At 49.2% G+C, this 71,777-nt stretch overlaps 3 protein-coding genes across 10 annotated transcripts in view; 1 reads left to right on the top strand and 2 right to left on the bottom strand.

Annotated features, from left to right (window-relative positions):
• Window positions 1–25,497: 25,497 nt before the first annotated feature.
• On the bottom strand, window positions 25,498–26,536 carry LOC121587751 (cyclin-dependent kinase inhibitor 1C-like). Its single transcript, XM_041904837.1, has 2 exons — window positions 25,733–26,536; window positions 25,498–25,657 (listed from the first exon to the last, which is right to left on the bottom strand). Exons 1-2 carry the CDS (start codon window positions 25,810–25,812, stop codon window positions 25,534–25,536), a joined length of 204 nt encoding a protein of 67 aa, XP_041760771.1. The 5' UTR covers window positions 25,813–26,536; the 3' UTR covers window positions 25,498–25,533.
• A 1,618-nt stretch (window positions 26,537–28,154) lies between these two features.
• Window positions 28,155–58,428, top strand: LOC121587715. Its single transcript, XM_041904776.1, has 8 exons — window positions 28,155–28,820; window positions 53,987–55,014; window positions 55,106–55,225; window positions 55,293–55,468; window positions 55,545–55,818; window positions 55,918–56,212; window positions 56,285–56,406; window positions 56,508–58,428. The coding sequence occupies exons 2-8, from the start codon at window positions 54,066–54,068 to the stop codon at window positions 56,657–56,659; spliced, it is 2,088 nt and encodes a 695-aa protein (XP_041760710.1). The 5' UTR covers window positions 28,155–28,820; window positions 53,987–54,065; the 3' UTR covers window positions 56,660–58,428.
• Window positions 58,429–60,678: 2,250 nt separating this feature from the next.
• Window positions 60,679–71,777, bottom strand: part of LOC121587701 — a 14,224-nt gene continuing 3,125 nt past the window's right edge. For all 8 annotated transcript variants that reach the window (XM_041904742.1, XM_041904735.1, XM_041904736.1 and 5 more), the window contains exons 2-10: window positions 66,401–71,777; window positions 65,371–65,594; window positions 64,941–65,287; window positions 64,265–64,853; window positions 63,636–63,839; window positions 63,358–63,537; window positions 62,879–63,221; window positions 62,635–62,798; window positions 60,679–62,551 (exon numbers count right to left, since the gene is read on the bottom strand). The exon at window positions 66,401–71,777 is cut by the window's right edge and continues 47 nt beyond it. In XM_041904742.1, the coding sequence (XP_041760676.1) occupies window positions 62,458–62,551; window positions 62,635–62,798; window positions 62,879–63,221; window positions 63,358–63,537; window positions 63,636–63,839; window positions 64,265–64,853; window positions 64,941–65,287; window positions 65,371–65,594; window positions 66,401–70,822 (6,567 nt within the window). In that variant the 5' untranslated portion in view covers window positions 70,823–71,777 and the 3' untranslated portion in view covers window positions 60,679–62,457. The remainder of the gene's footprint in view (window positions 62,552–62,634; window positions 62,799–62,878; window positions 63,222–63,357; window positions 63,538–63,635; window positions 63,840–64,264; window positions 64,854–64,940; window positions 65,288–65,370; window positions 65,595–66,400) is intronic.

The raw sequence follows: 71,777 nt of genomic DNA, 5'->3' as shown, positions 1-71,777 counted from the left end.
CAACAATTTAGTAGCTGCACCACTTTGCAACACCTTCATGTTGCCTCACGGGCCGAATGCGATCGGTATCAACCACGGCCCTACCTGAACCTGATGATCATCGCGGCGCCTTCAACCTCTCACTCAACGGTCGACTGCCTCATTCTGCACGTCTCGGTACTAGAAACAAACAACAACAAATTTGCAGCACACTTGCACTTTCATGAAATTACCCCACCGGGCAGGCTGCTCTAGAATGTAGCTCACCCACTGCCTTGTGCCAGCGAACGGACGGCGTGTAACCGATGCGTGCAGAGGTGAAAGACACTCTTCAGCCCGGTGGCCGTTGCACAGGTGCACACGACTGACCATTTGCTACCTACCCCCACACCCTGCGCTGTATTACACCACAATGCACAAGCTGCCACTGTTTGCTGTGGCATAATGTGGCGCCGTGGCAGTGGCTTTGCAACGCTGCTTGGTTCTTTCGGCACGACGGCGACGGCTCGAACGCTGCAGGATCGCGTACTTAACGGCCGTGCTGCAGGTTCGAGCAATGGAAGCTATGCGCAAAAAAGCATGAAAGCCTTCCCCGTCTCTTCTACCTGCGAATCAATCGGATAATGTGTGTTTTTCTGTGTGTGTGTGCAATGTGTGTGTCTCTATGTTTTGTGAGTGCCGCATTAAATAACAGTTCGATTAAGCAAAACAGGTTTCTAAGGCGTTTAGTGTCTCGGTCTGGTTTGCTGCAAAAACAAACCCTGAACCTATCTGGTCGGGCACCAATTGAAATGGGCAATGCAAAAAAAAACTGTCCCCTATTTGCCACCCCACCTTTATCGATGGACGGAGAGATTTCACTTACGTACCAATGACACGTAAGACCGGATCATCCGATGATCCCCGGTAGGAAAGATAGTAATTATTATCTCAAATCGCCTCTACCCCGGAAGTGTGACCAAACTAGTGTTGTGCTTAGTGAATTTCTCGCAAAGATTTATTAATATGAATTTAAAGTGACGAGTGATTGGAATTACGATTCGAAGGATTCACGAATTACAAGATTGTCCAATGTGCACATAATTATTCACCGCATCCAAGATGTTTTTCAACAGCAGTCAAATGGTGTATATGCTTCAAAATGAAATTTCAGTTTCAAAACATTATTTTCAACACATAACAAAGAACTGTCAAACACAATCAAGCTTGAGTCGTGTTGAAAATCATGCTGAAGAAATTAAAAATTATTATGATCGAAATGAAATATCAGATTTATATGGTGTAGCATCTTGCACGCGGTGAATAACAATGTTTACATGCAAAAATGGTTAGGAAAACCCTGTAATAAAGGGTCATGAATCACCAATCTTGCAAATAATCATGAATTTCTAAGATTTCATTAACTTCTTAATGGATTTTCTTATGATTTTTTCCCACGCTACTACATTACATCAAATCTAAATCTAAAAATCTAGCAATTGTTCAACAGACAACAGTAATGAAAAATAAGAACAGATTAAGGGTCGTACCCATTATCACGATTTTTATTTAAATTAATTATAATAACTACTACGATTCCCAATAAACTACTTCAAATACTACATAGATTTTTAAACCAGAATAAAAGATTCGACCAAAGAACAAATATTTAAACGAAAAATAGCGCTTCCAGTTGCTAAAAAGATTAAGTATTTAACCCTTTAACTCTGGCAAAACACTGAACCAAACCCGAATAGAGGAAGCAAATTATATTCATTGCACAAAGTGTTTTTTTTTTTACTTCGAGTTCTATTTATTTGTATTTTGCAATACATTGTGAATTGGAATACATTCAACCTTGAATATTAGCAGCACTACATGCATATTTTGGGGCCGGCATGGTGGTACAATCGTCAACTCGAACGACTTAACAACATGCCCGTCATGGGTTCAAGCCCCGAATAGGCCGTGCCTCCATACGTAGGACTGACTATCCTGCTACGGTAACAAAAAGTCACGGAAAGCCAAAGCCCACTTCACTAGTGGGTATAGGCAGGCCTTGACCGGCAGCAGTTGTTGTCCCACAAGAAGAAGAAGAACATGTACATTTTGAATACATTCAATGTTGTATATCATGCCAAAACATTTCCCTCTAATTCGCACATCGCTTCTTCATAAGAGATTCTAAGAGAATCCTAAACGGCTTAACTTTTGAAAATATTTATGAATCTATAAAGAATAAAAATCATTAACAATTAACATTTCAAGATTAAAATGTTTAGGTAAATTGATTAAAAATTAAAGATCTTTCATACTCATTCATGTATGACCGTTGTACTTATTCCTAGATGAAGCAGCCAATATCTAAAACAAACAAAACAATTGACCCCCGGGGGCGGGCCAATTTCGACGCCAATTGCGGAAAAGGGAAGCATTTTAGTCGTCAAACACCTTGCAACCGCCACCGGTAACTGTCAACTGTCATCCACCGTTTTCACTACTAATGACGCTTGTATGATGTGTGGCTCACGTCATTGCCGTGATTGCCGGCGCGTGCCTGTTGGGTTTAAAAATGTGTGTCGCGCTGTCAAAAAGCGCCAAACCGTACCAAAACCCGTTATCGTTGCACCAGGGTAAGCATGAAGCGTACACACACACACACACACAGTTTGCTCCAATTCTGAGCGCATCGAGGTGATTAGAACTTTGCGTCAAGTAGTTTACGCAACGATCGAGTAAAGAAGACTGAACCGATTTGAAACAGTTACCCATTCACAATGCGTTCGCTTACTGCACACACACACATACACCCATGCTAACACCCCGTCGTCTCATCAATGCAATTCATTTTTTGCCACAAATCGGGACGATCGTACCACGTCACATTATCTCGATCTGTCGCTCAGTTACTCGAGTTGATGACGTGAGAGAATCATTCTGGCGTTTGCCATCATCTTACCATCGAGTGTTCGTACGCAAGCCCGCAAGACACCGCAAGTGCTGAAACTAATTGCATTAACAGTAAGTGTTATTAGACGCCTGGTGGGCACGGTGGGTACAGTAACATGATTACCTTCACCGCCTGTGCTGTGTGTGTGTGCAGTGAGCTTTAGCAAATGACACATGGCTGCCTCTCTGGGCTGTCACGTCGTCCCATCCACTGTCAGGAGTTGCCAAGGGTGGCAACGGCTGGGGCTCAATCATAATCATCTTCGCACGCATCTTCACGTTCGGTTCGGGCTAGAGTGCCTTCACTGCTTCACTGCTCGACGTTTCGGTATGGCAATTCTTTCCATTCTAGTTCTTCTGACGTAATGTGCGGCAAAACCGTACTAATGCTGTGCCAATGCTCCTATGTACAGCTCGTTTAATGGTTCAACAATTTGTGGATAACGACTTGGGGCCCATAACACCATTTCCACATTGTGCAATATCCATTGAAGATGCCATGGTCGAAGATTTGGGGACAACACAAAGCAACTTTATAAGGATGAACGAAAACCACACAGAAGGTGTGATTCGCTCGCTCGGATCTTCCACATTAATTCGTAAATTAAACCAAAACATAAGAACACCAACGTCCATTTCACTTCCAATAAGTTTGCTTTCTACTAAATGAAGTGTTCGATCGCACTGAAGGCACTCAAAACGTCGATGGTAGCTTCAAGGCTCCATTAGCTTTTTGCTTGCTTCGTCCCGTGCGCTTCAACATAAATTGCCACCCCCTCGAGGCACGTGCATTTGGGAACGGAAGAGAAATCACTTCCACGAGCAGGTTCGTGTGCACAGCCCGCGCACAAATCTCCGCTGCCGCAAGAGTCCACAGCGCGTTCCCCTCACTCTACACCACCGGCATGCTTCACTTTCAACTGAGCATGATCTTCACGGAAGGCAACGGAAATCGGGTGAAGCTGCGAAGGTGGTGTATTCGGAGGCCCCAAATACGTCCCACTAAGTACAACGTTAATCATCCCGCGGAATCGCCCGGTCAATCAAACGATTCCGAAACGACGCTGCAGAGCCGTTGAAGCGGGCCCTGTGTGTTCGACCAACAATTGCATCTCGAACTAGTTTAATCACCAACCTAGAAGGAGGACGCACGAGCGGCTAATTTTCCCTAAATCAATCGACTAATGACCCACCAAAAGGGCTTAAGCGCATCATTAGTAATCGCTAAAGTCGTTAAATCCCACGACCACATGCGTCGTGTCGTCCCGCACCCATACACCGGGCGCACGAAAGCACTCTCGGCAGAGTGTGGAACAGTTTGAAGTACAGGCACGTTAATTGTGCCAGCTTTCAGGTAATACACAATGAGAATGTCTTATGATCGCTTGTGCCCCCAAGTCCAACAGCTGCGCTGTACGCACCCAGGGCAAACATCATGGGACACTCAGGTTTTTTTTTATTTTAAGAAAGGAGTGAAAACAAATAGATAATAGATGCATTCAGTCCCACCCAAAGCCCGCAATGAGTCAAAGAGGCAACCTGCTAAGGTCAAAGCCAGATGGATATCGCGCGCGCGCCCTCAACTGCGACAGGTCGATGCATGGCAGCTTGATGTGCGTGAACTTTGGGTAGCCCTACCCAGCCCAGTGCGGCCTTGGGAGTTACGCGCCTACCGTGCATATATTTGCAAAACGACCATAATGCACGCCCTGCAAACATTGCATCGCTTTTGTTTGCTGCGCCCGAAAGTTCTCCCCGACGCTCGGCGTGTAATGACAGAGAAAAGAGGCGATGTTTCACCACCAGTACAACCGATTCATTAGCGACAGAGGTGTAATATTTTTTCGCAGGGGCTGCGCTGCAGTGCTAAACACTTAGCAGATGCACCCATTGCAACCGGCGAAGGTGATAGGACACCGCGCCGTGGCCTTTGATCGACGTCGATCACGCAACCGACACTTTCCTGTGGCAATGCACGTCAAGGGTCGCGCGTTAAAGCTAAGCGTCCATTCGATGGGTTTGATGGGTGTACGCAATAAACAATTACGAGCAACGATTATTTCGTGGTGCATTAAAGTAGAAAGCCCTTCAGTAGGTTCACACGAAACGGCCGCGACCGTTCGTCGGCTGCGCGATGTTGCCCTCACCGTCCGTCTCATACGAGAGCGATCGTGTTTTATGTCGGATGCGTGTTGGCTGCAAACTACACAACCCGCAATGAAAGTAAGCATTTTCAATAAAATATGCAAGAACATTAGGCTGTGTTTTTATTTATTTATTTATTCTTTTGTCTAGTGCGCACAACACGTACCTTGCAGCAGAAAGTGCAGAAAAGCACGCTTATCTGATGATGTTCGCATGATCTGGTTGTGTTCGGTGATGCTTCAAACGCTCGAACGATTAATGTCACTAACGGATTTATTTATTATTGTTTGCACATGGGTGTAAAACATCATAGCAGCGCATTGGTGTGAGAAACATGTTGGAACGATATGAGCAGCTTAATACATTACACGATCCCATTATTTATTTTATCTTTATCTCAGCTATCGTTAATCAGCTTTCTATTGCAGGCAACAGCAGGTAACCTCGTAAGATAACCTGACGACCAAAAGATTATTTTTAATAACTTACTCACTGCCACTCCATTAAGATTATATAGCTATGTTGTCCTTTGAAAGCATAAACATTTATGTGTGACAACACTAGTAAGAATACAAACGGTTGACTCTCGCACATTTTCTCCTCATGACGCATAAAATAACTGGGCACAGGATTCATTCCACCTAACCGGATACATTCGATTCCTTGCCATATCTAGCGCATTAAAACTGCCAAACTACCGTTAATGTGGTGACACTCGACCCATAACGGACACTTTCACGCATGCAAATGGACCACAGCACGGTACCTAAACAGCCAACAGCCGGTTAGCCATTCGTAGGTGTGATGCCAAACAACACCTAACAGGCTGGTGTAACAAATTGAAAGTGTCTACTGCAATTTGCTCCCATTTCACCACGCAAGTGGAGCGCATGTCGCACCGTGTACGCTCCTCTGATAAGCCTCGCACGATAGGGAGCAATTTCCTACTTTTACACTGTCACCCTCTGGGCCCATTCGGAGTCTTAGCCTTCCCTCCGCCCGAAACCCACGATCGATCATGCGATTGTATGGAAGACATCGGAGTGGTGCTGGCGACTCGGAATTGAGTTCAATCCCATCAATGAAGTGATAAATAGTACACCTTCGCGCGAAGTTCACGCGCACCGGTTTCCTTGGACCGTCCACTGCCCTTTCGCCAGAGAACACCATACACATGGAATTTAGACTGCCGATTTGGGCTCATTTTATGACCCATTCACCGTGATGCAATTGGATTTTCATTTTTCACCCTCATCAAGCGATGAACCTCAACCGGTCGTTTGGTTTCCCAGTGGAAAAGTAACGCATCCAAAGGGGTGGGGGGGGGGAGGGTTTTAAATTCCAATCGGTCGACATGGACAGATACAGCATCATCAGGCACAACTAGTCCTACTTTAAGCCAGGCAGCAGCACAACCTACTGATCTTCTCCTGGCGTGCGCGAGCGCGCTCACGCTCGCTGGTACTCGCTCGACGATCAATCGACCTCCATTTAGTGTTGGGGCCTTGTGCTGCGGGCTGTTTTTCTCCAAACCGCCTCACTAACGCCGCAATGAGAGCAAACACAACCGTACGTACGCCTCAAATCAATTGCAACGAAATGAAAACACAGCCCCGACCGGTTTCGACCTGGAAGCCTGGCCGGGGGTGCTACCTAGGTAAACAGGTAACCATCGCCAGCAGTCAGCATATCCGAAGAAACCCGCCGAACCAGTGAAAGTTTGATCTTCTCACTTCTTTCACTTCCTACGGAGCTAACCGGGGGCAGAGGCAGCATCTTCAAGCATCATCGGCGCAGCATAATCGAGAGCATCGGGAGGCAGTGGGCACCCTTGGCCAAGGCCCGGTTTTGTTTTTTGTTCCGACCCGGACCGAACCCAGCGACGCAGTAATTGTCGTACGGTCGTAGCAGCTGGCAGTGGCCCCCGACCTGTCATTCCCTTTCATTTCATCTAACGCTCGGTGCCGTTTCCCTTTCCCTGGTGTGCAGCAGTTTGTGTGGCAGGCACATACGTTTTGGGGTCCCTGCACCTAGTACAACCGTCCACGAGATCCAGTCCTTCGGTAAGGTTGGTTAGTGCGCGGGTCAAACCACTTACCAACCCACCTCACATACCACCGCACTTGTCTAGGGGTTTGGTTCAACGCATCGTGTACAGTTGGTAGTTGTTGTTGTTGAATGTAAACCCCCTCTCTCTTGAACCGGTGGCATCTTTAGCTCTAACTAGCTCACTGCTAGTGTAACGAGACCCAGCAGTTAATTTACAACCTGAACACCTACTACACCTACAAGACGCCAATTAAGCTGCGAATCTTCAAGTGATCTTGATGTTTATACCGAATTTCTACCCACTGCAAGTATGCCAGTCGCTTTTGGCCGAGTTGCCCCGGCAGATTTGTTTTCCAATGGCCTGCTTTTGAGGGTTGAAGGCTAGACAGCGTTGGCAGTAAGTCGTCCGTGTCCGGCGATCAAAAGCAATGGACGAATGCAACGTTGTGCCGAGCTCTGTTCGAGCCGGTTGAAAGAAGAAAACATCACGTCGCTTCGCTCACGGACAAAGTTCTGCGGCACAAATTTCCGCTTCCCGCTTCGAGCCCGCTCAAATCCCCAAAGCTATCGTACCACCAGGAAAAGCTGGCCGAGACCGCTCGATCCGTTAGATTTTTTCACTTTTCGAATTAAAATTTTTATTTAGTCATACTTCGATCGTTTGCTCGTGCGCTTCCTTCCCCCGTTTGTTCTCTTGCGCAGTGATGGTGAGGAGGAGGTGGAGCTCGGTGGTGAGATTCAGGTTTGAATGTGTGTTGGGATTAGACAGGCACACGAAGCGAAAGGCAGCAGAATATCAGGACCGCGCGACCGAGGGTACCGCGGGTTCCAGGTGTTGCGGTTTGGAAATGAATCTGATGCCGTGAGATCTCCGCCGTACTGCAGGAGGTACTTGCGGGTCCGTGTGGAGTGGAATCTTTGCCTCCCGTTTTCTGCTCATCCTACAAACAGTCATACGGTGCCTCCCAACGACTTGTAAGCAACTATGCAAGTCGTGTTTAGCTTACGGCGGCAGCCGTGGAGGACGGCGGCCAAGCGAGAAGGCCGTCGGTCCCGATCGGTACCGGTGTGTTGTCCAGGCGAAATCGTTCGGTGCTCGCCCCCCCCCCCCGCGCATTCCCCTCCCTTCGAGAAGCAGTGCCCGTGGAAACCCCACCGTCGACTGTGGTTAGAAAACCGGCTGGAAGAAATGCGGAAACAACACACACACAAAGCAGCCACAGCGAAGTTGGAAGTGAAGGCAGTTGGGCACAAAATGAGAAAAATAACCAGAACGGTTCAGTTAGTTTTTCCGCATGCCATAACCGCATGCCCCATGCCCCGCGCGCCCCCAAACGGCTACAGCAAACATGAACGGGCACGGCGGGAACGTTTGGCGGGTTTCATTTGCACAACGTTACAGTTGCACCCCGAGCACACGCAGACCGGCACAGGGGTAACGGACAGTCTGAACTCATTCCGCCGCCTGCACAAGGAGGTGAAAGTTATTTGATTTGTCAACGAAGCCATTCCGGCACACCCGAGGGGTAGGTGACAAATACTGAAACCGGCTCTCCCCCTTCCCCGCTGCGATCTCACGCAGACCACAAGTAAGCCACCCGCGCGGCCTGTTGCGGGTTTATAAACCGGTGCGCATCGATTTGGAGGGTAATTAATTAACATACTGAAGGAATTTGCTCCGCGCTACGGTGCAGTTCAACGTGCCGCGCCGCCTCATCTTGGTGTGGGGCCGTGGGGTGAGCACAACAATGAGCCCATTTAATGGCGATGCTTATGGTATCGGTTGATGGATTTTTCTCACCCCGAGTGCAATGCTACTGCTGCCAGTCGCAATGGCCGGGTCGGTGGAACCTGTGAGTGAACCATCTACCACTCCCCATTCCTCCTTCCGCACACAAAGATAATCCGCATTTGCAGAGGTCGTGCCAGGTCGACCCAACCAGCTCAGTGTTGGTGGCCTATTAGTTGAAAAAAAAATACGCAGCAGAACACACAATTCCACAACTGTTGACTTTGGTGCCCTTTTGTGCCACCGCCAACTAACTGTGAGAGTCAAAATGCACTCGGGGGGATCTTAAAGATGGGAATCTTTTGTCAGGTTAATTTTTAAGCTTTTTGCTTTTTATCATTTCTCGAATATTTTGAGGGATTGGATGAATATACATGGTAGTTATTGCTGTTTACGAATCTATTTTCCTGTCGAGCTCGTCTTATGGGAAATATTATTGTTTTAGTTAAGAGTGACAAAACTTGATCAGTCATACAATATCTTTTGGTCTGTAGAATAATTGCCACAGACATATTTACAATCAATTTTATAATAAATCTCTCCCTCTTTGATCATACAAAACTAATGAACAAGTATTAAACATTAATGCTGAAGTAAGCGGTGGTCCCGCGGTAGAGTCGTCAGCACGGACGACTTAAAAACATGCCCGTCGTGGGTTCAAGCCACATATGAATCGTCCCCAATATCGTCATGATATACGAATAGCGTGTTTATGCCTGGTTTGGCCCAGCTTTCAATTTTGTTCAAATAATTTTGTAGGGCTTCCGATTTCTAAATTTCTGAAACTGATTAACTGATAATTTAATATTCCAATTTGATCGACAGTTTCAAGTTTGGATAGTATTCAATAGTGTAATCTATTAAATTAAATCTCTTTTAATTAATCATTAAACTTAATAAAAATCTAGAGCTTCCTTTCCTTTAAACTTGTTTTTATTTGCCATAAGAAATTAGTAATCAGACTAATGATCAATTTTAAAAATAAGCAATTCCATTTGCATTACCTATCAGAACATTAAGAATATGTTGGTCCTAAAAAGATGTTCTATTTCTTTTTTTAATAATTAGACTTATATACTGTTTCAAATAATAGTTGAAAACAATTTCATGACTGTAATCGTATTCGTTTTATAACACAACTCTAAAACCATAGATGCACATCGAGTTCAAATAAAACATTGAAGTAAACAAATGTCAATGTATGGCTCAAACTAATATTCTGCGCACCTTCACATGAAACAAACACGTGCACCACATTCTTGACATTGTGCACCTGCTGCCTTCCTGCCAGCGGAATATATCACCCTTTTCCAATCTGTACGATGCCCTCTTGGCATGGCCCGCGGGTTGTCTCATTGTTCCCGTGCTAGGTGCAAGAACCGTGCCAAAGTACGGGAAATGGGAAGGAAAGCATCTATCGGTACACGCACACAAACGCCTGCGTTCGAAATTCTGCGAACACACATTTCTCCAGCGCTAAACAATAGGCAGCGCCTCGACAGTTCTTAAGTGTATATGCGGGCTAGGCTAGGGGTTGGTGCGAATCCAGAGAAGGCCCTTGATTTGCATGCCTTTCGAGAGCTCAGTTCATATGCTAACTATGCACCATCCAACTAACCTACTAGCGCAAACCCGTCCCGAGGGAGAGGGGGGAAAACAATGAACGATGTTTGGAAAACAATGATAGTGCTCACTCGTCAGGTTGTTGTTGTTTTCCTGCAATTCCGACCGCCGAGATTTCGAGCCCGCACTCACACATTTTCCACACATCTCGATGGGCCAGCTACCGAAGGACGGTTTGGTGGAGTGTGAATAAACATCTCAATCACAATCGTTTCCCGGCCGTGCCACTTGTGCGTGTGCAAATGACGATCTTTGTTGTAATGTTGGGAGAATTAGATTAACATAGGCTTTACAGGCACAACGCTTCCAGTCATGTTTTCCTAGCGAACGGGTTTCAAGCTGGTTTTGTGTAAACATGACAGCCTAGAATTTTTCCTACGATGCTCATCTTCAAGTGGTCCAACACATCGCAGGCAGGTAAACAACTAATCAATGAGCTGCTTACCGGGAACCTTCTTCCCCAGTTTTTTTTGCATGTTTAATGAAAACAAAATTCACGCCATTTTCCATTGCCAAGCGAAACGTCAAGAACCTAGCGAACCACTTCTGGCGGCCTCGTTCTCATGGCCGCTCACAAAAAAAAACTAACGGAGCGGAACCCCCACCCACCTTTGCGAAGATGGGGCGAAGATCTGGACGCTGGAAGAAAACAGCTCGCACGATCACGACGACCTTGTGGCCCTGGACCGCGGGAGGGCGCACCGCGATAACGCAGGCCAAGACTAACGGCTGCCCGACAGCTCACGGTAACCATCGTAGAGGAAAGTTTTTTTTTCTTCTACCCCTTTCTTCCGTAGGAACGCCGTCCCCCACCCTCCCTCAAACTGTCACGACGCTACGCCACCGTTTCGTTCGGGTCGACCTTTTTCCCAGCACCGCCGATAGGTCCACCCCGATAATGCCTAATTAATTCTTATCCACCGCACCGTGGGCCTCAGAAATGTGTCAGCAGTAGCGGGCAGTTAGCGGCTTTAAGTCAGTCAGTCACTCAGTCAGCCGGCCGGCCGCTCTAGTCGTCGGTCACTGCACGGGTCTACGGTTACAATTGCCGCTCTTTCATAACGGGACGTTTCCAAGCGGAACATCGAACTCTGGGCTCTGGGCGGCACCAGGCGGCGGTTAGCCGGCTACTACTGACCGCTGCTCAGCTCCAGCAACGTGGACAAAATCCGTTCACGAGCGCAAGCAGCAGTCATTGTTACTTTGGGGCAGTTTAATTTGGTGGTTCTGTTACTGTTTTGCCTTACCTGCCCAGGTCGGATTTTGGCTGAATGAATGTCCAAACAAACAACGGCTACGCAAAAACCTAAACCCTTCCTAAGTGTCACTCCAATAGCCTTTCGTTGGCGCAGTCCAGTTCACCACGCGTTGTTGCAGATGTGCGTCGCACAGTGAAACTCGTTCTGGCGTTCGAAAATTTGGGCCACACGTTTTGGGAGGGAAATGCAGTTAAGTTTCATAATTTCTCTCCGCCACGGCGAGCGAGGCCCATTACGGAGTAGCGAATATGTAGGCCACTCTGTCGGTTGTCGACTAGTGGTGTGTGGTGGAGATACAACAGTCAACGTTTTTGAAACTGACAACTCTATTGTCCAGCCATTGATGCAGAGCTTTACAGGACGCTTAGCGAACATGTTGATGCTCTATGCACCTATGCCGGTAACTCTGTTCACGTGTTCCTAATCCACGTAGTGAGGCATGCAACCAGATGCTCTCGATGGCTTCTGCGTTGTGAACACCTTTATTATTATTCCGAAAGCAACTATTACAGTATTTTATTCCCAGATTAGTTTCGCTCTACTGTTGTACAACACAAAACTGAACTCCATAAATCAGATAAACTGTTGCATTCAAACATTAACATCAGCGTTCGGCGAAGATTTATTGTAATTTTATAGCCCTCACAGTAACTCCCCCAAAATTCCTCCAATCGCTACATTCGCTACTGAATAGTCAATCGGAAGTGCAATAAAGATTACCATTTTAAAGTAACATTCACGCCACATTCCTCTATGCCCACCACCGTCAAAACTCTGCACGGGCCCTGGAACACATTGCATCACCCGGGCGTGGAAATCCCCTAGCGGTACAGCTTCATCCGTGAGAGGTGCAAGCGCTTCTCTTGTGCCCTCTTGGTAGTCAATTAGCTTCAAAATGAAATGTTACCGTTGGCGCGTTGTCACAACGCATTCCACAATGTTAACAAGCGGGATAATGACCCGTCGCCACCCGGCAGCGTTCCTGCGGGGTTGCGTGGTGCGTCCCCGACCAAAACCCGACAATCTTAACAATTTGGATCATCTGTTACATCCTCTCCCCGGATGCCGGAACTAGAATCGTGCCGGCCACCGCCCGGTTCCGTTGGGAACGAACAATTCTGGGAAACCTTCTGGGGCTGAAAAACTGAAGCAAACCGAATGGCTAACGAGTGTCCTCTCTCTTCGCCCCGTGTGCGGTAGGGCCATTCTTTGCCGTTCTTTTTTTGTATGTTTGTTTGTTGTTGGCTGTGGCCGTCTTCAAACGGTTCCAAGACGACGGCCCAGACGACCCAGAAACGTGTGCTCGCCAGTTTCGAGGGCGCCCCAGCGATGCAGGGCGTTGCGTTGAAGGTGAGCGAAAAATGCCTCCCAGGTCTACGAACCTCCCCTCGGGACCAGACCTCCCCACCCGGGGACGCCCGATAACAAACGGTCTCTAAATTAACGATCTACGGAAGCGTACAGGTCTCCTGCCGTCCCGCTCTTCGCCAATGCTGTGCCCCCACACAGCACTGCGAATGCCCGGTGGCAGTACAACAAATTAAAAAAAACAACAACAACAACAACAACATAACCTAGGCGCCACTACACTCCAGCGCGAGTTGAACAGGAGCCCGCTCCCTAGGCCATCGTCATACCCTGCCCCTCTTTCGTCATCCGGGACTTCCTAAATCATCATGCGGAGTCGAATTTTTGCATTGGCCTGCGGGCGCACCCGGCGCGCTGACTGACGCTGACCCCAATCCTTTTATGCGCCAGTTCCTTCCCACCCCGGGCATGGTGGTGGTGATTCTGAAGCGTAATCGCAAACGGAACGCACCAGCATGCGACACGGATACGCGGGAAATCAAATCGGTATCGTAAAATAAAATCGATTTCCAGTCCACGGCACCACCGGCGCTCGCCGCACACGGGAATGCGAAGGGAGCGATGATGCCTGGCGGGGAAAAACTCATTAACTACCGCCACGCCACCTTCACTCGCCGCATCACCGGCCGCAGGTTGCGCATCGAAATCGCTCTAATCGGTGGCTGCTATCTGCTGCACCTTCGCTGCCGGAAATCGTGGGCACCGTGATCGTGTGGGTGCTCACACTCACTACCCGTTTACTCCCTACGGGCCCCTGGAACGGATAGGCTCATCTTCCAACTCCAGCTACGTGCGCGGACGGCCCGGGTGGGAGTGAGGCAGCTTAATCAGTTTCTTAATATTTTGTGTTATGCCTGCCTCCGACAAATTGTTTATCGATCCCAACGGCTTGCGCAAAGGGGGCCGCCTCCCTTTTTCGTGGGCGCCTCTTGTGCGCCAGCACTAAATCCAGATCGCTCACACCACTTGACTGATCGCCCTGGTGCTGTTGCTTCTTTGCCCACGAATTTTCACCAAGCGTGGAGTCCGACGGAGCTGCTGGGAAGGAACCTTGCGCCGGGGAACCTTGATTATATGAGCACAGAGGCGGCAACTAACGGCACCGTACACTTCCCCTTAGCGCCCAACTGCATTCCACGTTGAATTAGATGATGATGGTTGGCACGCTACGGTGCACAGCAGAACGATGAGCGAAACCGCAAAATTTTGCGTAAATAAATGAGCCACCCTCGCAGTACGGTGAGGGGAGGCGGATGGAACAGCAACATTGGGAGGGTGGAGAAATGTGTAACGGGGGGGGGGGGTTCACTTTATCGGACTTGATCGGAACCTTAGCGGTAGCGTGCTGGGTGGCGTTCTTGAAGGCACCATTCCTGCGGCGTGTTGCTAGCGTGTGTGCCATAATTTGACGTTACTCTTGGCACTTGTGCTACACTCACATGGTTGTCGCCCTTTGCTTTCGCACATTTTGTTATTGGCGGTTAGCTTTGTTGTTTGCCGTAGTAGTGCTGCTGAGCCGCCCTGCGTGATCAGCTCAACGTCAAGAGTTGAGTAAGCCGATCGGGGGATAACGAAAAACTATAGTTATGCAAATACAACCAACCAAAAGCGGCACTGAGAAAGGGCATTCGCATTGGCCCAAAAGGAAGCTTAATTAATAACACTCCACACCCACACACACACATACACCTTGGTAAAGTGGAATTAATTCGACCAGCTTTGTAATTAGTTTATACGCGTACTTCAATTATTCACTCCAGTTGATTCCGGCCCCGATGCTTCTAGTTCGGCAAAGGTCGGAGTTATGAACGCAGTCACTTGCAAGGCGAACCCTTATTTTTCTTTCCATTCCCCTTATTTCCATCCCAATTCCTCGTCTCGTTGCTCCATATCGAGTTTTAGTTGGACGGAAACGTAATTTGAAATTTGGCTTTGCTCATAATGTCTAATGTAGCACCAGATTGCACTTGGCAAAACTTTGAATCGATATCGCTTCTAAATAACTTTGAAAAGGGGTGAGCTGAAGAGCTTATCGAAGTTTAATTGTTACATTCGTAAAAACCTTTTCACATGTTTGTGTATCACTCATTCCTTCACAAGTTTTGTAGGAAAAAAAGAAGTTGTATTTTTTATCACAACGAAGCGTTATTATGTTTTTATAATTCCGTTAAACCTTTCTGTCATTTATACTGTAGCTTTATAAACATATCTTATCAAATCGCCATGAAATTATACGATCTTTCTGCTGTATATCAGACTTAAGAATCTGACCAATAATAATTTAATACTTATTGTAATGTATTGTAAAATGCATTTAGCACGTAAACTGCAGTACTGCTAGATGTTAAACAGACAAGAATTGTAAGTGCATGGCATATAATTTTGCAGTACAACAACAAGCTTTTGTTCTTTTGTTTCATTACAACAACAAACTTTAAAGGTATAAAAAATGAAGTTTCGAATGAATTTGAACTTTCAAATGCTGTTAAGAAAAAAAACTAAGCAATTACAATGATGACAATAATGATCAACGTACGTTAAATTATAATAAATAATTCAACTTCTCATTCCTGCGTATAATTTATATTTTTTCCTTATAATTTAATGTTAATTTAAATTCCTTTCAAATATTTTTCAAATGTTACATAGCAATTTCTTATTTTTGTATTACTTTTTAGTGCGTTTTGTATAGAATTTAATATAAAATATATGTAACTCATGCTAAAGAAAGATAAATTGTAATTTCTGTTTAATTGTTCAGATCATTTAGTCTAGAGAAGCTTTGTTTTTAAATTTGTTTTTAAATTAGATTGCAACTTTAAATGATTTGCTAAAGGTTAAACGAATCGTTAAAAAAAAGTATAAACGCTTCCTACCATAACACAACTAAAAACTGACAGGGAAAGGATGCAATAAAATACACTGCTAGATCTTGATAATATGTTTCCAGCGCTTTATCATACTCTCAAAATTCAAGCAACTTCGTTGTGACATTTGCTGCGGTTCTGATTATTAATTCAACAACGTGTTGTCATACAGAGTCGCTTCCTACCACACAGAACAAATACCATAAATTTGTGCAATCGCCACATACTTCTCGTTTTATGTGGCATATTAAATGCACACTTCTGCCCATTCCCACCCTTAGCACAGCTCAGACGCGCAAGTACACACACACACACACTCGACAGCAACGCTGGCAACGCTCTAAATTCCCGACACCTGGGAAAAGCACCGTTAGGAAAATTCATCCCAACACTAAGCTCCGGTCCCGCCGCGGTCGAGCCAATCTCGCCGCACAAAAAACGCAATGAAGGTATCAGTTTCATTCCCTCGGTAACCACCCCCACCCCGCTCGGTGGTTCGTGCCTGTTGTTCCCCGTTTTTCGCTCCAGCCTCTCGCACCTCCCACTCACACACACAGACACACATACACACACTGGGCGACGACTGACAAGAAAGTCAATTTAATCACTCGAAAAATTGGTTAAACCTTTCCCAACGCAGTCGCCCCGCCAAGCCGGTCCCTTCTTCCACCGTTTCCCGGTGCTGCTGCTGCTGAAATATGGCCAAGCAGACGGCCTCAGCAGCAGCAGCAGCCAAAGTACATGACCATTTTGCACGGGTTTTGTGCCTCATTGGGCGTACGGTGGCCAGGAATGGGAGCATGGAGAAGTTGGGTTAGGGGAAAAGCATGCGTAAAATTGCGCTGAGATCGAGAACAGATGCGAAGCAAAGCCCCAAATGCTGCCACACCATCCCAAACCCATTCCACGCCGACGGGGCAGAGTGGGATGAGCCGCCCGAGGGACACCGAAATGCCGCTCGTACTTTCAAACGCGCTGCGCTGCTCGTAAGAATGGGGATGCTTTCACAAAGATCATCCCAGTGATGAGCCATCAGCTCAGCCCGTCGAAGAACGCCGGCCAAATCCCGGTCTCGTTCCCATACCACTCGGAACTGGCCGTGTGGGGGGTTGTGACTAGACGGCACCGGAACGCAGAGCGGGAGAGGAGTTAGAAAATTGGGAAAATGAAATTACCCTTCCAGCAGTGCCCGTGGTTGGCTGGCTGGCTGGCGGGTGAACACGGCAACTACCGCTTATCTATGCCGTGTTGTCAGTGGCCTAGCATCACCAACCCCTCTCTGCTCTCGGTGCTCTGCTTCACACCGTGGCTCACGAGCAAGCAAACGAACTGTGCAACAGGCAGCAGGTTCCCGTGCCGGAAGATGGCTCGAAGTTTTGTCGAGCAAAATTACGTGACAGCAGCAAATGGTGAGTGGGGAACGCTAGCAAACAAAAAAAGAAAGAAGGTAAAGAACAGCGACGCCAGGAAGAAAAACCAGCCTGCCGAACGAACAACAGGTCCACGGCGCCGATTATCGCCGAGTGCAGATCTGGCCGAGCGATTATTCAATAAGAATCATGTGCACGTTCAAACGGCGCTTATCGTTTTGCCAGAGCTGCCAGCGAGGATGATGGCGAGCGCGCTGCCGAGGCAGCCTAGCTGAAAGATGGCTAGCATAATGTTTTTGATTGATCAATTGATAGCAGAGCCTGACGATGAAGGGCTGGAATCTTGAGGCGTATAATTGTATGCCCATGTTTGCGTGGCACGCTGTTGTACAGACATTTTCCTTACATAATTTAATACCGAGGCGAGCAGTAGATAAACGTTTTGGAGCTCAGCACAACGCCTCTACGGCACCAGCACGACATAAAGCAAATGTGGTTTATCTTCTACCTGTTTTCGAAGACAAAAATTCCCTCAACTCATGCAATAATCGCGGTCAAATGGTCGCCATTCTTTGTCAAACCTCCTTTTGGCGTTTAATGAGAACCATTTGCCCGGACAGGGGTGGGCCGGCGTAACCACAACCGGATAAAGCGAATAATTGCCCCTTTCTCAATAATAGTTCTCACCACCACTGCCACCATCACCCCGATCCGGGGGAGGAAATCGCGAGTCGTCTTCACGGTCGATTTTGACCAATTTGTACTCGCGACCTTCTGGGAAGCTTTTCTTTTTCTTTTTTTTTTTGGACATCTCTGGGTGCGTTTTTTATCTCCCCTCGCAAGACAAGCATCGTGGCGACGGAGGTGGCAGGAGGGGATATTGTAAAGAAGCCCACCGAAAGCCCTCTCCGCTCAAAAGAAAAATGCCTGGAGCAATGGAAACTTGCGGGGATTGGACAGCGATTCCGAAAAAGGCCATCCGAAAAAACCGCACCGGAGTCACTCTTTCACGGCTGCTTCTTCCTTTTGCAAGCTTTTTTGTTTTGGGCCATTTCTAGCCATTGTTTACCGGCACCTGAAGGCCGAGTGTTACACAGTCTGGACACACACACGGGGACTCGGTTTCGGGGTGCGCTGTTCCCTTCCCGGACCGGGGCACGCTCACAAACCACGCAGACAACTCGTTTAAGGCCCGAGGACGGTGTGAGGCCGAAAATCTAACGGAACGCTGCACCGGTGCTCACTCCATTCGCGCGCGCTATTGTTTTCCCTCCACGGGCAGGAGAGCCCCCTCTCCCGCCGTACGGATCACAGAAAATTCATCATCTTTTCGCTGTGCGCGAATTTTTCCTTGTTTTTCTTCCATTTAGCTCGGGTTGTTTTTTTACAATTCTTTTTCACGTTGTTTTGTTTTCCACAAACACACACACACACATACAAACATTCCTCACTCTATTGTTTCGCCCTCCCGCCTTTCTCCACACTCTGGGGTTGAGTATTTGTGTGTGTGTGTGTGTGTGTGTCGATGGGTTCTTCGCAACGGTGGAGCGTTGTGACCGGGCGGGATTTTCTATTTTGTTTTCTTTTCCAACCCCCGCTTCCCCTTCCCATTCCTATTTTCCGTTCTTCCTACACACACCGGCCCGAAAACCCGGCCCGATCGGGGGATCGCTTTCTTTCTCACGTCTCCGTTTTCGCGATAGCGAAATTCCACCCCTAAACCATCAGCCCGCGCGCGTGCACACACGCCTCGCTGTTGCTGTCGCGTGTCCCCCCTTTCCCCCCGGTTTGCTTCGGCCCTTCGCACACCTTCCGGCCCCGTTACCGGTCGGTCGGGCTGATCTGCGCGCCCGAAGATCAAACTAATCGGGCAGATGATCTTTTCTGCCGGCTGTCCCACTTCCGATCGTCCAAATTAATAGGGGAAGGGGGGTGTGTGTGTACCGGTTCCCTCCCACAAGCCAATATTGCCCGCTCGGACGGGCCCCGGGACTCGTAAAGATATGGGAGTTTTCTCCTTGGACGAGCACGAGCCATCAACACCGTGACCATCAACACCCGCGCGCCCAGCTGAGCCGTCCCTACGGTCCGGAATACGGCTCGAATGAACCAAATATTCTTGCCAGCAATTTATCAGAGCGGATCTCATTTCATTCGCCAATAGTGGCGCGAGTGTTCATATCACTCCGCATTATACGTACCTCGCACACCGGCACCCTATCTTTAGCGTTCTACTTTAGCTTCCGAAAAACGTTTCCCGTAAAGTGTTTTCCAAACACTGCTACTACTTGCTATGTGAGAGAGCGAACATAAGAAAGGCGTGTGTGAAGCCAAACTTTTAAAACCAGCGGCGTACGGCTGCCAAAGAATGGCACAATGACTAACCCTTTCTTTCCCCACCGCCGATGTGACGATGAGGTGGTTGTGGGGTGGTGGTGGTGATGAAAAATAAAACTCGCTTCCTACGACCGCAATTCGTGGCCCTCGTGACCTACCTGTAGCACACATTTTCCATCATTTCTCTCACACGCATTGCGCAGCCCACCTTCCGCCTCTTCTGTGTGCAAAAATCTGCATGCGTGCTGGGACGCATTTACGCCGCCCGGAACGCATCATACCCACACCCAGGCACTCCCTACCGCTGCCCTGCCCCCTCTGCGGCTTTATCGGCCCCCGTTTGCCTTGACCGTACCCGGTGGGATGGGGAACCAAACTTGGGGAAGAGCATAATTTCGCCCGCCTGTTAAGCTTTCTCACCTTAAGGACGTACTGTCACGCGATGGTTGTTTGCTTAGTCGCAGAGTAGTTTAAGATCGCAGCACGCACACAAGCGTTAGAAAAACGAAGCACAGAAAATTAGCTCCCCCAGACCCGCACTGACCCACCGGTGGGAAGATGAGTTGGCCGAAGAACAGGCCCACATTTTGGTCAACCAGCGAATCTACGGACGGCGGGGAAGATGGTGCTGGACCTAAGTACAAATTGACTATTAAAGCTTTGCAGGAGACTTGAAGGAATGTGAAGCATGATGTAGAGCGACGTATGACTCGCCATCGTCAATATATAAACTTCTGCGGTCGTTTAACTTAGCCAAAAGTCTAGTTTTAGTCTTACTTAACAATACAGCAAGCATGCAAGTTACCTAAATTTGTCAAACACTAAATATGCTTGAACAACATTAAAATTCATTTCAATCAGTTCATTACATTGTACCGTTTTCATTATGCAATAAATATTGGACCGTTCTCCGTTCCTTCCATTACACCACATGCTTCGGTTACGGCGAAACTAGCACGGCGCACTACTACGCCACCTCGCGTGCACCCTAAATGCCGGCCCCGCCAACACCTACCTGCTGCTCCAGATGCATTTCGGAATCGCAGAAATTCTACATCGTTTACGGTTACCGCGCCGTCCGGGACAACCGTGTGCGGTGCAGGTTACGGTACCGGTGCTAATACCACCACCACCACCACCCGGTACCCAGCGAGACAATTACGGGCCATTACGATGGGGAAGAGGGCGGTACCCGCGAAGGCCCCACGGAGCTGGGAAAGAATCGGACCGGTGCAGAAACGATCGAGACGAACAGCGACACAGCGAAAGGGCTCGCGATCTTGTTTGCCGGGCCGAGTTTGTTGGGTGGATCTCGCACGAAGATTGTGTAAAAGGGTTCGCTCTCCGCCGTTGTGCTTTTATTCTCACCAGCTCTCCTCCTATACGCCCCCATAGCTGTTCCGGTTTTAAATTCTTCCCATGCCGTTCTCGGTAACCGAGGCCCCTGATGGTCAAGAACGCCACTTACCGCTTGGTAGCTTAACAAACGAAGAAGCGTACGCGAGCAAACTAACGAGCGGAATGATAATACTGAAATTGAATTCAACAAAAAACAACCACAATAACAACAACAACAGCAACAAATTGTCGCAATAAGCATAAAGGTACAGGAAGTACTTCGCCCGGGGGGAGAAAATATGGGTTAAGATGTCGATTGTACACAGACGCATTTTCATCATTCCGCGCACACTCACACAGCTTGACCTGGTGGATGGAAAACTGTGCCAGAAAGGTAGATAAGATACGGCACTGCAACGGTGGAGTAACCTATGCCCTGCAAGAACGCCGAACGCGCCCAACCATTCCTAGCGTCGATCGATACCTACTCCTTCTTTCCTAACTGACCGGTGAAGGGTCGTTGCTATGGCGCCGTATATTAAATTTCCCTAAACAATGGCCTTACGATCTGCCTCCGCCGATGCTTGCGGTACCGCGGGGTAGGATGAAAAATGTTCCCCCAATGGGGAGGGGGGGGAGGAAACGCTACACTATTCTACAGTCGCCTCTTACCACGCCACGTAACGAGCCGTACACGCCAGACAGCGAACCGCAACACGGCAAGACAATGGCCCAGCTATGGACGATGATTTGAAGTGTACGTTTATCGACCACCTCGATCGGTCGCCGGGACGGGTCGATTACAGTAATGGCTTAACGATGTAATACAACGCTGTACACATAGACGCGCACAGGATCGAACAGATGTTCACTGGTGTCCTCGGGTTTTACACATGGGACGCTTGGATTCTTCTGGTTGACTTCAGGCCGAGCAATGGTCCGTCCTATGCACTATCTCGCGAACAACAGTCAACCCATTACATCGTAGGGGTATAATCTGATTATAATGGCAGTATGTTTGAGTTTGTTTAAGTTTATGGTTTTAAAAGCACGGCCATCGTTAGTCCATTCTATGTTTCTCATCCTAGCGCAAGACGTACATGTTTAACAAGCACTTACAATGTTCTGTGTAACGGTCAATTCTGTTGTAGATTTATTACATACTTTTATAGGGTAAATTAAATGCTTTTATTCAATTACTCTTGTACATAAAGTATGAGAAATATCTCAAGACATACTGAAGTATTTAAGGAAATGCTATAAATGTATGCCGACCCGTGGTACAGTCGTCAACTCGAACGACTTAATAACATGCCCGTCACGGGTTCAAGCCCAGAATGGACCGCCCCCCCCCCCCCCGTAGCAAGGATTGACTATTTGGCTACGTGGTAATGAATTAAGTCTCGAAAGCCTGTATATGCCGGCATGTCCGCATAGGACGTTACGCCAAATAGAAGAAGAAGATAAATGTATGTAAAGAAGTATGTAAATAAGAAACTTTGCAACATGTATCTTATACATGCCGCTTGATCAAGCGCATGGAACCATAACTTGTCGACAGTATTAATGTTGTTGACTTTTTATTTGTTCAAAATAATCAGTTAACCACAAAGCTTCACAAAATATTTTCAAATGATCTGGTAGTACTTGCCAAGTATAAAATCTTGACTCATCTCATATGCACCATATATTTTCATTTATTCAACTTAAATGAATAAAACTCATGTAGGTGTTTGGCACTCTTACAGAAGCAGCAACTGCATGAAAAGACCAAAAATACCAGCGTGAGACAGAAGCACAACAAAAACAGCCATCCCATGACATCGAAACGGATCGAAGCACACGAGGCAGGGAATGAACATTCAAAACTGCACTTCGTCGTTACCTTGTGACAAAAAAGGACCAAGCATAGAATCAGGCGACAAAAAAACACACACACACACACACACACACACACAGAACCAACTACATCAGCAAAACGTGCCAGTAACACCGCTTGCCGCTTGCACAGGCAACGAACGGCAAGATCGACTTAAACCGGTTGTGCAGCAGCAGCAAGCAACGAACCCCATCGCATCCGTAGCACGGCGCGCAGATGAGAATGGAGAAAAATTGATAGACTCGCGATTAAATTAGATTAGAAACGGTAGTTCTATAATTAGTTTATCGTCGTACTTCAGCGAAAATCGTTCACCCAACACCCTACCCCAAATGCCCTGCCTCGCTCTCTTCCACCTCCTCCCGGCAGCGTCAGCAGAACACAGCAGCGTTTAGTGGCGTTCGAAATCAGCTGCCTGCCCAGAAACCCTTTTGCCGTTGGACCGTTTCTGGACGGACGGCGATAGATGGACGATCTAGGTCCGGCTAGAAGTAGCGGTTGTAGCACCACAGCCGGTGGTTAGCCCAAAACCCTCACCGCGCGGAAAGGGGAGCAAAGAAAAAAAAAATCGTTTTTCTTATTCTATTTCACCTCGACAGACATCAATTAAAACAGATTTCATCGGCCGTGCGGCGGGCGTTTAACTGTAGAGTTGGGTACTCTCGCGATCGCTCGAACGAGATGCGTGATGCGGAATGCTCTCGATTTTCGATGGACACTTTTCGGAATCTGAAGGGAATCGCACCAACACCAATGAGCGCGCGTGGCCGTATGCTGCCCGTTGCGAATCCAGTCACGAAAGAGATGCAAATCGTTCGGGCGCAACTATCGCTCCAAATCGGATATTGTTTTGCTTCATCAGCCGCACTAAACACACTTGGGGCTTTCGATGGATGTTTTCTCCCCGATCGGTATGTACAACCTGTAAGTATGTACGAAAACGCTGGAATAGCTTAGTTGTAAAAGAAAATATCCGAATATTGACATTCAATAATTGACATTCTTGAAGCTTCTTTGAGGAATTCTTTGCATTCTATAACAATCCTTCCAGTAGTATGCCTTATAGACAGTATTCCTCTTGTAAAATGGCAGCTGCTATACATCTGTTCAAGCCCTTCACACTTGCCAGGAAAGGAAAAGAATGCTCGGTGTGTTCGCGACACGTACACACAAAATAACACCATTCTTCCATACTTTGTTTGGACACACTCGACCCTCACGCTGCATGCGCTGCATCTCGCAGGGGCAACAAAAAGAGGAAAAACACGATAACATTTCTGACTCGTTAAGAATTTTGCCTCCCAAACCACCGACAACCATGCCACACACTTGAACAGGAAACGAAGATTCCACTTCCATCCTAACGAGATCTCGAGATGACGACGACGACGACGACGACGACGGGAGAGCTCACTTCGCCAGCGTACCACACTTTCGGGCCAAAAAATCACGTACTATTCCACAATTAGAGCCATTTCTTTTCCTTCCAGTACCGAGCCACTCGTGCGGACCGCGGCCAGCCATCATCCTGACCCACACCGCCTCGGTCCACACCTTTTCATTCTTTCCCTCGTTATCCACGCGATCAAGCACAGCGCGCACGCCCAAAGAGGTTGCTGCTGATGATCGTTTCAAAAGCATGTCGCTTTTTTAACACTACCACCACCACTACCACCACCATTGCTAGGCACTAACGCTTCTCCGGCTAGGTCGTTTGGTTGCACTTGAAATTCATCTAACTGTACACGGGTACACGGGACCAACGAGGGAAGGCCACGGTCACCGTTGTCGTGGGAGGATCTCGCGTTAGCGATCGGTTCCGGGGCCTGTGTTGTTTGTATGCTTATGCTTACAGCATGCTGTCGAGAGCGCATGTAAAATCGGTCACCGGTGCTCATGCCCATGCTGCCTTGCCCACACACGCCCGGTACACGTTGGCAGCATACAAGCCCTGTGCCTGAAAGCGTCTCGGAGCTCCGTAGAAGTCTGTGTGTGTTCGTGTGTTTGTGTTTGGTCCCAGAGTCTGCTGCTCTTTCTGTAAATGCTATTATAAGCTATATGCTACCATACGATGTGCTACCACTCGAAGTGAATATATCAACATAGCACATGCCCGAGCACATTCCTTCCCTCTTCCCGCCAGCCACCATCAAGCTACTCTGTAACCATACAACATGCATTGAATGCGCTGGAGTTAGTCTGAACATTGCGCTGCTGGACTTGAGTTCTCACCAATTAGATCTTCCAATAGAATGACACACCTGCTGTTAAATGCAAGGAGTTTGGTTGAAATTCATTTCTCGTCGTGGACGAAAACAACACTGCAATGCTGGTGGATGCTTTTCTGGAATTAGGTTGTCAATTCTTACACTCTTAAAAAATTTTGCCGAATCTCGGTTAATTTTTGCCGAGATCTGCACAACTGAGATCTCGGCAAAGATCTCGGTTAAATTTCTGTTGCCGACATCTCGGTTAATGTCATTTTGTTTTGACGTTTACGTTTAACCGAGATATTCGGTTAGAACAAATCGAGATTTCGGCAAAATATCAAAACATTTTATTTTTATTTTAGTGATTTTATTTGCGTATCAAATGGGTTTTTTTATGTGATGGAAAGCGTTGGGACAGGCGCCGATTCAACCGCCGGATGGGGCACAGCGTTTGGATGTGGTACCGGTACAGGAAAATGAGCCGGACAAGGAGCGGGCACTGGTACAGGCACGGTTCTGTAAAGCGGGCAGAGTGAAACAAGTCTGAGTAAACCCTTTTTAGATTTCATGTGATCGAGTGTTGATACTTACCTCGTGTAGGTGACCGGAAATGAATCCTGGAGGTCTGAACGGTCTGGCAAAGGTTGAAGCAACCGGATTAGCTTCCACATCTGATCCTTAAATAGGGACTGCTCCGAGCGACGCTCTGAAGAGCACCGGTTGCGTGCGCTGATGGAGTTTCCTAGCCCCAACCCCGCTTCATACCTGTGCTCGATCGCACGCTACTGATTCTCTTTTTTTTCACGCTGAGAGACTCTTTTTCACTTTTTTTTTTACATTTTTTATTTTACATCAATTTCTTCACACTCACTCCGAAAGGTTTTCGTTTCATTAGCACGAAATTAACAGAATGGCGAATGACAGATAGAATACCGAGCCTCGGCTAATCCAAGTAGTAAAGCTGAATTCTCGGTTATTTTGACGGATTATCTCGGTGACAGCAGTGTTAACGTATGTGCTCGGCATGTTGTGTTGCCGAGTTTCGGTTCAAATTTTTATTTAACTGATATTTCAGTTTTAAATGGTACTGATTTTCGGCTACTGGGTTTTTTCAACTGACATATCAGCAAGAATCGAAAGATCCGACGGATTTCGGCAGTTTTTTTAACCGAGGTCGTGAAATATTTTTAAGTGTGTAGATTCTAAACTCATCAATCTCGCTCAATATCTTCAAACAAAAGCGACATATTTGCTGTAGATGTTACGCAAAATTAATTACACGGCGTTTTGCCATTGCTTTCTTCCCATTTTCCACCACTCAATCCATTTACAACTCGTTAAAACAGATTACAGCAAACTGTACACACAACTGTCATCATCGGACGACGTCCGATTTATCTCCCTGCGCTTAACGACTGTTTTGAAGTTCTGAAATCCGTTTGTCAGCTATGATTAGCATCTTCGCGCGAATGGTGGTTCTAAATATAGAAAATCGCGCACTTTGCCGCCGTCGGAAGATCAATCATGAACATTCTTCTGCCAAACCGGGCAGTTATTCTTGAGCTACTACTCGTTCTATCCCTGTCAAACAGCGTGTGTTCCGTCTGCCGCCGTGCCAGGTGAACGCGACACGGAATGTGCAAAGCAAATGACAGCGGAAATTCTTGGATAGCTGTTTTCAAGCCTTTACCTTTTTTCGTTTTTTTTTGTCGTTCTTGTCTACCACCGGGTCTAGCTGGCCCGCATGTTCATTCTTCTAAAACGCCCTCCCATTAAGCTACCCCCATCCTCTCCGGTGATATTAATCGAAGCATTCAAAGCTCCACAAAGGCCGGCGCTAAAAACATCAGCCACATCAGACCGTCTGGCACGGTAGGAAGGCAACCCGATTGCTACCGTACGCACGGCAGGGGGTTGATGGATTCGAGCATATGCGATGGTGCCAGCAGCGATCAAGAATCGAGAAGAAAGCAAAGATGGAGGAGCTGGAGCAGCGGAGGACCCAATAGCAAGAGGGAGAAAGGAAGGCAAACAAAAAAAAACGAAACGGCAATATTCGGGGGAAAAAGTGGCAAAAGAAAGTCGCCATGAAGAGCGAACCTGGCCAGAGAGAATGCTTTGTATGCGTCGTGCAGCTCGGAAGCCCGGAGAAGAGCTGCTCTCCGCAAAGGCCAATTCTGATCCGCTCGCCACATTACAAGAAGGGGATGAGAAAAGCTCTGGCCGCGGGCTCCACGCGAAACAAAGGTGGAAAAAGCAAGATTCTCACCCAAAAGCCAACCATCGCTCGATCGTGCACAGCAAAGCCCGGGCGGAACTTTCTTTCTCGAGCGCGATGCTCGTTCTCTATCGCTGTTTCTCTCTCTTCCGCTCTCCATTTTCGAGGACGATCATCACCTTTTTTTTCTCAACCCCCTTCGATTCTCCCGCAGCGATTCGTTTCGTTCCAATTCATCTTCAGCTTTCTCGTTCTGACGCCCTTCCCCGGGGAACAGACCGGGAGACAACCCGGGGAAGGCCGAACGGTGAGAACGCGCCGCCCGCGAACGGATGCGGAGGAATGCGGGAACGGACGATCTTCACCCGACACAGAAATACGTACCGCGGAAGATGATGAGAGAGAGAGCGAGCTTTGCTCGGAATGGGGGTTGGCTCTCCCTCTCTCGAAAAGGGGGTTTTGCTGGATGTGCCCATTCTGGCGCCACGCACACCCCTCGGCAGCTGTACACAAAGCGTACACGGGGGTTGAGAAAAAGAAAGGGGTTGATCGACGAACCAGATCCCAACCCGCCCCTGGAGCCGTAAGCACCACCCGTACCAGAGCGAGACGGAGGCGAACCGGGAACGATCGTTACCGCGGCGCGGGATGTTGAGCTGCTCGCTCGCTCTCGTTATCGCCCTCGCTCGCTCTCTCGGTCTCTTTTCCTTCGGAAGGTCGAACTTTCGAACCAAAGCGCAACAGCACGCCGCGGACCTCTTTGCCGCGAGACCATAAAAAGGCACCGGTTCATCTTTGGCGAACCATTGTTCATGATGCATTCCGCGTACTAGCATCCCCAGTTGCGTGCGTGCTTACCGTTGTGTATGCGGTTTTCCCCTCGTCCGATCTTCGTTCGACCCACCAGAGCACCAGCGTCCACCAGGGGTGTTGTGCGTTGCCGTCTTCTGCAGGGTGCAGCTTTGTTGATTCTCAAAACCGCGTGTGTGAGAGCCTGTGTGCGCGTGCTATTTGCTGTGATCGTCGTCGTTACTGACGAGCGGGATAACAGAGAGGGCCAGTGTGAAACAGACCGTGCCCGTGCAGCGTGCGGGGAACGTTGTCTTGTACGCATCTTGACACTTGACACCGTGTGTGACCGCCAGCAGTGCAGCAAGTGCCTGTTTGATTGTGGTTGGAACGAAAAACGGTTCAACGCGGACGTAACAGAACCGACTTGCGGTGATAAGCGAAAAGCTCGCATTTGTGTTCAAGTGTGCGTGTGTTTGTTGTGAGCTTGGTGTTTACTGCCTAGTGGTATACCCGTTACACGTTATGGAACTGTGAGCTTACCTTCGGAGCAAAAGAACTTCAACACCTCGTGTGCCCAACCACAACCGTTCACCGAACAGATCGAAAGTTGGTGGCGAAAGCGAAGCCGAACCTGCAGGAGTTAACATTCTACCGCATATTATCTAACAGGTACTGTACACCTCCAACTCCTACAATGCACCTAACCGCCGTTTCCAGCATGTTCGCGTTCTTGCCCAAGTGTGTGTATGTGTCTCTGTGTGCGCACGCGCTTCCAAAACTCTATCTTACAAGCTAACACTTACGGGTGTTGTTTCGTGCATTCTTCCATGCCTGGTTGGAAAATTGCGGAAGTGGTCGATCGGTCCGATAATTCATCCGCAGAGCGCTGAAGCATGTGCAATTTAGTGCCAATCGCATATATGCTCTATGCTCCTTGCTAACCCTCACACCCTACCCACCGCTCAAACCCCACGAGAGCATATCGCTTCTTTGATCGACCGAAGCTGGGCTACAGATCGTGCACAAGCCTTCACAGCGAATAATGTATGGCCCATGGTTCTTTTTATTGTGTGTGTATGTGTGTTCGTTTCGCTATTATTGGAATCTATGCCCTCCGATCTGCAGCGAGGAGTCTTCTTGTTCCTCACACATACGGTCTTTGGCGGGCGTTAGATCGCATTCGCCCTGAAGATGGTATCATCCATTTTTCACAGCGACAAGCAGCGCCGTGCACCGTCGTAGCGCTGCATACGCTTCCAGTGCACTTCCCGCTCTTCTGGTGCCATTGGCAAATCCCTCCTACTTCTTATAAATGCTAAATCGATTCGCGGTATTTTGCCTTTGGGCACGAATTTCTAATAGAACTTCGCTTCCCTTTTGAGTTGCATTTCCCTTATTCTATACTTCGTTTGATTTTGCGCCTCCAACCGATGGCATTGACGCCAAGATCACCACAAAAACAACCCTTTTCCTCGCACCGTTTGTTCGGCAGTGTTAGATATACATAAAGACACACACACACACACACACACACACACACACACAAAACCGTTCTCGATGGAGCCAGCCCAACCCGCTTCCTCCTCTATCAAGCATCATTATGCCCGATCGTTGGGGAAGTTTTTCCTTCTCGCCCTGGAAAGCCCACTTCACACTCCAGCAGCGACTTGGAGTTCGCTTCGAAGTCTTCCTACGTAGAATGAAAAAGGAAGGAAAACAGAATGAACCTCCAGAACCACCACCACCACCGCCGGGTGTGGTTGTACCGAGAACTGGCTTCACGGCCCGGAGATGTTGCCGACCTTTTTTTTTTCTGTCGGCCACTTCCGATCGCTTCCAATCACTTCCAACCACCGTCCCATGGCGATGTGACCATATGGTGCGCCCACGGGGTAAGCGGAGGTATATGGCGCGATCGAACATCGATGCGAAGAAAAACCCCCAAGGAAAACGTAGCCTTCTTTAGATCAGGATGACAGGAGGCATCCTCCCTTTAAAAAGCCACCCATAGAAGAAGAAAAAAGTGATAGAAGCGAAATTGGATGCAAATATCTGCATGCAAACGGTTCGTGCGCTTCCCTTCCTTCTCCCAGCTTCGGCTGGTTTATGTAACGCAGCGTGCAGGCACCCATAAACTTGTGCCACCATCGGCGCATCGCAAAAGAAAGGAAACTCCTCCTCTCTCTTGCGCGCGCGCACCTCAGTAAGGGCGGATGTCAAGGTAAGGCCACAGAGCGGGCCTTTGCAAATTGTATGGATGCACCCGGCCAAACACGGGATCGACGGGCACAACACACCCGGTACACCCGAGCGAGGCATAATGATAGCTATTCTATTGCATAGAAGATGCATAGAAGTCTGGTAGCATAGAGCATGATTCCCATCTGCGAAGGAAAAGCAGTAACCAGCAGGACGGTGGGTAAGAGTAAAGGGCGCAAAAGAGTACGATCGTATAAAGAATTACAATCTCTCCGCTGCGGCGGCTGCTGCTGCTTCTGCTGCTGCTGGCCCTACCGCTTTCATCGAGCGGGACAGGGGAAGATGGGAGGTTCTCGCGTGTGCGCCTTTACGAGCAATTTTACAAGCGAAGGATAGCAAACGACAGTCACTCCACGATGCTCCCGCTTACCAGGCGCATACGGGCGGCGTTCTGAGCGGCATGGAGAAATGGGATCGCTTAAGAAAGCGATGCACAGGGCAAAGAGGCAAAAAAAAGTAAAGCTAACTGACGCCTCGGAAAAGCAAGCCCATCCAGAAGGTGGAAACAGAAAGATGAAGAAGCATACTCGCGGAATAAAATGCGCACGAGCGCGCAAGATCGGAGCCAACGGTACTTGCGTGGCCGCGGTCGGCGCAGGTCAATGTTTTATAATCAGGCACGCTTCGTTTCGGGTTTACCGACCGTGTACGGAGAGGAATAATAAAACCAAACATATCCCCAACCACACACAAACACGCATACACACACACGTGAACGCAGAGATATGTTACCGTCCCACCAGACGCAGCAGCATAAGACGAACGAGAGCGCGTTGCTCATCAACGCATTTGCCGTTTGTTTGCCAGCATTTTCGGAACGACTTCCGGAGCCGTGTGGCCCGTCCGACTGGCTACCGGAGTCAAGAAGGGAGCGTTAGTTCGCTTTTTTCGGATTCTCTTCCGGGTTGGAATTTCGCGTCCAGACCGGGGACAACGAGAGAAGCGATTTAAAGTCGCTTCTTGCAACAAAGCGACGAACCTTTCTTGTAGTCGCTTCAGGAAAAAGCGTCCTCCCACAAACGAACTAAAAAAAATGAAACAATCTCCTCCCAAAAAACACTCAGCACACCGGTTTTCCGAAACGAAACGAGCGGAAATGTGTAGGTACGGACAATTAGTTTCGCGTTTTAGCGCGCAAGCTGCGAGTCGGCGGCAGGCGAGGCAACACAATCCACAATACGCCTGGAGCCACGAACGAACCGAACGGGTCAAATTAACCACCGGTGTACTTGGTCCGATCTTCTGCAACTCTGCGCCAACAATCTCCGCCCGCCCGGCCAGCCACCCCTCAGAGTACGTTTGTTACGATGTAAATTGTTAGAAAACTGCGTCCACAGCAAACGGCACCCATCGGGGTTGAAAAACCTGGGCATCGTTCGAGCGGGTACGAGTTCCCTCCCAACCAGAAGCCGTGGTTCGTTCACTCCCCCGTCCGCCGTGAGTGGCAGCAGAATGGTACTGGGAACTGGGAATCGTTCTGATGTCGGTGACACCATCTCACGCCCGACGAGATGGGCCGGATTCGGACGGGACGCAAAGCGGACGGAGCGAGAAGCACGAAGAATGCCACCCTTTAACGATCGCAACGAATCGAGGCGAATGGCGAATAATGATGAACTGCACCAAACGGAACAGCAACCTTCTGGGATGGGGGGGGGAGAGAGACATGGTGAGTGATGGAGCCTGTTGCTTGTCGCAGTTCAGTTCTTAGGATAGAAGTAGCCCTGCTACAGCCCCGGTATAAAGTGGTGATTAAACGGAGACGCAACCCCGTACCAAACCGCATTCCTGCGCAGGTCAATATCATCCCGATAACGGGGCATAGTAGTTGGCATAATCGTTACATGTAATCGGTTCGATAGAACTGATAAGCAGATCTCACAGCCATCAGCGATACGACGCATGCGACGAGCACCAAAAACCCTCGTCAGAGCCGTTAAACGCGTGTGGTGCCATGACCAGGATACGTCGATGATAGTTAACTCATTTTTGCTAAAGATGCAACGCGCTCATTATAACGCGTGTGTGGCAAATGAGTCCCATTTTGCGCACGATTTATATCAATTTATCACTTCCATCAGTGTCTGCCATATTAACCCGCACCCGTACTCTTACTACGGTCGTTTAAACCCGTCCAGTTATGAATGAAAACGATTGCATCGCTCCCAACACAAAAGCTACCCTCTTTCGCTCCCTTTCTAGCACCCTCTGCGCCCCTCGTTAGCCCTTTCTAGCACGCGCTTCATTCCGTCGGAATCCATTAAAATCAGTTACAACAGCATTAAGATAGTAACCATCAGGATTGGAAGTGATAAATTTAATTTAGCGGAAAATCGACCGCTGTACAAGCTTCTTCCCTACCACCCAACCACACACTACCATCCTCCTGCTTGGTAAACGTTTGTGCAAAAAAAAAAGCTCACACTCGTACGGTGGTCCTGTGGCCCCATTGAAAGCACACCGAGCAAATCGGACCGATCAGGCGGAGGACGACGGATGAGGCCCGTGTCCGTCGAGCTCAAATAAAACTGAACCATCATTTTCCACCTTCTTTATTTGTGTGGTGGAGAAACCCTTTTGTGCTGCTGCTGCTGCTGGCAGGGGCGTAAAATAACCCATTACATACCACCGGCAGACATTTCAGCCCGAATGACGACCAACAATTGGGACGAAAAAGGAGTTGGTCTCGTTTTTTCCTCTCTCTCTCACCTCTTTTTGTTATCACGTCCACCCTGTGCTGTGGCCGGGAAGTGCGCCTTTGTAGAAGCGACACATTCGTGCTACGATGGCCACACATCATGATGAATAATGCTGACGGGCGGCTGACGATGGAACGAACAATGGTTAAATGTTTTACACCGCCACCGCTTTTTACGGGGCAGGCGATAAAGTTTTGTTTAATTTGTTTTATCGCTCGTTTTAATGCTTTCAATTATCCTGTACGCTTCGTTGCTGCAGCGCACATGTTGCGAGTCGGATGGGTCCTTCTCCTTCGAAACACGCTTCACACGATACGCACTGATTAAGCGTATCTAATAGCGCAGCGATGAACAATGGTATCCCTTCATCGGCGTATATGTGGCTCACGTTTCTTTTACCACCAACAAAAAAAAACACCAGTACTACAGGATGTTAAGTTTCCCAGGAGTGAAGGATGTAAACAGTTTTTCGCCTGAGAGCATCCCGAGATAAGACGATATCGGGGATAAGAGAAGACCCTAAACAAACTTAAACCGCCAACAGAACGGTTCGATTGAGATGTCCCCTTGGTGGTGGAAGGTACCGAGTCAAGACGGTAATGCAAATAAGGAGGACGTAGAATTTCTTTACAAACTAGACGACGACTTATAACTTTTATCTTCGACCCCAGCCGGGACACTGCGACGAGGCTGAGAAGTCTGGGCCCCGAGAGATTAAAGCTGACTCTTGGGCGTGCCGCTGTGGACTAACTTTCGCTCCCGGCATTGGGTGTTAGTTTTTCCCAAGTTCCACCACTGTTTGACCAACAAAATGTAAACAAATCCCAAAATAAGATACCCGGTCCCGGGTCGATGGGATAGACCTTTCTTCCTTTCTTCGTTCATCTTACCAATGGGCCAACGCTGCTGTAGCCTCAATGTAAGGGCCCGTTCAAGATAACTTCATTAATTTAGGCGAAACACCTTTGCAAGAGGTGCTCCGCTGTATCCCATCATCCGGGTGATGACAGCGTCCCAACGACAGCAAAAAATGCACGCAAGCAACCAATCTTCAAATCTGCTTTCCTCACGCGTTTAATTATAGAAAACGAAGAGCCCTAGCCCCCGATGTACGTTCCAAAATGGGGGGGCTCTTAATACCCAACACCGTAACGGTGACGAATTGTGGAATAATAAGTCCACAGAATGCTGCGCTCACCCAGTAGCTTCAGGGTCGCCGCCGACTCCAAGGCCGCGCGGATGAAGTATTTTCCCGCGCACAGGAAATGATCCGGCAAATAAAGAACGCTTACTGGGGGGGAGAACGGAGAAGGCTGGAAATGAGGGGTAAAGATTGAGAAGAAAAAAAACTTCAACGTTCCTGAAAGAATCAATTTAAAAATGGAACGAAAAATTTACGTGCGACCCTCCCGCGTGAACTCCCGCGATGCGCAATGGCCGTGTCATCGCCCGTAGATGCCCGTTGAGAATGGAACTACCGGGACACGGTTGGCTGAAATCGTGAGATTCTCTCAATTAGATAGAGGTGCAGTTTTGTTTCTTCCTTCTTTTTTTTTTTGTACACCGTTTTAATTGAAAACGACAGCACACGGTCGAAAACGTAGCTCGAGCACACGAGTTGCTGGACCGATCGATACACAAGATTGAGCCTCCCGGGTGGAAGACATTTACCAAACCACCACACCCCCTTCGAAAAGAGGACGGTTCGATGAACCACCGCAGCATACCGACGTGAAGCTGAAGAGCACGTTTCGTTCGAATCCATACCAAACGCATCGAATCGATAGCGCGGGCGCCCGCCTCACCCCACGGAAAGGAGCGGTGTTGGTAAGTTTTGGGGCGAATTGAATTCTAGGTGCCCGAAGCCACCACTCTCGCCATCATTCAGCCCCGTGGAGGCTGCATACTTTCCTAACCCGATCCCGAAGATCCCGAGCCCCGGGACTACGGTGGCGTTCTAAGCCACTTCACCACACAGGCCCACCCACCCCAAAACGGAGGCTCGTTAATTGGAATCGGTACAAAACCTGCCCGATCACGCGTATCTGGTCTGCGTAACGATGGTTTATTTTTAGGCTTTGCTGTTTTTGCCTTCTATGCACGCCCTCTGCTGTCGAAATTGGGTGTTTTGTGATGGTTGTTGTTATGCTTTTATAAGATGAACAGAATAGAATATGCTCCCCATCCATCCGGTGTGTGTGTGTGTGTTGTTGCTCTAGACGCTCCGCAACCTTGCACAAAAAAAAAATCGGGCGAAAAGGGGCGAAAAATGTACAGCGCAACCACCGGGAGGGAATCATCTCGCGAACTACCAATAACTACAAGCGCTCCATCCAGCACAGTTCTGTAAGCCACACACACACACACAGAAACGGAGTGCAAAGGAGAATACACAGCAACAAAAAACATCGATCTCAGCCCAAAGCCAAACGTTTTCAAACCCCAAAGGCAATAGATCAGAATCGGAAAACGGCAACCGCTTTCCTTCGCACCATTTTCCAGCCTGCCCTGGAACGATTCTACCCGGCTGCTCCCGAGGTCCGAACGATGCCCGAAACACCCGTTACCGGTAATGAAATAATTTAAAATTGGGCCTAGTATAGCATGCCAACTGGAGGTGCTTTATTTTTTAACCGTTTTTTGCTGTGTGTGTGGAGCAACCTAGCTAAAGCTATTATTACACACACACACTCACAAACGGGCATATAGGAAGAGGAAGGAGCAGGCTCGGTTATTTCTCTTTGGTTTTCATCACACGATCCATGAAAAATGCACCATTAAACATTCGGGGTGCAATACGGACCACCACAGCAAACTGCATCGGGATTTGTTTATTGCGTTCATTAGCGGCACCGCATTTGTTTGCCGTTTACAGAGGCAAACATAAAACCGAAAAAAAATATGTAAAGATAAAGTTGCAACCCAAAGCTTGTTTCCCACAGAGAAACCTTAAAAAAAGGCCTCCAAATAGCATGGTCCTCAGCCCATGCCTTTCCACATACCGCTCTCTCTCGCTCTCTGTGGAGCAGATTAAGGTGAACAAACAAATGAATAAATAAACTACTTCCGTTCGCGTCTGCCGGCCGCAAACCCCCTCCCCCATTCCAACGCCCGGGGAAGGAACGCGGGAAATGCCACACAGCCCCTACTGGAATGGATCGTCGACGCCACGCACTTGTTCCATATCTCGGTAGGGAAGGAGGAGGCTGTGTGTTCACTCCCGGCCGCTCGCAGCGTAGATATTTTCCTCCTACCCGTTCCAAAACTCCAAGGTACCGAGCCAAGAAAAAAAAGCCCACGACTCAACATAACTGTGCATTCGGCAAAACGAAAAGCATTACAGCATTAAGCTTACATCAAGGGGGAGGGGGATCACAATAGTACAAAACAAAAACATAAATCCACACACAAAGAGGATGCAAACGAGGATCAACGTCGGGCTAATCTCCTATAACGAAGTAGCAGGCGCGCGAGCGACCGGGGGTGGCTGGCTGCGTGGGTGATGCGTTAGCAACCCGCACACCCTGATGATAATATTAACAGGAAACTTCTGTTCTGGCTCTGTCTAACGTTGTCATTATGTTGCCATTACGCGCCACGGGCCTTGCAACACAAAACGCCCACCCTGCCAAACGTGCGTTCCAATTAAAAATAGATTAACCGTCAAGTGTAATCACGCTTTTTCCGCGGCGTTGTTAACGCCAGTGCACAAGACCACCCCCAACTTTCCCCATCATCCCGTTGCTCTTGCTTTTACAAAGCGGAAAAGCAAAGTCGGTTGTACTGCTGCGAGAGAGTGTAGGGCCGAGGAGACACTTCACGGTTGCTCTGTTCTGGAAATTGCTCCGAATGTTTCCTCCATTTGCAAGGGGGGGGGGGGGGGTTGAATTTGGGGTTTTCTCGTTTTTTTGTGCTAGGGCTTCATTCGTCTCACATCAAACGGCTGCCGGGGTTTGATGACGAAGCTTCGAGGGAAATGTATTTTCGTACATTCAACCCAGAATAATGTAACGCGAGTGCGATGGCCCCGCTCCCGAAGATGCTGCTGCTGCTGCTGCTGCTGGGGAAGAAGAAGGGAATGTTCTTTTACTTCTTGTTATGGTAAATCATTCCCGTTTTTCGTTGTGCAATAATCGTTTCATAGCCTGTCGTACTGTTTTAGCGGCATTGTATTCATCATGCTCACTGTGTCACTTGGTGGTACCAACAGCTTGCAGGCATGGCTAATTTTATGTAGAAAAAATTAAAAAAAAACAGGTTCTAACATAAAACAGCATATCAGCTGCACGCTCTTTTCTCCTATCGGCGCAGCTTCCTTTGCACGAAGGAAGCAATAAACAAACAAACAAGAGAAAACCATCCCTCGCAAACCGTCAAACCAGTTTGTATCGATCCACGGTATCCGAGATTCGCCATCGCGCACCGCGGGAAAGGAAGTTAGCTGGGCCCTCTGGTTAGCTCTCTACCGTTTACAACCCTCTGGCAGCACAGAAGGGTTGCCCCTTGCTACTCCTGTCTCCTTCTCCTACCCACAACTCATCCAAACCGGGACTGAATGGAATCGGGTTCAAACCGAGCGACACAAAACAAAGAACTGGGTCACAAAGGCAAAACGCTGAATGCAAAATTGAATGTGCGCCTCCTCCCCGCCAGTTAAACGCCAGGCTGCCTAGGACCCGCGAGTGGCCATTGGCAGCATCAACCATAACCATTGGCAGAAATTGGTGACAAATACCACAGTGCCGGTGCCGAACGAAAGTGGTGAAAGTGGTACGCCCGATCTAAATTGTGTGCGCAAGAAGCACCGAGCGCAACAGAGGCTTGTACTTTTTTTTGCTACGCTCGATTTACGCTTCTATGGCCGTGCCCAGCTGCTTCCTCTTGGTCACTGTAATTTGGCAGTACAAAAGGAATAAACTTTTCGGCCATCATTACTCTCCCCCGTACCCGTACTGCCCCCCCTGCTGTGCTGGGAACAAAAATGGTTTTATGACTTTCGATTGACGGCAGCAAACGAAAAAAAAATGAGGTCATTTTATCCCCGGCAGCCCCAGCCAGGAGGAAAGGGGGATTCTCTTTTGTGGTGGAAGGTGTTAAAAATTGTCTTTCCATTCTGCGCCGCCACCCACGCCCGAAGGAAGAAAGTTCCATTACCTTCCCCGTTTTATTGTGTGGGCTTATTGGCCCCACCGTGCTATGCTTTTGTGTTGGTTGTGTTGCACCTCTTCCCTTCTTCTCCGACACACCCAGTCATTGGGGAAAAGTCAAATTAAGCCAAGGTAAACAAAAGTGTCCGGGGTTTTTTTTGTGTGTGTGATGGCATAGAATAGGATAGTAAAATAAATCATGCCCGTAATAGAAGGGCACATAAAAGCCATCATTCCGCGTGTTAAAAAACCCCCCGCGGGTGAGTTGAGTGAATGAAAATGAGATTTTAAACAGCAGCAAAAGCAGCTGCTTGTCGTTGGCAATGGAAATTGGCAAAAGTTTGCGTGCCTGCCATTGACCACCGTTGAAGTTGGTTGAGGAAACGTTCACCGATTCGTTTGTATTTTTTGTTAAACCAGTGTGTGAAAAGAAAAGCCACACAGTTGAGGATCGGATAGCGGCAACTCGCTCTCTGCCTCTCAAAGGCAACACACCGAATTTTCTGCCCATTTGGAAAATATCAATGACCTTTACACAAGCGTCAAAAATCAGCGAAACCATTGGCAACAACCACAGCAACCGCATTTCCTTTCGTTGGGTTGAGAGGAGGGAAATCCCTTAAAAGGAACCAATTTATTTACAAGCGTGCAAAGAGCGGCCTTTTTTGTGCGCTGCAAATGTTCACACCTCTTTTCAAAGCACCATATTTAAATAGCTTTCGCTTCCGATTGGGGTTTTGTTTTCCTTAGCCGTACCATTTTTTCCCTCTGTAAGGAGAAATAGAAAAAAACTCCTTATTTTATAAATTTTCAAAACGCAAGTAAACAAACAAACAAAAAAAACGCGCTACGCTCAGCAAACAAACGGACGTTGGAGATTTGAAACCCCACCCAAAACTCCACCCCCTTTAATGAGGATTTTTGACGCCTAATTTTCCAATAGTTGATGGTCGGATGGTGGAGGGCAAACAAAATTGAACTCTCCCAACAAACCTTTACCACCTGCTACTGCTACCTCCATCCCCGCTGCTCAATAGGGTCCATCATCATGTGCCCGGCGCGGGCACAGATGGTTTCCCAAAAGGGTGAACAAGAAGAAAATAGATGCATTGGTTGAGATCTTCGACCTCTGCTCATCCCCAGCCAGAGTGGCCAGAAATAATTGAAACTGCATCGCCCATGATGATACTTTCACGGTTCAAACACTGCGCCCATCAAATAGGTGTAGGCTTTAAGTAAAACAAAAGTACACTGCCCCGGCTGCACACCATTCCCTTACTGTTTGCCTCCCCGCACTCTCTATCTCTAATTGAACAGTTAAATCTTCCCATCGGGGCACTGTGCACAGCAAAGCATTTCTCATAAATCCATCAATTTAGCTCCCGGTTACCTGTTTGCCAGAGGCCGCCAGAGCCAACCGTACTCACGCCCTGAACCCGTTCACTCCGGTGTTTGCTGCCCCTCCTCACCCCCTTCGGTTCGGTATTGTGCTCCGTACATTGGCCAGACAGTTTTAAAATGACCGTTAGTTTACCGCTCGTACCAGGTGCGCGCGGGCTGCATTGGTACACACATTAACGATCAAACCCGATCGGATTATCATCATATGCTCAGGGGGTTTCAGGGGGATGGTAAGCAGGTAAACTAACGAAAAAGAAAACGCTGTGTGCCCTGCAAATAGTGACTTTATTGGGTTTTGTTGGTCTTCCAAGCTAATAAAATGCTATTGTTGATCAAGCGGGTGTTCTTTTCTCTTTGTACACACGCGCACGCAAACACGGCCATGAGCCATGAGGCCATCGCTGCCTTCAATTCATTACTTTCATCACCTTCCCCAGCCATACCCTGTTTCAGGGGAACCTGTTTAGGGGGGGAGGAAGCATTTGCCCCTAAATTAAAAGATTAGTTAGAAAGAGCCGGGGCGTTGCGTCCGTAGCTCCGGAAAGCCTTGGCCTCGACCTGGCTCCTAGACCTCTGGAGCTAGGTCTAGGGGAGGCCACGAGGTCGGCCATCTTCATCTTCTGCTCCAATGCATAACCCCATATTGCAAGCCCCGGGTGAGCCGAGGCAAAACTCGTGGTGGAGAGAGGCGACGAAAGTGAAAAGTAGGTTCCCGTTATTACCCCGCGACCCCTAGCACCAAAACCATTATCCACAGCCGCGGTCACGATTTTCAATAATAATCCCAGCCCGAAAGCTCTCTACCTGCCCCCGCTGCCTGAACGCCGCATTTTCCCTCCCATCGACCCTCCGCTTCGGAGCCAGGCAAAAGGCCAATGTGAGAAGAATCTCAAATCACTACAGCCCCATGACCGCGGCTGTGGCTGCAGATGGGCAGGGTGGGGAGAAGTTGGGTGCATCTTTTCCGAAAGCTTTTCCACCGGCCATGCCAGAGCAGCCGGCGGCAGATTCGCATATTGGATTTTAATACATACAGTTACGATGGGAGAGACGGGAGGGAAAAGTCTTCATGGGAATGTGAAGCTGAATGGGACACGACGCTAGTGTGTGCCGGCTGTGCACTAATTTCTCACACTTTTGTTGTTGTTGTTGTTGTCGGCTCACCCCCTCCTCCTTAGCAGTAACGATTTTCCACCGTGAGCCTGAGAAAGTGTGGAACGGTGGGAGCAAGAGACAGGAGAGAGTGGAGGTGGGGGTCGCGGTGAGGTTTCTTTTGTCCCAGTAACACCGACGACAAAGAGCTTTCCGCCATGGCTGCCGCCAAACCCACCCCACGCTCCCTCGTTTCTTCATCCCGACCAGGCGCGCGGGAGATCGTGACGGGGAAATCTTTCACGAGATGGAAATCGATTCCGAAATCTGGCAGTCATCATCATACGCGGAGCGCAATTCCACTTTCATTCACGCGTACATTCACCCCCACCCCCCTCTCCCCCGCTTCTCTTCTATTGTTCGGTCTCAATCGGGTGGAAAACGATGACCCTGCATCCTAGCACACTGCAACAAAACCAATGGTTTTACACTCTCACCCGCAGACTCATCTACTCCCCTGCTCAACCTGTACTTTGGAGGGGTTCGTCGTCTGCGCGATCTCATTCATTTTCGGGACGACCGATCAAAATTTCACCATCGGCACCAATTGGCATCTGTTTTCTTTTAATTTCGCCTCGTTTATGCGTTTGATGGGAAGGAGCGTTTTTTGTTGTTGCCTTCCGCCCCCCCCCCCCTTCCCCCCCACCCTCCCCCTGGGGTGCGTTATCAGTGTGCTGGATTTTTCGGTTGCCTGTGGAGGAGAAATCACCACCACAATCGGACGCCTAATTGTGCGGATCTCAAAATATAGCGCCTGCAAACCCCTAAGCAGAGGAAGGAAAATAGAAATCATACCCGAAACTGGCGATTGCACACAGAACGTGGTGGTAAAGGCGACGAACGCTCGGTGCGCGGCGCTGAGCAATCGACGAGCCGGTTTGGCTATTTGGCCAAGCGATTACGATCGAACAACACAGTGCAGCCATGCCGGGCATACTTTTTCCGGGGCCTAGGCATCACTCCCGGCCCGCATCCCCTTCCGAAGCACACATCTTGTGTTTGTTTACGGTAGGCGTTCCGGTTTTTCTTCGCCAGGGCAAAACACGTAAAGCGAAGAGATCAATCGTTTTCGAATTGTTGGAACGAGCGTGAACCGCAGGTGGGAAAGGCGCACACGAACACGATCGATCAATCCAGGCTTAAGATTAGCCACATCACATGCGCCATCACAGCAGAAACAGTTAGCACACTTATGTAGCCTAGGTTTGCATGTGTGCATGTGTGTGTGTGTGTGTGTGTGGTGGGTTTCCCGCAAACGGAGAGAAAATGGAATCTGTGGTTTCTGTGTCTATGTGCGTGTGGAATGTGGAACTAATCTCCCGCACACAAGACGCGCACGGGATCGATATCCAGCAAATGTGTAAAACATGTTCAGAAACTTCGTCAACATCGTGACGTGGCATGCGCTTCACACCAAAACAGTAAGCCGCACACATCCGTATAACAGCATCCCCATGGTTTACCCACGACAAGAACACCGATTCATGCTGCGCGTGCGCCCCACACAGAAATCGCGATCAATGCGCGGGGATCGCTTTCCGATCGGGTTCGCTTCCTGCTGTCACTTAGCAGGGGCTTCCTCGCTCCCTTGCTGCTTTTGGCCGGAGAGCGCACCCTTGTCTTGGCCTTGAGTCATCGGGTACTGTGTGCACGGAAAACACACACAAACACCCGAGATGGCCGACGGTGTTCAAGGTGCGCGCCGAAAGGGGGCTGTTGTGCTGTGTGGCCCCGTACAGCAACGATCGATTACTTTCCGTTACGTGGCCTAAAAAGCAGCATGTAGGCTAAGTCGTCCACCGTGCTGGAGTGAGCGCGAGCGCGCGCGCTCCCGGTTGGGCTCCCTGCGCCGGATTGGCTCCGGTGGTGTGAAGTACTATTGGCACCGTGAGGCCAGGGAAATATATCCGCCCGCAGCGAAGACACACAAAGCGAAGGAAGTGTACCTGCAAAAGACTCGGCGCGCGCCGTTCTCATTCAAACCCCATTTCAAATCGCATCATGACATCATTTACCAAGCCGTGAGACTCTCCGGCGGATGATGGGTGGGGGGGGGGGAGTTTGGGTGGTTTAGGGCGCTTGATATTCCAACCAACTTGGACGGAGCGCTGGACGGATTTGCTGCTTCCTGTCCCTTTTTGCCAGCATGCCTGCAAGAAAAGCCTCCCCGGGACACTTCAATAGTGAAGAGTGCTTCCAGCGAGTTGCCCTTGCCAGAGGACCGCACGCGCATACACACCAGAAAGGGGGGGGGGGGTGTTTCCAGAAGCGCGGGAAGACGGGGCGGGCAAAATTGTGGCTTTCGTGGTGAAATGACGCGCCTAGCAAGGAGGGGGAGTACGGTCGTCCGGCGTGGTGGGCCCGCTTTCGCTTCGATGCGCTCAATCTTCCGACACCTCCGAACGCGGCGGCGGCCAACGAAACAACCGGAAAGGTTTCACCCGATCGAATGTCGATTGGTTCAATTATGTCAAGTTCTACTTTGCACGGCGCCAAGCACACACCGTATGGCCGTGTGTGTTGTTTCCCCATGCACGGTTCATCATCATCATCGCCATCATCGCAACGATGCTCTTTGGCATTCCCGCTTGCTGCCGGGGGTGGCTCACACACACGAAACTGTGGCGTGACGGGCTTCGCCCCACCACAGTGGGGCAGTGTGTCGTTCTCGAAAGGTTAAAAGGCACACACCGAAGCGAAAGAAAAAAGCATCACCACCACCCACCGCTTTTCCCGCAAGTCATCCTCGTAGTCCACACACACAGCGCCCCAGAGTTGGATGCATTGTAATGGCGCGCGCCACCGAGGAACGGACGTTCTTGCATTAGGAGCAACAGCAGAAAGCAAACGGTGGCACCCGCGCTTCTCGAGTGCTCCGGCCGTGTTTACGTCGCCGGACATGCATTTGGGATTCTGGTGAAAGGTTACGATGGTACACACGCGCGCGATCCGATACGCTTTTACTGGCCGAGCCGAGCCGGTCCGGACGTTTCGTCATTTCGGCGCACGGGAATGACAAATCGAAACCCAATTCCAATCCGCAGAAGGCGAGAAAGGGTTCGGAGAAGCGGAAGGGTAACACCATTCTCTGTATCCCTTAGGCTTCTCCTGCAATGGCCCAGTTTCGGGTTTGGGTTGCCCCCATCAACCGTTCCCACAAAGGCAGGGGGCCTAATCTTACCCGCCCCATCGCTCGGTCGGTGTGCGGATCGTTCCTGGGAAATTGAACTCGGGTCCAAATGGAAGCGTGCGGAGTTCCTATCCCCCATCCTCTTCTGGCTGTTCATTTGTATGCAAAACAAATGTTCCATCGATGCACCCGAACCGGGAGCTACGGTAGACAGACACACACACACACACACCTTGGCCCTACACCATTGCCCACACATCCATCTCGTGCGTGCATGTCCGCGGGTATTGGGGGGGGGGGGAGGAAGGGGCTCAATGTACGATGAACTTATGCAAATGCGATGGTGTTACGCGGAGGACAAAGAGGGCAGCCGGAGGAGCGTTAGTTTGCCCTACACAATGCACCATAATTTTACATACACACACACACACACACACACAGTCGCGCTGTGTCTTGGTTGCTTTTCTGGGTCGGAATGTGTGTGTGTGTGTGTGTTGCGCAGAAAGAATGCAAAGAAATGCTTCCCTCCGGCAGGCAATAGCCCCGTTTTTTCCTCTCCCTGCCTTCCTCGCCGTCCTCCTATTCTGCTGTCCCAGCGGGTCCAGGCCAACGAAAAAGGTCATTACCGGTCGGGCGAGAAGGGCACGCGGCTTTTCCGCGATCGCTCGGTTCCTATTTCTGGCCGCGCCGCGATGGTAGCAACAACTAACGATAATAATTACTAACACACACACACACACACACACAAACACTCGGCCGTGTACCGGCATGGTTACAAAGTGTTTCTGGTCCGTTACGGTGGCCGGTTCGATGCAGAAACGCGTCAACAGACGTCACAACGTGGCGCTGGTGGACGCGTGGCCCCCAATGTCTGCCACAAGCCGACCACAGGAAAGCCGAAAGCCTCGGTTAAGGGAAGCAATTAACGCGCGCCCCCATTGCCGTGCGCAAAATGTAATCAGATTTTTGCAAAACGGGAAAATGGGGAAAAAATGCAATTTTTCCATACCACACACTGCGATGGTGGAAGAATGAACGGCACAGGCATGCACATGCAACAAAGCGTCTAATGAAGTCGTTGCTGTGTGTCGCCGCGTTCTACAAATGGACGGGCTTTTGATGCATGCTGACACTCCGTACCTGTCACAGCAGCGGCTTAATTGTATTCGCTCTCTCCCTCTCTCCCGGATTGCAATTAAAGATTGCAACCTTTTAATCCCTCTCTAAGGCACCCCAAGCATTGCCTTTGCCTTTGTGTGCCCTTGGGAGGGCAAAAACCGGGGGTATCGGCGAAATGCACAGAACTAACGCTCCCCCCCCCCCCCCCCCGACACAATGTATCGCGGCACCTCCCCCCGTTGGCTTTCTGCCGTCTTCATTCCGGTGCAAGAAATTATTATTGCTTCGCGATGAAAATGAGTACGAATGAATAATTAACACTTAACCCAGGCAGTTGTTCCCGTTCGCTGCCTGTGCTGCCAGCTCAGCTTCTCGTCGGCGCTTTAGTAACATCCCCAATGACCTCACCCGGCGGCAGAGTAGAACCGTGCGTGCCTTCTTCTCGAAGCCATTTGCACACAGCCCCTCCGCGAAACCACGAGCCAGGCGAGCGAGGTGCGATTCTTTCATTTCCTGTGCGGTCACAGCTTCCTTTGCGCGTACGCGTAGCGAGTCATCAAATGACTCAATCATAGAGCTGCCTTCCTCTTCCTCCACATTATGCTGGTTTGGGGACGCAGTGTGGAACCCCTGTCGGTCGGTCCTCAGCGATTGAAGGAAAGGCGAACCAGTGGCAGCAAATGCCTGGCAAATACAGTTGCTACGCTGCGTATAGTGCGCTTTGTTTTTCCCGCGTAGTCACCCGGGAGATTTGTGCCGCATTCCAGGCTGCTGTTGATGACGGTTCCATCAAGACGTCAGTCAAGTACGGTCCCAGTCGCTTGTTGATCGTTCAGAGCAAAGATTACAAATGATGCTCTTGGACGCTGGGGATCCAGAAGAGCTATTTGCCCATTATTGGCGTGCGGTGGTCCCGGGTGGTGGCAGCAGTAAAACCTATTACCCAAAGATCTCCACCGTTTGCCATCCAGCCGCAAACAAACACTGTAGTGGACTTTTGTGCCATTTTCCGACGTGAAGGGGACATCGTCGTCATGGAGGACTGACAACTTCTTCTACCGAACGGTTGGTTTGTTAGCCGCTGCCGTCGACAAACGCTAATCGTTCCGCATCACTTGAGGAAGTAGAAACCACTCCGGCGCATGCTGCTATCCGTCTACGAGGAAAATGTGTCTCTCATAAAGACAAAAAACAAACAAACAACTTATGTCCCCCCCAGAGTCGCTCTCCTGCCCACGGGCTTTTACAAGAGTTGGCCGTTCGCGATGCTTGTTTTAAAATTGACTAAAAACTAAGCCACACAAACCAGCGACCAAATTGGCTGCACCCGGCGGTTTGTATGTGGACAAGAGCGAACACACGCTCAGGCTCGCTAAATCAATCCGTTCCGATGGATGGATGGATGGACCCAGACCCCCAGAGATCCACCCAGATCCCGTTGCGGTTTTAGCGCCGGTTTTGTCGTGTTTAATTTCTTTCCCATTTCTTTGCAGAATGGTGGAATTAAAAAAAAAACAACGAAAGAAGTAAGATGTTGCACCATTAGCTACATTTCCGCACAAGGTTTTTCTTCGTGCTCACAATCTGCTCGCTTCCTCATTTGTCAGACAATAGGGGGAAGCGGGATCCAATAAATCTTTCCATTCTTTTTTCGTTTGCTTTCCTTTGGCGAATTCGTAACCATTTGTCAAAGTAGCAGCAGTGCGTTGGACCATACATAACCTCATTAGTACCGAATTGAGGCGCTCGTGTGTGGTTGGGGCTTGTTGTGCTTTGTGAAAAAAAAAATTCGCCTTTCATCTTGTGGCTGTACCGCCATCACACAAAGATCAACTTAACCTACCAAAAATAGCAAATAAAAGAAAAGCTTTTCCCAAATCACAACACAAACGTGGCTGGCGGTACACGCAGGTGGAAAGAATGTAGGCTACAGCATTAAAGTAATCGCGTGCACTAACCCTTAAGACCTAGCTCGAACGCACGTTCTTTTCGTTTTGCCCCATTGTCCTCTTTCACTCCAATTCCCAGGCCTCTCGCCTGTTTGAACGAATTCTGTACGAACGCGCGCGCGGGCAGGTATCTGCTTCCAAAATTAAAACAATTATTCCGAGCGGCACACGATCGTTTGTCAAACTGCCTATTGTTGGCTAAAGGGGGGAGCATGCTGATGCCGTGATAACGTTGATCCCCCTTTCGTTTTGGAGGCAGTGGAAAGCACGGTTCCGGGGGCCAAAAAGAAGATGAGTTTTTCTCCGTTCCCATTTTTAAACCGGGATTTTATTTTTTATTTTAAAATTTTAAATTAAATACACGAAAGAGACGGAAAGTTAGCTTGAAGAAGGTTGAACACAATTGTCCCCGTTTTGAGAACGGGGCTTTTAGCGACAAAAGAATCTCGGAAACTGAGTTTGGTTGTGTTTAAAATACATGATACCCCTAGGGCCGCTTTTCCTCAAGGTCGCTCTATCGATGATTTTTCTAAGGGAACGTATTACTGTCACGCAAACAGCAGGTCTCTATCAACAGTCGTACAATAGCACGGCTGTGTTCTACAATACACAGAAACAATGATGTACTACCACCATTTCCTCCTTCTGCATCGGGTAAAGCGCGGAAAAGGTTTCGGCTTGTGAGCCAAGTAAAAGCTACTTAGCAGTCTAAGGTAAGCCCGAACGAAGCGCACGAAAGCGATCGCGGCAACAACAGTTATGTACAACGGCAAAAAGTTTTCCTGCCCGTAACTCATTTTCTCCCACCCCCCCCCCCCCCCCTTCCTACTGCGCTTTTCTTCGCCACACGTTCCTGCGGGAAGCGATGCTTGGCTATGGTTGCTGCCTTTGCCGACCGCTCTATGCGTAGCTGTGCGATCGCGCGTTCATTCTCTACACGTGGGGGGCTGGCGCGTTGAAGAAGCGATCGCCTTGCATCGCGCAACAAGCAATCAAGAAGATAGGGGGGAAGGTGGAACAAGAAAAAAAACACACACACAACAGAAACAGAAAAAATAGGAAACAAAACACTCTCGAACCTTTCGTGCTCTATTACCATCCCCTCCCTTCCCTTTCGTTCGGTTTGTTTTACCACCCCCGAACCCCGAATCCGTTCATCATCCCTTGTGCGTTCCCGTTTCGAACGTCGGTGTGCATCCAAAAAAAAAAACACAGCGACAGCTCGCGCGCACAGCCAAAGCGTATACGCAAGGGTATGCGCGCGCAGCGCTTTAACCGCAAAGTTCCGGCGGGTTTCTTGTGCGGCGAGCGTATGTTTTCAGTGCTGCTGGGGGCCCGTTCCATTGCCGCGGCACGCATTGCGTGTGTTTGTCTAGGCGCACAGCACACACACACACACACGCGCACACAAAGCACACTCCGTTGGTGCATCAGAATGCGCGAAAGGAAGATGCAGAAGAAAACCACCGCACCAAATCAAACAACCGGACCACAAATAAGCGGTGGGAAGCGAAACAGAAGAAACGGGAACAAAACACAACAAAAACATAACCCTTCCAAGCGGCACACACACACACGCACACGCCTGTGTCTCACCTGTCGCTTCCACCCGTTAAGGTGCCTGTCGGCGGTCTCTAGCACCGCCGGGGCAGGCGGATTAATCTCTTCATCGCTCAATCGCCCGCTGAACGGAATGCAAGCGCGCAAACACTGCATGATTAAGTGACGCCCGTTAGAGGGATCCCGTTGGGGTGGGGGTTTGAGAAATCGCTCCACGTGGCCACCGCTTCCTACCGTTTGCTTTTGCTCTCGCTCTCTTTCTCTCTCTCTCTCTCTCTCTCTCTCTCTCTCTCTCTCTCTCTCTCGTTCAGCCTTTTGACACATTTTATAATTCACGATCAAAAATTTGGTACACTTGCCACGCTCACTCACTCTCTTTCTCCAGTTTGGAGGACGGAGAAGACGACGTACGGCAACGGTTGCCAGTGCAAACCGCGAACGCATCGGGACTTGATTCCCGTTGGCCATAAAAAAAAAAAAAAAACAAAATCATCCACCATGGACCTCAGATTCTGAGCTCTTTGTGTGTACTCACACTCACAGCGCACTGCGGGACCGGTTGGCAGGCCCCGCGCAGCCCTTCCATCGTGTTGAACTAATTTTTAAACTAAACGCCACGGTCCGCCATTGTTCATTGTTTAGGGCAGGCCTTCGGATGGCCGGTAACGATTGCTGCCGGTGGGAAAGAAAGTATTACAAACAGACCCACAAACACGCACACACACACACACATTGCATTAGCCAAATGAACCTGCCGGCCTACTGCCGGCTTTACAGCGAGTACCGTTGCGCCGGCTGGTCGGTTCCATAAGCAGATTAACGTGCGGCCTGCAGCATATGGCATGGCAATCCGAAACAGCGGCAGAAATAAAGGTCTAGGCCATCTAGGTCTGAGGGTTTAGGAGCGTAAGCGGCACAATCGCGCTCCCGATAAAGCCGCCACACAGGATCTTCCTCCGTGGTCCGACGGCGATGGAAAGTCTAATTACCCGTGGTCCTCTCCCTTGCCGGGCTCTATTGCCCGTTTAGACCTGGATTGTTGGGGCCAAATCCGGACAACTTTATCCCATTTTTGCTCTAGCGTGCTTTCCCCTTCACCGTAATTGGGCATTATGAGAAGGAGCTGCTGTTCCCGGGGCAGCTGGTAGTAGTAGAATGTTCCACTCGCTCGCTAGCGAAAAGTAACCCCAGAGAGCTCGGCCCATCAGCCAGAGAAGCTTTCTTTTTCAAGGCAATCAAGTTTTTCTAGTTCCATGTGTACGAGATGATGATGGCCATTCTATTCCATTTCCCTTTGCAAGCATCCAGAGCGGCTGGAGCAGCAGGAGCAGGAGCAGGAACCTAAACATGGAATTTCTGTTTCAGGATTAGTGTCTTTGGAGGCTTTACCAGTGACGTGAATCGCACGCACGTGAGATCATGGCCTCGGTTCACCCTTCCCGTCTGTTCTGATTTCACTTCTTACTCTATCTCTCTCTCTCTCACAGAGACTCACACACATACATAACGCACAGTTGGCATTTCATTCCTGGTCGTCTTTTGTAAAATTAGCACAATAAGCACCAGTGGAGCCTGGACCAGAGTCCCTGGTAAGGTGCCAGAGCCATGCTCGTTTGGTTCCCTTTTTCTTTTATTACCTTGGTATCCCCCCTTCTCATACCAGGTTACAGTTACTCGAAAAGAGGCACCGTTTTTGTGCGTTTGTGTGTGGAGCAATGGGAAAAATGAAAACGACCGGGAACTTGAGAGAACCCCCCCCCCCCCGTCTCTGTCCATTTCTCTCCCTCTTTTGTGTCGATTACTGGTGTGCCCCAGTTAATTGCGCCATCGCGCTTCCGACTGGATGGGGCGCGAAACGGTGGTGTGAAGATAAAACTTTTCTACCGCTACACAGCACCAGCAGCTACGGGAACAAAAAAAGGCATACATTCAACGGAAGTAGCGAAGACCCTCCTCACACTGCTTACCCCGCCCGAAATTCGGCGTTCTAATTCTGAACGATCTCACGTCCGGCCATCGTAAATTTTCCATCGACCCGTGGGGCTTTAAAAGAACAAAAAGTATCCCCCCTTTTTAATTTGCTGCCCCGACCGTATGATCGTTTGCTGTTCTCTTCCCTCTCTCTCTCTCTCTCTCTCTCTCTGTCTCTCTCTCTCTCGCTTTGGAAGCTGTCATTTTGGGGTGGAAATTTAGCTTCAGAACACCTTCATCGACTGCTGCAATCTTCATTAATCTCTCGCAACACCGCAACACCGAATCTAGGTCAAAGCGTGCGGCACACCGACATTTAATTAATGACACGTTCTCGAGCCCTCACCGCGTTCCCTTTCCCCTGCGTTCGCCCACAGGGTTTCCACACATTTGCCATGCAAACCCGATTATACAAGCGCCGTACGGAAAGGAAACTAACGTTCGTAACTAAGCCACTTGCCGAAGTACCTGCACTCGAGCAAGACACTACCGGGAAAGATACTTTCGTGATAGTGTGACAGCGCAACCAAACGGCCCAGGCATATGGGACCCAGATGGTGTACGAACGAACCCCTCTCCCCATACTATACGGGTACTTGTGGATGCATCCAGCAGCTTCAACAACACGTAGCCCACAACACACGCGTGCTGCCCTCCGAGGATGGAGAGGTATAACAATGTCAGATACAGAACTGAAGCATTTCCACCACCTCCCTTTCACCCACAGTAACACATACGGTGCCCTTTGCAGCACTGTAAAATGCGAATAAGGGGGAGTTGTGTAAAGTGTCACCTACTACGACCATTTTTTTTTTGCTCGTTTTCATCCCGCCTTGTATGAGGGTGGTTTGCGGAGAGATCGAAATAGTTCTTTGGAGTGTGTGTGTGTGTGTGTGTGGTTTCCTCTAGAGTCACTAGAGTCGTTCCCGGGTTGAAGTATGGAAGAAAAATCAGGGTGAAAGACTTTCGCATAACGGGTTCAGTACTTGTACCCCTGCTCTTCCTCCGTCCTCTCGTTGTGCTACCCACCCGAAAGCGGAGCTGAAACGATCCGCTGGTTCCACTACTAGGTTACGGATGCACATCACACGGCCACGGGTTCCGAGCACTTCTGGCAGGGCAGGCCAGTTGGGAAGTTGGAAAACATTTTTCACCGCCAGCTGCAAAACCAAATGCGCCACACTACATCGCCATTGCGTCCGCGAGCGACTAAAGATGGACTAGATTTGTGCTCTGCTGCTGGTGGTGAAAAAAGGGGAACGGAGCCGCTAGCAGCAGAGACCAACCGGTGATCTCAATTTTCTTTCTCCCTATCCCTCCTTTCCGGTATCTTCCATTACCTTTTATTTCGCAAACTCCATCAAACTCCCAGGATTTGCTATTCGCCCACAACAGACACGTGAGGTTTTTTTCCTTCTCAATTCTACCGTTCCGCGTAACCACTGCACTCGTTCGCTTAACGCCTCAAACTTCAACGTATCAAAACTATCGAAGCTTTGTTGGATTGAAAAGTAAAAACTGCTCACGAAATCACTTCGTGAGCGAGCTGGCTAAGGGTTCTGGTTTCACCTCGAACCGGGTGCTCGTTTCCCTCTCCTCACTAGCTAATTCCAATTTTCCGCTTGCTCCCTCCCAGACGGTACCAGAAGAATGCGGAGCGATCCAGTCTTTACGGGTCTATGGAAGCATATCGGGGTGTACGATTGTGTTATTCTCTGGTTCTCCCTGTTCGACACACCCAGCGCCGACGTCCGTCGATCAATTGGATGCTGATTTGTGGTGCATAAATTAAATTAACGATCAATCGAACTCTTCGGATGGATTTCGCCGATGGGTATCATCATTTTTATTGAACGTGCTTTGGAAACAAGCTCAAACGAGAAAGAGAGAGAGAGGGGTGGGGGGGGTGGTTCCGCTGCAAAAGGAAACGATTTTGCGCTAATCCAACGAATGGCCTATAATCGAGAGCCTACGAAAATGGTGTGGAATTTGCTAGAGCACAGCACAGCACTCCACTTCTATTCAGCAATTCCTGCTGCTTATCGGTCCCACTTCCGCCATACATTGACTGAGATGCAAATTTTGAGTGTCAACAACAGGGGAAATCGACAAAAGCGAGTCAAGTGGAGGGGGTGAGAAGCAGCAAACATAACAAAGATCGTTCCTTTTTTTTTGATGGACGCATGTTTGACGCATACCGTGTTAATGTCGGTCAATGGCCCAAATGTTGACATCATCTCCGCCCGAATGCTCATAACGGTGATCGAGCGGTTTCGCGTACCATGATCTCACCGGGCGGATGGAAAAGTGTCAACAAATTAAACCTGCCGGTGTGCGATGCCGGTTGGCGGGGAGGGAGAGAAGGTTGAAATGGAGCCACCAGTAAACGACGGGAGAACACACCAAACCACATCACATCATTTCATTTCAATAAACTTGTTTTCCACCTGATTACTGCTCGAGGCCTACGATCGCCTGTCCCGGCACTCCTCTCGCTGTCCTCCTGTCCGGACAACAAGACAAACGACAGTGGTCCAAACAGGCGACCATAAACATAAATGCTGGCATACCGATGCCATTGTAGCATAAAATCATAAAACGCCGAAATGAAAGCAGACCACGCGCGCGCGACTGCTCTACATTGCGCGGCAGTAAACCGCCATCTGCTTAGGCAGAGGCGTCATAAATGGCCTGATTCTCGAATTTGTTCCGACGCGCGGTTTATTGCACGGTACTGTAGAAAGTATGGGGAATTTCGAAAGCACCGGTAGTACTGTCCGTTGTCGTCGGCACATTTGCAGCAGTCGTTCGATCGTTTGAAAGTTGGGCGATGATTCAAACTAAACGAAATTACCAGCACCGTGTACATTGTCGAGCGATTCAATTAAACAACACATCGAAAAAACCAAAAACCCGTTACAAATGGCGAAAAGATACATAATATCAAATCAATTGTTGGTATATGAATTCCATAACCCAAAAAGTATTCTGGAACTAACTAGCTAACAAGAGCTTAACCGAAAAGTGAATGAAACTCAACTCCCATTAGGTTACGGTTGAGTTCGTTTCCAAGCAAACAAGAGCCTCTATTATTTCAGGCTCAAAAAACCACCCAAGTTTTTGATGATCGTTGGCTTCTGCTGCTTCTGCTTCAACCAAGAAGCAGCCAAAAAGTTCGAAAAGTAGTTAACCAGTGACTAAACACTTTTAAAACTATCATTAATCATAGCCAGAAGATTCACCGACGCAATTAGCGGATCCCGCATCTGGTTAAGGTACTGACACGTAAGGCACCAACCAGTGCCTCGTTGCAAGTTATTAAATACATAGCCCGAAAGGAAGTTCTAACTCAACGGATTGCCGCCTTCCACCCTCGCGCACCCCTAATAATTTGACCCATGGTCTTGCATTCAAACATTCGTTTCTTCTTCCGCTCTTCCATTTGCAGATTGAGCCAGATTGCCTGCGCCCAACCTAAACCCCTTCTTTAGCCCACCAAATATACGCCTTCGCACGAAAGCATCACGATGAAGTGGCGTCCCGCAAGTTTACTACTGTTTACCGTCTGCTTCCTGGTGGCGGCCGACCAGCTCGTGCAGGCCCGCGTCGCCTTCGAGAAGCTGACCGACTTCGACTTCCAGGGCACGACGTACTACAGCGTGAAGAATCTGTCGCTGTACGAGTGTCAGGGCTGGTGCCGGGAGGAGCCCGACTGTCAGGCGGCGGCGTTCAGCTTCGTCGTCAACCCGCTCACGCCCGCGCAGGAGACGCTCTGCCAGCTGCAGAACGTGACGGCGGCCAACAATCCGGCCAGCACGCCCCAACGTTCCTCCAGCATGTACTACATGGTGAAGCTGCAGCTGCGCTCGGAAAACGCCTGCCAGCGCCCGTGGAACTTTGAGCGCGTGCCGAACAAGATCATTCGCGGACTCGACAATGCGCTCATCTACACCAGCACCAAGGAGGCCTGCCTGTCGGCGTGTCTGAACGAGAAGCGCTTCATCTGCCGCTCGGTCGAGTACGACTACAACAACATGAAGTGTGTGCTGAGCGACTCGGACCGCCGATCGGTTGGCCAGTTCGTGCAGCTGGTCGATGCCCAGGGCGTGGACTATTTCGAGAACTTGTGCCTGAAGCCAAGCCAGGCCTGTAAGTTTAGCCGCCAGTTCCAGCTGCCGCGCATCGGCGTTTCGGACGACAAGGTATCGCAGTACGTCGGGCTGCACTACTACACGGACAAGGAGCTGCAGGTGACTTCCGAAACGGCCTGCAAGCTGGCTTGCGAAATCGAGAGCGAGTTCCTGTGCCGCTCGTTCCTGTACCTGGGCCAGCCGACCGGTTCCCAGTACAACTGCCGGCTGTACCATCTCGACCACAAGTCGCTGCCCGATGGACCCTCGACCTATCTGAACGGTGAGCGGCCCCTGATCGATGTCGGCGAGCCGAGCGGAGACTACTTTGAGAACATCTGCGAGAGTAAGTTTTACTGCAAACGTAAACCCACATCTTTGTGGAGGTGCACTAACCAAGGGAGCAACAACCTAATGACCTCTGGCAATCATTACAGAGCAATCGAACCAGGCTGAAAATACACTCCCCGTTGTCTTTGACACCGTTGAGGATCCGGCCGTCAATAACCTCACGCGTAACGATGCCAACTGCGACAAAACTGGAACTTGTTATGATGGTAAGTGAGCTGACTGCTATCACTCTACAATTGTGGTAGCTAATTGCTAAACATGCGCTCGTTTCAGTCTCGGTACACTGCAAGGACACACGAATTGCTGTGCAGGTGCGCACCAACAAACCATTCAACGGACGTATCTACGCGCTGGGACGATCGGAGACCTGTAATATTGATGTCATCAATTCCGACACCTTCCGTCTGGACCTAACCATGGGCGGACAGGACTGTAATACTCAGAGTGCGGTAGGTGGTTGCCCCCGATAGTATCATACGCCAGAATGTACGCCTAATTCATATGTCGCACGTTTCTTGTACACAGACCGGCATCTACAGCAACACGGTGGTACTGCAGCACCATTCGGTCGTGATGACGAAGGCGGACAAGATCTACAAGGTAAAGTGCACGTACGACATGAGCTCCAAGAACATCTCCTTCGGCATGCTGCCAATTCGTGATCCGGAGATGATCCACATCAACTCGTCGCCGGAGGCACCGCCGCCAAGGATCCGCATTCTGGACGCCCGTGCACGCGAGGTCGAAACCGTGCGCATCGGAGACCGTCTGACGTTCCGCATCGAAATCCCAGAAGACAGTAAGCGAGCGCTAGAAACCGACCCGAACGCTCCTGAAGTAGGACCCGGGGGGGCCTTACGAACACCGTTTTGTCATATACTCTGTGTGTCTTTTACAGCTCCCTACGGCATCTTTGCCCGATCGTGCGTCGCTATGGCCAAGGATTCCAAGAGCACGTTCCAGATCATCGACGACGATGGTTGCCCGGTCGATCCCACCATTTTCCCAGCCTTCACCCAGGACGGCAATGCGCTGCAGTCGATCTACGAGGCGTTCCGCTTCACCGAGAGCTACGGTGTGATCTTCCAGTGCAACGTGAAATACTGTCTGGGACCGTGCGAACCGGCCGTTTGCGAATGGGGACGTGATTCAGTCGAGTCCTGGGGCAGAAAGCGTCGTTCCGTTACGGCCAGGTAGATATACAGCACTGATGTGCGTTTGCATTAACACACTAATGTGTTATTCGTTTCTGCCTTTTCGTACAGCAATGACACCGTTGAGGAGGAGGAAGATATGAACATCTCGCAGGAGATTCTGGTGTTGGACTTCGGTGATGAGAAGAACCGTGACTTCCTGCGCAGCGAAGCCAGCACTGACTTTGGCCGGGGTAAGTGTTTTTGGGCAAACTTCCTCTAGAAGAAGCAGCGGATGCATCGTAACACTTCGTTTTTCTCTTTGCATGTGTGCTTTATCCTACCCCTATCACAGATAAGACCGTCACCATCATTGAACCGTGCCCAACGAAAACATCGGTTCTGGCGCTTGCCGTCACCTGTGCCCTGATGGTGCTGGTCTACCTGTCGACCCTGTTCTGCTACTACATGAAGAAGTGGATGCAGCCACACAAAGTCATGGCATAAGAAGGAGGTCGGCGCGCAGTAATCGTGCCCGACACCATCGGATGGTTGGGGCTCGATGCCAACGCTGTGCCCGGTATAGGGAAGGCCAGACTGAGCGCGCGGCAAGCCGTGACCGTTAACGTTAGCCGTGGATCACGTGCGACGTTAGTTCGCCGTTTCGTGTCTCGCACGCCGCACAAACAAACTGACTAGACAAACCACTCTTCTTCCATCGCCCAGGCACTAGAGCGAAGCACAGAATGATGGACGCCTCCCCTAAGGGGCTGGGTCTTGATTTTACTATTTATAATGTATTTCCATTTTGTTTTTTAAATTCGGAAACACAAAACCCTCTTTATCCCTAGCAAAGCAAAAGCCGACACATTTCCTCACGTTACGTACACCCACCCTAGACGGTTAGCAACACCAACGATAGTGAACCACACCCAGCACTGTTATGATTCAGGACAGTTACAGTAGCGTTAGACATAATTTGAGTGCACGTGCAATGCAGCGCACAGAACAAACTGGCATCGAAGCATGCTATGCGTTCGGTCTAATGCATCTTCGCTGCACTTATCTACCATAGACACACATACACACACACCAGCAAATATAGCAAAATTCATCTCATCATCATTGGCTAACCCACATTATAACCATCATCAGAGGGCTTCGGCGCTCGAGATTATTAGGGCGGGCCGACAATACAACGCACAGCACACTAAGATAGTTCGTAACAAGGGAAAGGATGTCGAGATAGGTAATAACCGTAGTTATGGCGCAACGGAACGCATAGTAGCCAGGCCAGGCAACAGGCTTATACGACCCTATTTTCACTTTCTATTGAGTTTCCGATTTGATAGATCCGATACGGGCATTCTCGGGGATATTTCCGGTCGAGAAGGGGGGTTGAAGGGATTTAACAAGACAAGGTTAGTGTTTCTCGTTACTTTTGCCCCCGTGTGTGCATCGATCGCGGGTGGCATACGGTATACGGCAGGGGTCTACCCCGCAACCGCCCAAAACCCATGATCGAACAAATCGTTAACTTTAAATAGAGATTGGAAAAGAAATCACTTATTTATTGAAACAAGACGCATAATACGAAACAATCCCACTTCCAACTCTACCTTAACGTTATTTATTTCGCGGAACGGAAACTTAGCATGTCTTTGTAGGGCAGTGACGAAGGAACAGCAAAGAGTAGCACGATTGCGGGAAGGGAGGGCAAAGAAGGTGCAGTGAATGGGATAGATAGATAGATAGATAGAAGAGAAAAAAAAATGGATAAAGACGGACGGGCTGAGAGACGAGAGGGTGACAGCGAGAGGCAAAGCAGAGTAATTTATTTTATAATTATAATCCATTATCACACAACTTCCATCAAGAAAGTTTTTATCATTACTGTCTCTGTCACAACTAACGGACACCTCACAACAACACTTCACAAACGCCCCCAAACCCCACAGTCACACAATTCACAACGAATCAATTTACGGTTTTACAATCCAATCCCAGTCACCGCAGCACTTGCGATGAAACAGAGTACGTAGTTTTTTTTTAATAAGTAACTTCCCCCAAAACATGCCACACCACTTCTGTGTAGTTTCATTTTCGTTCTCATAGTGTATACTTAAACTATTTAACGTGCAACAGTATCTAAAGACAGGACACGGAAAAAACGTTTTCGTCGATGAATGCTTATTTTATGTGTAAATAATTTTATCGATCGACACAAGTCCATTCAGATGCTGCATGATTGGAATAAAAGTAAATATAAAATAAAAGAATGTGTGCAGTTTTTTTGTTCTAAACCAAATTCAACCAAACCGAAATTCAATGGCAATGAATGCTTTAGTCAATTGTGATACTTTGTTGTGTTATGAAAAACAAAAAATCCCTTACCTTTGTAAAGATAAAAAGGTGGATGAGTTGCCGAAGCCACAAACGTCTTCTTCTTCTTCTTCTGCTTAGTGTTCTTTGAATGGTGTAGCAATAGCAACTCTTGCTTCAACAAAATTGAATCTTAGTATTTTCTCAACACACCATAGAGATTTGCATAATTTTTTTTTTTTTCATAAACTAATTTTCCAATGAGCCGGTCTCATGGTACAGTCGTCAACTCGTACGACTTAACAACATGCCCGTCATGGGTTCAAGCCCCGAATAGACCGTGCAGCCATACGTAGGACTGACTATCCTGCTATGGGGGGAAATCAATAAGTCACTGAAAGCCAACCCCACAAGTGGGTTGGCAGGCCTTGACCGTCATCGGTTGTTGAGCCAAAGAAGAAGAAGAAGAAGAATTTTCCATACAAATGCATGCTTGTTAATTAATCCGTCAGCTACCATCAAGCGTTCAACTAAAAACATGCCAAATAAACAGTGCTTTAGTATTGAGTTCTGACTTTACAACCTGGCGATTATACTGAATTAAGCCGAATAGTAAATCGTTTCAGTTTCGAGTTTTTTGTTCTTAAAAAGGCATCTCATTTTTAAACTAAAGCAAAGGCTGCGCTGATCTCACTTTTTAAGCTAAAGCAAAGGCTGCTACCGTGATTGTCATAGATTTGTCAGTTCCTCTCAAAACCACGACAACCACACGTTTTGAGACATTGCGAATGCAGTGAGCCATTCTTTCGCGATGGAACCAGGATTTGTAGAAGGAAACTATCATCAAAAATTGTCATATAAAATGTGTGAGTTGTCTAGAAACAGTATAATATGCGGCCGATTGCAAACATGTACCAAAAGCTAATGCTTGAATTTTTAACAATTTTGGATTCTAATAATCTGCCCATAACAACATTCTTCACTCTTGAATACTTCCATTTCTTAATTTCCGCAGTAGGCTCTGCCTTCATGGACTTTACGATCGATGGCGGAAAATAGCAATTTGCAAGCTAACAGCCATTGGTTCCAAGTCGATCGTGTTCCAAAACGAACAAAACGTATTGTTTAGGGATTCGAGAAAGCTCGATAGACAATTTTATGAATTTTAAGTAATTTCGAACTATTTCAAAGCTAAACACAGTATATTATTAGGCTGCTCTGGTAGAACAGTCGTCCACTTGTACGACATGCCCGTCATGGGTAAAAGCCCCATTTGGTCCATGTCCCCATACGTAGGACTTAACTATCCTGCTATGGGTAAACATTAAGTCATTCATTAAGCCAAGCCCACTATTGGTACGCAGGCCTTGACTGCAAACGGTTGTTGTGCAAAAGAAAAAAAGAACAAAAAAGTATTCACACACTAATTGCTTAAAATTCACTTGCTAGGCCATTACGACTGTTCGCAGTCTGTGCGTAAATACGGCTAATGCTCCAATCGCACATCTTCTTCGACCTTAACGTTTTACACTGTTATCAGCCTTTTCTACGGAGGACTTCCGATCCGAACGCTTGGACTTAAAAGCGCAGACACGTCTTCCGTTAAATCTCCCAATCTCCTGCCCTCTAAGCTAGCCACGAATAATAAGTCTTACGAAAGACTGGTCACTCTAGTAAGAACTAATCGACAAATTACGAATATTGCATATCTTTAACTCGGATCTGCCGTTTGCCCAAGAAATCCGACACACTATCCGCAATGATTTCCCTACAAAACTTACCTATTCATCAAAAAATTGTTGCATTTAGTAGTTACGCTTTCACAGTTCAGTAGTTACTTATTTTCAGGCAAAGCCTTAACGTTGTTTTTTACGAACACACCTTACTCGTTGAACGATTTTCACAGAGCACTACAGAGCACTTTCCAATCTGGAAGGTATTCGAACGAAGGACAAAACACGACTAACCATAGCCATTACCTTCCGCTAGAACCTTAACTCAGACAGAGCCTTCTATGATCCGAAGAATCACAGAACAAAAGTATCATTTCGTATCCTTACTTCACGTATGGCCGCCTACTGCGCCTTAAAACAACTCCTTCCATTCGATAACTACAAACGCACAGTTATGAATTCTTCCTTTCGTAAACCAAATTTCATTACTTCTCCCATTTTCTTTCGCTGCACAATCAATGGACTTTCTTATTGCATTGCCCGACCGTTTGTCGTTTTATTGTTTACCACTGTTTTAAGTTGCCTCTGTATCTACCACACTAAATATGATAATAGCTCTCTGTTCAGATGTCTCCCTTACCTTCCTTGTCTTTACCTATCGGTTTCCTTTTATCTAACAACTCAACACACACATTGCATTACTTACAATTTATATATGGCATCACGCGACGGCAAGCAAGGTAGCGAAAAAAACGGAAAGAAAAGAAACTATTCAAAGGAACTACGTACAATCGATACTGTAAAGTCTAATGACGGGAGTACAAACAGCAGCGATGTCTGTAAACTAGGAAATAGATGAATAGTCTTGAGCTAAATAAGAATCGACCGATTCCCATTGCTTTGGTATGATAGCGCTAAAGTCAAATCTGATTCACAAGGCATAAACTAACTTTGTATTATTATTATCATTATTATTTTTTACTGTTTACTCCACAAAGACACGCAACATGGCCACGAAATGATATCAATACTTATTAAAAACAGAATCCACAATCTCTATTTTCCTAACGATATAAAATATGCTCACGAGCAAGGTGATGGTATGAGTTGTTGTAGAGTGATTAGATTAGTTTCTTGGTTTTGATTTTGTGAACGAAATCATATTGTTTCCATCGAATCGTCTCCGTGAACTGAACCAAACATTTTGGTATTCTAGTCACTACTAACATTGGTAAAGTTAAGGTCTCACAGTTGCATAAAACCTTACGGCAAAAATGTTTTATGAATGAATTATTGACGACTTACGCTGTACTAACTACCAAGAAGACTAATATCGGTGGCAACTAAATATGGCATATACTTTATGGAATACTACAAACAAAATGAGTTGTCGGCTTTATTTGAAGACCACAAACCAACCGAACTACCGAAATTCCGATAAGAAATCCTTTTGCTACACTCACACTAACCTTGACACAAGCATATAACTGTACGCCTAAACTTTCTCTTTTTGTTTTTTTTAATTAAACCAAAATTTGTTACCGAAAAGGATCGTTTTTTTTGTGCATTGTTTCCGCAACAGCCGTCTGCCGCTGAGTGTCAATCTAGATATTTATATAGCAATTTACACAAGTGACTAAATGATTGCTTAACATACACGCTCTGCATATCCCTCATGCTGTCCCCGTATTGCTGTGTCCGTTTCTAGCTAGAAATCGCAAAAATGGCAACATAGACCGAACTTAGATAAGTCAAAAACGCAGGTTGTTTACCGAACTATCCGTTTTCTGTGATGAATCAACGGTTTGATATGGCGAAACATGTACAGACATGCTGCTAAATATCAGTTTTTTTTCTTTTTGTTGCTTGTCTCTTTTTGGTACAATTTTGAGTTTCCCTAGATCCGTCCTACAAAAGATCATTCCTCGCGTTAACTGTACAATCTCTGTATTGTTTTGTACATATGGTGGGGCCCCCTCTCTTTTGTAGAGTAGGCAATACACACCGCACTCAAGATGCCCATTTTGCTTTATGGACACATTTCAATTCACAAAATTATCTAATCACAATTAGGATTTATAAATAAATATTATATCTCCCCTAGCGGAGCCAACCGTTCCCCATTACACACTCTTAAACTCATCTTACATAGCCTCAATCCGAAACATCAATCGAAGAACTTCCTTCTTCTGGTGGTATTGTACGGTTTGGTACTTCCAACGATTTGTTGTATCGCCTCAACTATTGTTTTTGGGGAGTCTAACTGATACTTCAATCTTCCCCGCTGGCAATCCTTTTCGACGATGTGTCTTATTCCGCTTGTCTGTAGCGACACTCCTCCGTATTACACCGACACGCCAGTGAACCTTTTTTCACCGCCCAGAACTTCTCCCCGTAATCAAAGCTGAAATAGATCAATACAAAGCGTTAAAATCAAACGAACCAAGGAAAAGTACGAAAACACACACACACACACACACGCATTACCATATTTCTTCCTGAACTCCAATGTCTTGGCAGGCAAACAATGCTACTCTTGGATGCCGCTGGTCCTTATGATCGTAGTACACGGATACGGGCGAAACATTCGGCTGGCAGGAATGGTTAAAGAAGCGGCTCACATTTCCGTACGTACTGGCATCGAGGCAGTACTAAGTGTTGAGAGTATGAAACGACGGTATGCACGCACAATTAGACACGCTGTTGGTAATTGGTACGCCACTCAACTTACCCCATTGCCCAGATCAAACAGGTAACTATCATCCAGCCGATGGTTAGCCGCTTCGTCCGGAAGTATCTCTCCGACATACTCGACCAGAAAGGTGCCCTTCGGGATCGGTACCATCGTGCGTACGCCCCAACCCTTCCCAGGGATGTAGCACAGCTGCAGTGGTACATCTAAACCATGCTGCACGACCCTGTTTCGACATGAACGCAGATTACAGTCACACAGATCGCCACATTCGGTGATTATTGGCGGATCGAGGTAGTTGAAATCGTTCACCAGCCGGCCATCGTTCGTATACCAGGTACGCTCCGAACACAGGCACTCCGAATCCATCGACGTACAGGTACTGTTAGCGAGAAGAGAGATACAATAAGAAGCAATTACTATTAACACTTTCGGCAATTAAAATGCTACGTAAAACATACTAATACAAGGTATTACAATATGTAATGGTAATATTCAGTGGGAACCAATTTACTCACCTGTCTACGCAGGAGCAAACGTGCATGTTGCGGGCGTCAGTGTCAATTGTTACGCGATAGTCGATCTGCACATTGCTTTGAATGTACTTTAACTTCGGCACGGTAAGCTGACGTTCGTTAGCACCCCGGGTATAGTACACAACCTGTATCGGGTGACGTTCTCTGCCATTGGAGATATCACTGTAGATTGTATTTAGAGAAAGAAAAAAAACGAAACGATGAGTGTGATCAGGTCTAATATCAAAGCAGATTGTATTTCACTGTAGTCTGAATCATACCTGCAGATGATGTGCGTTTCCTTCAGGTTATTTGATAGGTTGCGCATTTTCACGTTCGCTGCTATAATGTTGCCACACTCACTGTTCGGATCAAGGATAATGTCCTGCGGCAACTGGTTTGATGTGTTACGAACGTTCAATGAAGCACCCATGGCTAGCAGCACTACACAAATTTCGGCATGGCCCTGGCGGCAAGCAATATGTCTGCAATCACAAAGAAATTGATTATTATGTGTTTAAAAAGCTGTACCTACAACAAAACAAATACAAAAATATGAAAAAGGAGGAAATTTAGCAATACATGAACATTGAGCATCTTTTTATTTCTAAAAGAAGCATGCCGTATGGCGCATAAGTCACTTAAAGAATTTGGTAAAACAAGCGACGAAACTTTTTTCTCTGTGTTTTATGAAAAAATTAACAAGCTCAAGAAGCTTACAAAACATAAAATTACGTTACATTCCATGAGAAACTAGCCATTCATCACCAAATTGTGTAAATTAAAAAAAGAAAAGTCACTAATACGCGAATTTTTCGAAAAAAAAATAATAAGTGCCAAAAAAATTAAAGACATTTTAATTATTTACTACTTTAAAACTACCACGATAAAGCACTTCTGTGGTACTTACAGCGGTGTCTCGCCATTGCTATTCTGCAAGTTTGGATTGCAGTCCTTGGTCATCAGCCGGTACAGCGTATCGGAGCAGCCGGACAGGGACGCCCAGTGAAGGGAGGTGTTATTCAATCGATCGCACACATTCACATCGGCCCCGATCGAGATCAGCTGCTCCACCGTCTGCTTGTGGCGGTTCTCAGCGGCCCACGCCAGTGCCGTCCAGCGCCCATTATCGACCGCGTTCACAAACGCCATCAGGGCGCGTGCCGTCAGCCGCTGTCTAGCGCACTCCAGTATCGTACGCACCGTATCGTGCTGACCCTGCTTAGCCGCTAAATGCAGCACGGTCATACCGTACGGGCCCTTGACCGTTGCGTCCGCCCCGCTGTCCAGCAGCAGTTTTACGATGTCACTTTTGGAGCCGACCACCGCACGCATCACCGCCGTATGCAGCTCTCGATCGAAGATGTTCAGATAGTCGACCGAGCGGGCACGGCACATGATCAGATAGGCCATCGCCGGTGTACCGTAACTACACACCACATGCAGACAGGTCCCATGATGGTACTCCCGAAACCGTGTCTCGATGTCGAACCCGGAAGCTGCAATTATTAGGGAAGGGAAACAACAATGACATCAGTACCAGGGACAATGACTGCTAACAATCTTCACCCCCCCGCCACACTTACTGATAATCTCCGAGACTAGTGCATCATCCTTCTTCGTGCAGACGGCATTGGTGAAATCCTTCGCCGTATGACGAAGCTTTGCCCCTGTACTGCTGGCGCCCGCCGTACTGCCGGCGTCTTTTGCCGAACTTGTTCTACTGGCACTTGAACTGGCGCTAGAGGAAGCACTAACACCACTACCATTTTTAGAGCTGTGGTCTGTTGCTAGCATGTTCTTTACGCTGCTCGGCACCAACGATTGAACGGTCGTACGGAAGCTATCTTTCCCGTTGGATGGTCCGCTGATACCGTTCGTGCTGCTACTGCCGCCGCTACCTGTTTTAGAAACCGTCATTTTGGCCGGCTTCCTACGATGCAAAAGCGAGTGTTTAGTTTAGTTGGTCATTGTTAATTTTGGGACGAAAAGCCCGCTTTGCTCGCTCATACTTACACCATACTCTTTCGAGAGGGCAGCAGCACTGGTGGCGATGTGAGCTGAATGTTCACCTCGATTTCTCCGTTCGGACACTCTTGATTGCAGTGCGGACATTTGAGCACCAGCGTGGGGGCAGCATGGTCACCGGGACGGGCCGGATTGTACGGTGTGTTGAGCGTGTACTTGTCCGCACATTTCGGATGAAACAGATGTGCATTTTTACACATGGCAAAGTTACCCTGGGAAAGAAAATACAATTCAAAATTAGTTCCATTCCATTTCGTGCTGCAAACGCGGCAATGGGAACGCTATAACATGGGACTAAATAACATTGCTTCCGCTTGCTAGTTCAAAGATGATAGACATTACATCAATAAGATGCATTTTTATACCGAAAAAACCCATGAAACCACAACATCCTTTCATCTCGTGATCCTCGCGTCTGTTAAACAACATTTGATTCTATTTGATTCGAGTTTTGCTTTCCTATGTTTGCTCTAAGCACGTGTACCGATCATAACCAAAGAACCCCGGCCTCGCCGCCCGGCTACAAAAGATTGGGTAAAAACTACATTCTTGATTCTTTGCTCCATTCCTCACGCCAGTGCGCAGAAAAACAGTAAGTCGACCGAATTCTAATAATAAACGCATGGCGGAACTACCTCCCTGCAGACCTTCCCCTCCCTGCTACAACTGATTCAAATCTTTGTGTTGGCCACGGCAAGGGTCCGACTGGCCGCAATACGATGTGTGTGCACGGGGTACCGATGCAAACACTCGATGCAATGTGGGATGTTGTGTTGAAGCACAAATGAAAATTGCAACCGATCATAAAATGGTTTACGCCTCGCCCGTCCCTCCTTCCGACAAACATCTGCTGATGCATTTCTTTTTCCAGGGTCGTGAGAAATGTACATTTTACGGGATGAACAACTCACACGCCCCAGCTTTCCTAGTGAATGTGGTGTTACATAAAGCAAACTATGAAAAAACATTAAGGCAATGTACCAAATTAAAATTATAACACTAAAAGCTACTAATTTACCTGCGTACAAAACCATCCACAAATGGCACAGCAACCGTGGTCTTCCAGCCGCTTCCGGTGCATGTTGCAAAGCAGCTGAAAGCTGACCCGTGCGCTCGGTCGCAGCATGTTCAGCAGATCGTTCGACAGCTCGTTGCAGCACCCAATCTGCTGGCCATCGATATCGTCCACCGCCGTGCAGTACCCATTGCCGACCGTTTTCGCCACGAATATGTCCGACTTTTGGCGGCAGTGGCAGACGAGCGAATCGGAAGCGCAACTTTCGTTCTCCGGCACTGCGGTCCGGGTGCTGGACGCTACCAGTCCGGATGTTGTGCGTATCGGTTGTCCTGATCCTGGCCCACCACCCAACATGATCTGTAAGCTCGGCGAGGTCGTACCGGGAAGGATTGGAGGCGTGGCGACGTTTTGCTGTGAGCGGGGTCGCTGCTGCTGCTGCTGTCCCACAGCCGGTGCCGTATCCTTTACGCGACGAACTGGCCAAGCATTTGTGGCCGGCCCACTCCGCGAAGGACCAGGCGCAGCCGGTGAAGGAACGGCACGGGAATCGGCCCGACCCGTCGTAGGTATGAGCGTAATTTCGCAACCTAGCCGCTGCAGCGACCGTTTGAACTGTTCCGTTTCCCTGTCCTTTAGCAACGTCGAGGCGGTAGATTTCGTCCCTGCCGTAGTGCTGCCAGCGACCGTTTTCGAAGCGGAAGACCGTGCGCCCAGGGTTGTCACAGTGGCAGGCAGTATCACTGCCGGCGAGGTGGATGAGCGCGATTTCCCGGCGCCATTCGCTGGTGCCAGCGGTGTCCTGCCACCGTTCGACTGCTTGCCCACTTGGCGCGCGTGTGCATTTGCTGCCTGGCGGCTAGCATTAACGGCCGATGATTTCGGCATGCCCACCGGACCGGATGGAGCCGTTACGAGCGGCACACGGTTCGCCGGACCGGCGGCGGAAGCGAGGGAAGCTTTGCGTGGAGGATTTTCCAGCAGCGTTTCCGGTTTGCGCAGGCGCAACGTAACGTTCGGCCGGCCCACCGTACCGATCTTCTGCGGCGGCACAAAGTCAGCCTCGCTGCCGCTCGAATCCGACTCGCCCACGGACATCTGCACGTCGAAATCATCCCCATCGGCACCGTAGCGCGGTTGCTGGGCGCTGGGACGCTGCAGGCCCAACCCGGCCATAAACTTTAACTTCATCTTGTCCGCCCGTTTCTGCTGCCGACGGTTCAGCTTACGGTTGTCATCGGTGCGCGATCGGTTCGCGGTACCGAGACGCATTGCGCGAACTCCCTGCAGGAAGGTATCCACGTCCGGACAGGGCGGTGCGTTCGCTTTGGCCGCCTGCCTTGCCCGCGCCTTTGATGCGGCCAGCCGATCGGCGGGCGACGGTTCGGCCGGTCTCCTGCTTTGCTGTTGTGGCTGTGCCGACGGTCCCGCTTCACTTTCCTTCTCCTGCGATGGCGGCAACCGTCTGGCGGACGAAGTTCCGGATGAAGCTGGTTTCGCTGTTGGTGGCATGGTCACCGACACCAGCGTTACATCCTCGCTGCTGCTACCGATCGTGCTGCTGCTAGCGACCGAATGTTCCACTACGTCTCGAGCCGGTTTGCGTTGCTTCTCCGGTTCCACCACCGAAACTGAGGGCAGTTCGTCCTCGTGCACCACCACGGCAGGGGAAGACTGCTCCGATCCGATGATGATACGCCCATTGTTGTGCTGCTCGAAGCCCTGGCGCAGCTCCTCGTTGGCGAGAATCTTGGCGGACAGCTTGATCGGACGCGACAGGCGCCCCTGCGAGTCCACCTTGTCACGGCGGGCCAGTGCGGACGCCAGGATACCGTCGCTGCCGTCCCTGGACACTCTGGCCGCACGTTTGTACGGATGTAGCGGAGGTTTGTCCGCGCTGGCAGCTCCGGGACCGGACGGTGTGGACGTAGCCGTTGGTGGCGTTGCTTCGGCGGTGCTTGGATTCTTCCGCTTCCTGCCACGCCGCTGCGGCACTTGCTGCTGAGGAGTGGATTTTTCCTGCTGTGCGGGTGTCACTGCTACCGTCACCTTGCCACCAGCGTCGCTTTCCTCTGGTTCTGCGGGAAACCCCGACCGGCTGGCACGACGCTGCTCGGCCGCTTCCACCACTTTGGCCGGCTCATCGCGGGCTGGCTTTTCACGCGCACGAACCACCGGCGGCTCGTTCGATACCACCGAAGCGGCAGCTGTCACCGACCGCTCCTGGCTCAATCGCTTCCGTCCCCGGCGACCAACGATCGACTTGTCGGCGCCGGTCTCCACCGTATCAAGCGACTCGTTCGCCTCGTCCGCTGACGGTTTCACCGTCTCCGAGGCACGGCGAGTCATCACGGTGGGCTGTGCCGGCAGCGTACCGGCATTTCCCTGCTGCTTGCTACGCAGACTACGGTCGGACTTGAGCGTGCCCTTCACCTTAGCCTCACTAGCTGGCCCGACCGAGGCACGCTTCTTGGCTGCCGCTCCATCGTCCACTTCTTCCTCCTTCACCACGATCGTGGATGGTTCGCTGGCTACATCGCCGTTCGGTTTACCATCTCCCGCCGCCCCGGCCGACTCCTTCTGGAAGCGCTGGGATCGTCTCTGCGAAAGCGTTGTGCTGGTAGCCGAGGCAACCGCAGTAGCAGCGGTGGCCACCACAGCGGCTCCCTTCTTGCTCCGTGTCGTTCGTCCGGCCGGCTGTTTGGTCTTGTCGGCGCCATCCTCCGTTGAGGTATTTGCTGACCCTGCGTCGGAGTGTGTTTCGTGTTCGGCAGGCTTCCTATCTTCCGCCGCCATTGCTTCGTCAGTCTTCGATTCTACCAGCTTTTTGTCCGACCGTGCCTCGTCGTCCGCCTTCGTTGGCGACCCGCTAATGGAAGACTTTAAAGCGTCGGAGTACTTCACCTCGCCACAATCGCCCGCAGACTGGTCGTCGTGGCTGAGTTTGTCACCCTGCAACGCTCCGGCCGCTTCTTCCTGTGGGTTAAACTTTTCCTCCTCGCTTTCGGTCACGTTTTCGGTGGGAATGGCCACCACGACCAGCGGTTCCGGTTCTGGTTGCTTTTCATCCGGCTTCTCCGATGACACCACTGCCGTACTGGCATCGTTATCTTTCGGTGGGGACGCAGTTTTCGCACGAACGTCAGCATTCGATTGCTCCGCTGCTATTTTGCCGTCCGACATACCATCTTCATCGTCTTCCTCGTCCTCTTTGGACGTTTCCGCTAGCTCCACCACCTCGTCCATCTCGTCGGTGTTGATGATGAGCACATCGTCTTCGTCATCTTCCAGCGTCGATGCGTCGTCCAGTTCCGCCACCGCAACGTGATCCTGTTCGTCGTGCCCCTCGGCAGCACTACTGCCACCGTCGGTCTGGTCGCCCTTTTCGCTACCCTCCTCAAGAGCAGGTTCCTGTTTGCTTGCTGATTCTGCAACGGAGACGCGCCCCGTACCATCTCCCTCTACTGCTGCTGTCTCGCCCTCGAACGTATTGCTTGACTTTGTCTCCAGTTCCAGCTCGTTGGTTTCCATCGGCACATCCGGCGCAACCGTCTCATCCGTGTCCCGTTTCAGCTGCTGCTGCTGCTGATCGCCGGCCGAGTCCTTCCCCTGGGCCAGACCCATCGAGGGACTCACACTCGCACTACTGCAATATGGCACCTCGAGCAGCGATGACTTTGTGTCCATCTCGTCTTCCGGTTTGCAATCTTCCTGCACGATTCCGTCCACCACCTCCTCCTCTTCCTCCTCCTTCTCTGTGCCCAGCTTCGCTAGGGCTGGTGGACTACTTTTCCGATCACCACCGGGCAGCAGCGAATCGTCCGACGGCTCCAGCCGATCCTCATCCACCTCCATCGCGCCGCCTGCAGCAAAGTCTTCCGCCGAGTCGACCTCGATCAGCTGGCTTAGCCCGAGCGCTTCCTGCAACTCCTCGCCGCTAATATCCTTCGCTATCTCTATCTCAATGTTGTCCTCTTCGTCCTCCCCGCCGTCCTCTCCCGCTCCGTTTGCTGTCTCGGGGGGCGTCAAGCAACCGTTGTCACCCAGCAGTGCCGCCGGTGATCTGCTGCCCTCATCCACTGCAACGTTGCTGCTGCCACTGTCGTTGCTGCTATTGCTGCCCGTTCCTCCCACCGTTCGGCGCCGCTCCCTCCTCGGAGTGCTTCCGCTAGCCGTGCCACTGCCGCCGCCGCTGGTCGCACCAGCACTCTTGCGTCCGTTGGTCTGACCGCTGCGCGTTCCACTTCCACCGCTACCCGCTTGCTGCTGCTGCTGGGGCAGACGCGTCCGCGATGCAAACTGATTGTTCTTCAGCGCTCGCCACTTGAGCGTTTCGTCCATCGAGATCTCCTCCTTCTTCGGGATGGCCGTCTCCTGGTTGAAGGCGGACGACATTTGATTCAGCAGATCGTCGATGAAATCCATCGTTCGCGTATGCTCGCGCTCGTGATTCTTTCGGCTAGTTTTACGCGACCCTTGCGCCTTCCGGCAGAAACAATCTCTAACGGGTGTGTCGCTTTCAGTGTAGCTCTGCTAATCACACACCATTCCCTCCCCTCCCTCAAGTTGCACGGAAAACCAATATCCAATTCCACGATCTGTTCCGTCTCACTTTCTTCCCCCCCTCTCGCTTCTTCAGTGTGTTCGTGCCACTAATTTTCACCCTCACTGAGTCACGCGCGTCACACGGTCGCCTCGATTCTCACACACCAACTCACTTTATTCTTCTCACTTTCTAACGCGACTCGCTCGCTCGGATGTATACTATTCATATCTCACATCTCGCATCTCACGGGCCACTTTCCGTGCGGAGTAGCAAAAAACAAACACCCGCTTCCGGGGCATTCCGCACGGTGTCTTTTACGGTTGCGATTGGTAGCCATAGAACACCATACCACCCCCTCGCTCTTTCACCCTTTGTTTCGGGGGCTGTTTTCGTATCCGTATCCACTAGCTAGCGACGACACTGCAGCATCATGGCACACTGCGCCTCGGCCCCACACTAATGAGAAGTGAACCACACAACCTGGGGGGGGATCGATCGCCCCGAGGATGCTCTGTTTATCGTAGGATGCTTCCCTCCCCGCACACCACTCCGCAAGCGTTGTCACACAGATAGATTGCCGATTGTGCGACACTGTCTTCACTGTTGCCAGGGCATCGAACACGCGCAATCATTTGCTTGCCTCATCCCCGACCGTGGACCGTTTGCTCTGCAACACATCAATTACACACAGCATCGAAAAGGGACCACTGTATCCAGAAACACAAGCAAACACTACACTGCACACTCACACACGTTCATGTACAAAGATACACACACACACACAAGAGAGACACACACACTGTTACGGTGCAAAACGCATCCTTGCTTTGCAGC

The sequence above is a fragment of the Anopheles merus genome, chromosome 2R (genome assembly GCF_017562075.2).
Source record: "Anopheles merus strain MAF chromosome 2R, AmerM5.1, whole genome shotgun sequence".
NCBI classification, from domain to species: domain Eukaryota; kingdom Metazoa; phylum Arthropoda; class Insecta; order Diptera; family Culicidae; genus Anopheles; species Anopheles merus.
The sequence above is the reverse complement of the archived record's forward strand: the minus strand, read 5'-3'. Positions and strand labels throughout refer to the sequence as shown.

Coding starts and splice junctions, on each gene's coding strand:
- LOC121587751 (XM_041904837.1), bottom strand. CDS start 25,812: ATGTGGAAGCTAATCCGGTTGCTTCAACCTTTGCCAGACCGTTCAGAC. Junction 25,658..25,732: donor TTTCCGGTCACCTACACGAG/GTAAGTATCAAC, acceptor CCCGCTTTACAG/AACCGTGCCTGTACCAGTGC.
- LOC121587715 (XM_041904776.1), top strand. CDS start 54,066: ATGAAGTGGCGTCCCGCAAGTTTACTACTGTTTACCGTCTGCTTCCTG. Junction 55,226..55,292: donor AACTGGAACTTGTTATGATG/GTAAGTGAGCTG, acceptor CGCTCGTTTCAG/TCTCGGTACACTGCAAGGAC. Junction 55,469..55,544: donor ACTGTAATACTCAGAGTGCG/GTAGGTGGTTGC, acceptor TCTTGTACACAG/ACCGGCATCTACAGCAACAC.